Below are 71,823 nucleotides of genomic sequence, written 5' to 3' on the forward strand. Positions count from 1 at the left end.
AGTTATCTGCTCATGACAAAGCAGCAGAGAACCATGAGATCTGGCAGATTCCACATTTACACTGAAAAACATTATTCTCTTAACATTTTTGTCTTGTTTTCTAGTATAAATGTCTAAACATTCTTGAATCAAGATCCATTTACTTGACAAGTATAATGATTTAAGATATTAAGTCTGAAATATACAATATCTGCCAATGGGGTAGGAAAAATGATATTAGTTCAAAGGCTAAGTGAGATTATTTTTCTTGCACTATTGGCACATATTTTTGCTTGTTTTAAGCAAAAACTAACAACATTTTGAGATTTACAGAAAACAAGACATAATGTCTTGTAATTTTACTTGTACAGTAAATTCATCTTGATTCAAGAATTTGTATAAAATAATACTAGAAAACAAGACAAAAATAGTAAGTAAAATAATAATTTGCAGTGCAGACCTCAGATTCAACACGGATCTTGGTCAGGTGTGACTAGTGACTGTGTGTGTGACTGTGTGTGTGTGTGTGGGGGGGGGGGGGTTCCAGACAGTGATCAGGATGGGTCCGGCGGACAAACAAAAACAAATGGAATGATTTGTTTAGATATTGTGAGATCGGCTGTGTCTGATTAGTTTCCATCTGCTGCTCATTTCACTCAGAATTCCTTTGATTTAAATTCAACACAGAAGAAATGCTGTTGGTAATGCTAATGTCATCATGTTCTGTGTGCTTGTACTAAATACTCAAAAGTGAGTTAAACATGACAAAACCTCCCAAAAACCTACTTTTCAGGTTGATATCACTTGAAAAATAAAAAGGTTAAAAATAAAGAAAGAAAGAAAGAAAATATATGTTTTTAATTGTTTTAATTTCAAGAAATTATGTTTGTCTTGATTGTGGTGTTTTTTTTCCAATACAAATATCTAAGTTCTTAAATCAAGATAAACTTACTGGAAAACCAAAGTGATTAAGAATATTTCCTATTTCTGCTAATGTGGTCAGAAATATAATCCTGTTTTCATCTGACCAGTATTTGATATCTTCTGTCATTTTGTTCCTCCAGTAAAGGTGTGCTGATTTAAGGATGTTTAGATATTTTACAGGAAAACAAGACAAAAATTCTAAGTAAGCGAAACCAGATGAGAAAATGTCTACAGAGATTGTGGCAGTGCTAAGCGCACATTTTCCAACTATACTGTTGGTGATAGCAGAAAGATTTCGGTTTTACAAGAGAAATCAGGAAGAGGGGAAAACTGTAATTATATTTGTTGCTGCACTGAATAAACATTCCGGACACTGTGAATTCAGTTCAGTGATGTTTTGAATGATACAATCAGGGACAGCCATTCAAAAAAGACTGTTAAGTGAAAGTAATCTCAAATTGCAGAAAGCCACTGAAATAAGTGTAAGCTTGGAACCCACTGCTAAGGAAGCACAGCAATTCAGTAATGCAGATAAATTGTCTGCTGACATGAACACATTCCAGAAGTCCCCTGGTAAAGCATCCAAAAATGCAACATGTTATAGATGTGGCAGAGTCGGACATCTTGCATATGAGTTTTGGTATAAAGAATTGGTGTACCGTAGTTGTGGGAAAAAAAAGACCACATATAATGTGCTTGCAGAGGAAAACAAAAGACTGCAAAACAAAAATTAAATCAAATGCCTGGAACATCCAAGAAAAAAAGAAGAATGTGTATACAATGCAAACAACTTGCAAAGAGTACACAGACAACACTGACTTCTCTTTGGAGGAAGTTAAGTTCCTCTAAAAAAATTGGCCATTGAAGGAGACTCCAAATGCTATTTGGTGACAATTTGAAGTCAAGCAGCCTCGGAAGAGGTGAGTTTTCAGCTGTCGCTTGAAAATTGTCAGGGATTCAGCATTCCGGATAGGAGTGGGAAGATCATTCCACCAGCCAGGAATGGTGAACGAGAATGTTCTGGAAAGAGATTCTGAGCCTCTCTGTGATGGTACCACGAGGCATAGCTTACTAGCGGATCTCAGACTACTGGAGGAGATGTAGATTTACATGTTACCCTTGGGAGATATCATCAGGAAACATGGTGTTAGCTTTCACTGTCATGCTGATAAAACTCAGCTCTATATTTCTTCGCGGCCCGGTGAAACACCCCAATTTGAAAAACTAATGGAATAAGTGGAATATCAAAATCAACTGCGGGCGGCAGATCCTTTTCCTATTTGGGGCCTAAATTCTGGAATAACCTACTTAACATTGTTCGGGAGGCAGACACACTCTTGCAGTTTAAATCTAGATTAAAGACCCATCTCTTTAACCTGGCTTACACATAACATACTAATATGCTTTTAATATCCAAATCCGTTAAAGGATTTTTAGGCTGCATTAATTAGGTAAACTGGAACCGGAAACACTTCACATAACACCGTACTTTCTACATCATTAGAAGAATGGCATCTACGCTAATATTTGTCTGTTTCTCTCTTGTTCCGAGGTCACCGTGGCCACCAGATCCAGTCTGTGTCCAGATCAGAGGGTCACTGCAGTCACCCGGATCCAGTACGTATCCAGACCAGATGGTGGATCAGCACCTAGAAAGGACCTCTACATCCCTGAAAGACAGCGGAGACCAGGACAACTAGAGCCCAGATACAGATCCCCTGTAAAGACCTTGTCTCAGACGACCACCGGGACAAGACCACAGGAAACAGATGATTCTTCTGCACAATCTGACTTTGCTGCAGTCTGGAATTGAACTACTGGTTTCGTCTGGTCAGAGGAGAACTGACCCCCAACTGAGCCTGGTTTCTCCCAAGGTTTTTTCTCCATTCTGTCACCGATGGAGTTTCGGTTCCTTGCCGCTGTCGCCTCTGGCTTGCTTAGTTGGGGTCACTTCATCTACAGCGATATCATTGACTTGATTGCAAATTAAAACAGACACTATTTCAACTGAACAGAGATGACATCACTGAATTCAAAGATTAACTGCCTTTAACTATCATTTTGCATTATTGAGACACTGTTTTCCAAATGAATGTTGTTTAGTTGCTTTGACACAATGTATTTTGTTTAAAGCACTATATGAATAAAGGTGTCTTGACTTGACTAGATTCGTAGAAGTGAGTGGAAGTAGGCCTGAGATCCGTGCAGCTACCGTTAGATCATCTGGTTGAAATGAAAGATAGAGCTGTGTGTCATCAGTTTAGCAATGGCAGGAGAAGCCATGTGCCTGTACGATGGAGAAGAGGAGGGGTCCGAGAACTGAGGGCATGTTGTAGGATGGCTGGAGAGGAGAAGTATTGATATTTCTGCCTTGGTGAGGGGAAGGAAGGAGAGGATGGCTGTGGCTGGTTTGAAGTCTTGTGTGTGTGGAGCTGAGAACTGAATTAAATGGTCAGTCTCCAACACTACCGCTATATGTGGTTAAAGGGGACTTCCCAGCTTTACTGAAGAGGACTGTTATGTATGAAGAAAATAATAATTGCTACTTTAATACACAAGTAATGTGTGGAGTCACGTAGCAATGTCGAAGTTATTTGATCTGAAAATGCAAGTGCAATGTGAACATTAAAGATGCAAGTTCATATGTTCTATTCTGACTATTCTTTAGTGTCCTCTGTCTCTGACTCTCATCTCGTTTCTGCTAATTTCATGTTCATGTGAAAACAAGAACATCCTACAAATCAGGATTTATAGTTAGTGTATAAATAATGCCACTGCTATTATAAAATCTTCAGCTCGTACAGAAACATCCTGATATAGATAAAAAGAGCAACATATCAGAAGGAATCTTCTCCTTGATCGTCCCAGATCAACTGCTTCATTGTGCCGTGAAAACGTGCAGTAACGATCAAAACAAGGAAAGAAGAGTTGACTCATCACCTCATTTGCATATCAGCATCACATGACCTCATTTGCATATCAGTTGACCAGTCCAGTCACAGTGAGGTCATGAGGAGGAAGTGCTAAGATCGATGCTATTATTCCTGAAACGTTTGATGAATCACTCATGACGAGGCTCTTATTGAAGGAACAGCAGATCAAAACTGCACTGGAGCGAACAGAAAACCCTGTCACTAATTCCACACGTCAAGAGACATTTACATCACAAAAAAACACCTGTCAGGCGACAAATAGTCGAGAAAAAACGAATTATGACCTCAGAGGGAAAGGAATATTACAAAGCCCTGCATCTCAATAAAAAATTCTGCTAATTTGCAAAGAAACCCCACTCTGATGATACCGAGCTCCAAAATATAAGAGACAAGTTTCCATTACGTACACAAGATAAGAATGAATAATCACATTCAAATGTCAAACAGCAGTTAAATGTCAAACATTTCTGCTTTAATAACAGAAGTATTCAGATATAACATTTAACTTGAAAACTTGGATAAATATGTTAAGATACCGAAAAAACACAAGTTTATAAATAATTTCCAGAATTTTTAATAACAAAAGTTCACTAAAATTGTAATTTTAAGTCACGCATAAACACTCTTGAAACAACACATCATCACTTCTTTTTAAACACAGCAATAATTTTTAACAGTTTTCATGAAATTGTGATTTTTATGTGGATGTTTGGAAAACCTTGTTTGCATTTTCTTCTGTCATAATATTAACCTTGAAATGTGAAAATGGGCTGAGAATTGATTAAATGGTCTCAGGTTCAGACAGGAATCATCATCAAAAGCAAAAATGATACAAAAGTGCATTATATTTTGTAATAAAGTGTGACAGTAAATTAAAGTTGTTTTTTTGAATCAGCAGCTAGTCATCAAAGAGCTTTGGGTTTCATTCAGCACATTCACACTGTACAAAATTATTCTCTTACTAAGTATTTTTGTGTTGTTTTCTAATGTGAATATCTAAACATTTTGAATCAAGATGCATTTACTTGACAAGTGTCATAATTGCAAGGAGAGGAACGAGGAGTTGCTGGAGGGACACAAACAAAAGTCTTTAATAATCCATAGAAAACAAAAAACAAGGAGGACATTCAACAAGTTTAACTGACCAACACAAACTGAACTGGGTCTTTTGATCACAGGATCATTGGGAAGACAGGTGCAAGGAATGACTAATTAAAAGGGAACAATTTTGTTAGTTTTTGCTTAAAACAAGCAAAAATATCTCCCAATGGGGCAAGAAAAATTATCTTGTTTAGAATTTGATTTAAGATTATTTTTCTCACCCAACTGGAAGATATTTTTGCTTGTTTTTATAGAAAACGACTTCATATCTTAAACCATTTTATTTGAGTAAATGCATCTTGAGTAAAGAATGTTTAAATATTTACATTTATCTGATGCTTTTATCCAAAGCGACTTACACTTGCTATATATATGTCAGAGGTCACACGCCTCTGGAGCAACGAGGGGTTAAGTGTCTTGCTCAGGGACACATTGGTGTCTCACAGTGGATTCGAACCTGGGTCTCTCACACCAAAGGCATGTGACTTACCCACTGCGCCACCAACACATTGCCAAAATTTTTTTGCATTCTGTAAAGTGGGTCTGAGACATCGGGATGCAGTCAAACCGTGTGAGAGTTTCCTAAAACAATGACTAAATGCATATTTTGTCTGCTATTATCCAGAAACCTAAGAGTGATGTCAGTGGAAAATCATTCTACAGATGAACAATTTCCTTTTTAGGTTATCAAGGACACTACTTTAGAATTAGTAAAACTTTATTTAGATAGTCTGCTTTGGAGATTTTACAGATTATGAGTAACTTTGTAACTATGTACACTAGCACTCATTAGAGTATTAATTTGTGTCTGCTAACACTTTATTTTGAGGGTCCTCAATTTTATTTTCACATTTTCTGCTTTCAAGCTCATTTTAGTTAAAGTTTGAATAATTTTACTGTGTGGTTTTGTCATTTTTATTAGTTTTAGTTTATACATATACATATATACAAACCCGATTTCAAAAAAGTTGGGACACTACAAATTGTGAATAAAAACAGCAGAATGCAATGATGTGGAATTTCAATATTTTATTCAGAATACAACATAGATGACCTATCTAATGTTTAAACTGAGAAACTACCACTATATTTCGCCGCAGCATTGGGTGAATTGGTGATCCTCTGCCCATCTTGACTTCTGAGAGACACTTTTTATTCCCTATCATGTTGCCAGTTGACTTAATAAGTTGGAAATTGGTCCTCCAGCTGTTCCTTATATGTTCATTTAACTTTTCTGGCCTCTTATTGCTACCTGTCCCAACTTTTTTGCAATGTGTCTCTCATGAAATCCAAAATGAACCAATATTTGATATGTTATCTATATTCTATTGTGAATAAAGTATATGTTTATGAGATTTGTAAATTATTCCATTCTTTTTATACTCACAATTTGTACAGTGTCCCAACTTTTTTGGAGTCAGGTTTGTATATATATATATATATATATATATATGTGTGTGTGTGTGTGTGTGTGTGTCTATATAGCTTTCTTTATGTTTTCTTTCATTTGTAATTTTATTTATTTATTTACTTGTTTGTTTTTAGTACATCAACTTAAACTAAATGCAAAGTAGAAATTTTATATTGAAAACTAATAAAATAAGTTCAAGTTTTTTATTTATTTATTTATTTTTATTGTTTATTATTATAGTTAATTTTTCTTCAAGTAATAAAATATTTCTTTTTTTTTTATAATTTTATTTTTTACTAATAACCCTGCACTGAATGGATATAGGTTTACTACAAGTAACTGTGCAAGTGATAAGTTAACTTCTTCCACTAACCCTAACCTAAACATAACCTCAGTCTACTAATACTTTAATAAGAGTTAGTCCACATGTAGTTGCAAAGTTAGTTTTTAGTAAATAGTGAACTATGGAAATAAAGTGTAATTTAGGAATAATGTATTTTATGTAGACTTTAGCCTAAAATCTTGATATGGAGGAACAGTGAACAGACAGCACATAACAGAGACATTTTATTTAGGAAAAACTTCATAAATAGATTTATACATTAATTCATTATAATAGTTCCTTCATATAGTGCTGGTGTGTAGTGGCTGCTCATACATGACGTGGGTGTGTGTGTGTGTGTGTGTGTGTGTGTGGCTTCTGTGGGTTTTATCGTGTATCTGGAAAGCAGAAGGGGCGTGGCCATGACTCAGACGGACAGGAGGAAGCTGCTGTCATTACCACGTCAACAGCTGTGAAACAAATCTCTATTAATATCTGCGGTGATGATGTGTGCTTCCCTCAACAGGGATTTCCTGTCTATCTTTATCCGCGCCTGATATAGACTCCAGGGTCAAACTTACTTCAGCTCCAGGCTGGAAATATCTAAAAAAAGACCTGATTGACCAAACAAACAAACATCGCAGGCGGTGTGTGTTTATATGTGTGTTGGGAGCGGAGCTGAACCGGATCACCAGTCTAACACAGTTCAGTGTCACTGAGAGAGACTGAATGAATAAATCATCACGGCGAATGCAATGTAGAGAGGAAACTGAGCTCAACAACAGGAAAGCGACGCTGAGAGACGCTCTGCTGCAGGTGTTCCATTAAAAACACTTCCTCCAGCCGATCATATTCCTTCTTCTAACGCACAACATACACATCTGTGTCCCTACAGCACAAACACAGTCATAAGGGTTAACTGAGATGTATACATCATCTGAACGATGAATAAATAATATTTCCAAGCGATGCATATAAATAAACAAAACTTAAGTTTTGATATATTTACGGTAGGAAATGTACAAAATATATTCATGGAACATGATCTTTACTTAATGTCCTAATGATTTTTGGCTTAAATAATAATTGTATAATTTTGACCCATACAATGTATTGTTGGCTATTTCTACAAATATATCCCAGAGACTTAAGACTGCTTTTGTGCTGCAGAGACACATATTGAAAACACACTCCTACAATCTAGTCTCACTCTACAACTCAATCTTGCATCTGTTTGCAACTTGTTGATGCAGTTTTCACATTATGCATGTACATTTCACAAATCACAATCCATAAAGTCCGTGCATCAGAAAGCGTAGTGTTATTGCAGAAGATCAGCACATGAAACATGTTTCGTTTGGCTAATTGGGAACGTTTGTGCAGTCTTGCTGCATCTGGCTGGTTTCGGATGCAGAAGCACATCCTGCTTTACCCTCACCAGCGAATATTGCTTGCATTTCTGTTTAAATAGCAAATGTCACAACTGATGTGAATGCAAAAGATGGTGATCAGGATTTGACACTGAACTTGTTCCAGATCCACCCACGCATCACATACTGAAACCTAGCTGTCATGCATGTGGCACCACAATCAGGTGAGAACGCTTTGGTTTCTTTTCCTTCTTTTGATTCAAGCTTTGATGCCTCTTTTGAACCTGTGTTTTTTCGAGTGACAGAGTTTCAAGGCGACCACCGACACCAGCATCAGTCCGAGCGCGAGCACCACGATCACGCTGATCCACAACACCTTCCTGTCCACAGCCTCGCAGTGCTCCGGCTCCACGGCGCTCACGCTGATCTCCACGCTCTCCGAGTCTCTGGTGTACCAGCAGGTCACGACGGCGATGTCCGGCACGTTCAGTCTGTCCTGCTGGAGCATCGTGAGGAGGTACGGGTTTCCACAGCAGCTCAACGGGTTCGAGCCTACGTATAAAGTTCTGAGCGATTTCTGCAGAGCGAAGACCGTGTCGGATGTGAGCGTCACCAAACTGTTATTCTGCAGGTTCAAGGACTCCACCGAAGAGTCTCCGCTCCACAGAGAGACCCCCGTGAGCCGGTTCACCGACAGATCCAAAGACTTGAGTTTCTGAAAGAAGGTGAAGTCGACGGCTAGGTTTCGGAGCTGGTTTCCTCTCAGAGAAAGATGGGTGAGGGTCGTCTCCAAACCTGAGAGAGACGACGTGCCGACATCCACACCGGGATTCAGGGACAGATCCAGAATAAGCAGCGGGCTTCCGTGAAACGCTCCGGGTGGAACCGATTCGAGACTGTTCTCCGAGAGGTACAGGTAGCTCAGGGTGGGGATAGAGGACAGTCGGATGCAGTCGTGCGTGGGACCCTTGAGAGAAGGACAGATGCTGAACAGGTTTTGCTGAAGGTGAAGACTCTGTATGTTTGGGAGCCTTGAGAAGATCCCGGGGTCTAGTGTGCTCAGAGCGTTTCCCTGAAGGTGCAAGACTTCCAACGCAGCCAGAGTGTTTTCCCCGAAGGACAAGTTCTGCAGGTTGTTGTAGCTGATGTCCAAGGTTTTCAGCGAGTTCAGATGACCTTCTGAATCCACCCTGAAGCTGTCTAGACAGTTATTGCTGATGTTCAGGCTCTCTAGAGAAGCCACGCTGCTGAAGAACGACGACGGAATCGATTTGAACTGGTTGTAGCTCAAGTCCAAGTAAAGCAAGTTGGGGAAAGCCTGGTGCCTCTGATTAACACAAAGACAAAGGGGTTTATCGTGATGGGTGGACAGATACCCGCTGGCCTTCAGGTTCTCCAGCTCTTCTAGCGGACCGGAGCAGTTCACGCTTCTCAAGAGGTTTCTGGACAGGTCCAGGTACATGAGCTTGTTCCTCTCGGGAAGCACGGGGAAGTACAGGATTTTATTTTCCCTCAGGTCCAGATACTGAAGCTCGAACTCTAGATCCGAATCAACGGTCTGAAAGCTGTTCAGGCTGTTTTTGCTCAAGTTGAGAGTTTTGAGCTGAACGAGGTTGAAGTCTGTGATGCACGAGATGGAGTTCACCGACAGATCGAGCTCTGAGAGTCCCGTCAGCGACTCGAAAGCACCTTCCTCGATTTCTATGATGACGTTATTGTGCAGGTCGATGTTTCTTAGAGCCTGAGATCCGTTGAATGTGTGCCTGCTGATTTTAGTAATGCTGTTCCCGTCTAAAGAGAGGTTGGTGAGGACCGGGGCGTCGCTCAGGAAGTAGTCGCTCATGTCCGTGAACAGACCGTTTCCGGACAGATCCAGATGCCGGACTGATCTGAGCGGCCCGAGGTGTGTTTTCAGAGCCGCGTACAGGTCCAGGGAGTTTCCCGATAGATCCAGCACCTCCAGACGCCTGGTGTCTCGGAACAGCCCCGGCTGGATGAACTGTATCTTGTTGGCGTGGAGGTTCAGATGCTGGACGGTGGAGAGATCCGGAAGATCCCGGTCCGTGAGGTTCTGCAGGAGGTTTCGAGACAGATCGAGGAGGTGGATAGAGGACGGCAGTCGCACCGGGATCCGTCTGAGGTTCAGACCGCTGCAGTCGACATCCTCCTGGACCTTAAACCAACAACAAAGAGTGCTATTAGCCAACACAAGTGATTCTGGATTACACTCCCAGGCAAATGCTGAACAGTACGATCTGTTTTTTTTTAAAGAAGTCTCTTCTGTTTTCCAAGCCTGCATTTATTTGATCTAAAATATAGTAAAATTTTGAAACATTTTTACTATGTAAAATACTTGTTTTCTATTTTAATATAATAAAATTGCAATTTATTCCTGTGATTTCAGAGCAGAATTTTTCAGCATCATTCCTCCAGTCTTCAGTGTCACGTGATCTTCAGAAATCAGAATAATATGATGATTTACTGCTCAAAATATTTATTATTATGTTTAATGTTTCTTGAGCAGTAAATGATCATTTTATTCTGATTTCTGAAGATCATGTGACACTGAAGACTGGAGGAATGATGCTGAAAATACAGCAGAGCATCACAGAAATACATTACACTCTAACACAGATTCACACAGAAAACAGATGATTTAAATCATAATAATATTTCACAATTTTTACAGCTTCTGCTGTATTTTTGGATCGAATAAATGCCGGTTGGTGAGCATTAAGATTAAAAATCTCACTGTTCAGACAGTGTTGACTGCTAGTGTACACTCATGACATCACACAGCTGTTTCCTGGAAGATTTCAACACCGTCTTCAGTGTGACGTATGATTTAAAGCAGCTCTTGGCTTACACTATCTGCGCTCCATCTACACTTTATTTATGCTCTCTAGATAACTGCGGCTAAGGTACGGTGTTTCAGGATTTTCCCTCGTCTCTGGGACTGACCCTTCGTTTCCGCCAGGGTTCGGCGAGAGGATGGAGATGTAATGAAGCGCTGATGTCTTTCACCGTACACACACTTCCTCTGTGCTCATATATTGTCCAAACCCTCGGTCAGAGGAGATACAGTCATCCGGCTCTGGTCAGACTGTGTGGTTTAGTCTGAGACTCGTAACGCTCCTCACTGGAGGATGTTTCTGCCTAATATGGTTCTCTAGATGTGGGACCATTTGGTCTTTGCTAAAGTAAAGTTTTAGTGTGATTTAATTGAATTGATACTGAAGCCTTTCACAGAGACACAAGCGAGTCAATGGTCGACTTACAGCAGGAATATAGAGATAAACAATCAATGTGGAGCAACACAAAAAGATGTTTTGGTTTGATAACAAGTCTCAGCATCTGAAATAACACTTTTGAGCAAAAGTCTCCATTTACTCTGTTTAATGTCATTGGTAAAAGAGGTCTCACCTGTGGTTTTTAGTCCCTACAGCTTGACCATTTAATGGCCACCGAAGACATTCAATCCAAGCGATTGAAATAGAAAGACTTGAAGTATTTTCTACCTGATTAGAACTAAAAGTGTTTGGCTTCTAAGCAAGGAATTGCACACAATCATCAGTCATTAGAGCAACTCAGACAGATGCACCGAGGTCTGATTCAGGACTCACCACGTGACAGGTTAAAGGCTGTGCTGGACGTCTGTACGGAGAGACCTGGTGGACCACGAGCATCAGGATCCAGAGACGCGTCCCCATGATGCTGCAGACACACAGAAGAGCGAGCGAGTGAATGAACGAGGAGGAATTACACGCACATGACATCACTCCGCAGGCGCTCACGTCACAGCTTCTGTTTTTAACCCCAGTGATGTCTGCTGAAGTGGAACATTGACTCTTTCTCGATGTCAACAGATGTGTCACTCCTGTCTGGGTCTGGTTTCTTGTGTTTGATATTTGACATGAACAGAAACGCCCACACGTGACGAGCACAGCACAAATACGAAAGGTTAATCTCCATTTCCACATCATGTGTTAAATATATATCAGAGGGTGATGTTTCAGCAGAAATTAACCCTCTGATCTCCAGGCATTACTCATCGTGTATCAATCAAAGGAAACCTTAAAACCGCACACTGCAAAAAAAAATCATTCTGTTTTTTGATACTTTGATTGACTATCGCAAACATTCTTCTACATTCACCTGACAAGTCAAATGTGTTCTAAAAATCTAAATCTTGTTAGTTTTTTCTTAAAACAAGCAAAAATATCTGCCAGTGGAGTAAGAAAAGTCATCTTAATCCAAAGGCTAAACAAGATTATTTTTCCTGCCCCACTGGCGGATGTTTTTCTGGTTTAAAAAAAACAACAACACAATTTTTATACATTTTTACAGAAAAAACATAATAATATCTCTATTAATTTTACTTGTTCAACAAAGTAATCTCAATTCAAGAACATTAAGATATTTATACTAGAAAACAAGACTAAAAGACTAAGTAAGATAGTCCTATTTTGTGGTGCAGATCAGAAAAGCAGTCATCTGAAGCACGAGAGTGTTGTGTGTGTGAGGTGTGTGAGGTGTGTGTGAGGTGTGTGTGGTGTGTGTGTGAGGTGTCTCACCTCAGTAGTGTGTTCCTCCGCTGCTGTTCACACTCATGCTGCTCTCCTCCGTCTCTGGTGCGCTCCGCTACACATCCTGACAATATCCTGCAAATACTCTTGTTTTTTCCTTCTGCGCTCAAGCCTTGTATGGGATCGGATCTCTCTCCCCCTCTCTCTCTCTCTCTCTCTCTCTGTGTGTGTGTCTTTCTCTCTCTCTCTTTCACTCTCGTTCTCTTGCTATTTAACTCTATGTTTGTCCCTCCCTCCCTCCCTCCGTTTCTCTCTCTCTCTCTCTCAGTTCTAGTGAGCTGTATTGGCATGACTTGCACAGTACTGCCAAAGCATTGACCACTGCATGAACAAATAATAATTGAATATTACATAAACAAAACAAGAATAGATCTGTAATTCATAAAGCAGATAATCACATATTTTTTAATAAACAGAAATAAGAAAACAGTTTAGATATCGTCTCTCTCTGAAAACTGATGTTGACGGTCTATGCACATTTATGTCTGACTGTATGTTATTGAAACTAGGAGTTGTTGTTTTTAACATGAGTTGAGATGGGAATATAATGATCTTGTGTTAACTGGTAAAGTAATAGCTTTTCTCTCTCCGCTCAGCACTCAGCACCGCTCAGTTTCCAGAGCACTGACCGTTTCATGAGCAATGAACAGAATAGTGGTTATATAACACATAAACAAAACAAAAATAAATTGATTATTCAATTAATAAATAAATACAAATCATTTCTCTCTCTCTCTCTCTGTGTGTGTGTGTGTGTGTCATTCTCTCTCTCTCTCTCTCTCTGTGTGTGTGTATGTGTGTCGTTCTGTGTGTGTGTGTGTGTGTGTGTGTCATTCTCTCTCTCTCTCTCTCTCTGTGTGTGTGTGTATGTGTGTCGTTCTCTGTATGTGTGTGTGTGTGTCGTTCTCTCTCTCTCTCTCTCTGTGTGTGTGTGTGTATCGTTCTCTGTATGTGTGTGTGTGTGTCGTTCTCTCTCTCTCTCTCTCTGTGTGTGTGTGTCGTTCTCTGTATGTGTGTGTGTGTGTGTGTGTGTGTGTGTGTGTGTGTGTGTGTGTGTGTGTGTGTGTGTGTGTCGTTCTCTCTCTCTCTCTCTCTCTGTGTGTGTATGTGTGTCGTTCTCTGTATGTGTGTGTGTGTGTGTCGTTCTCTCTCTCTCTCTCTCTGTTCCTAAATCATGTCAAACACAGTTCCTTATTAACCTTTACCAGTTGTGACTACTTTCTTATGAAAATTAACCATGCTTTAATTATAAAAGTGTAGTAATCATGTTTTTGTTGTTTTCTTTTTATGTTTTTTTTTTTTTTTTTTTGCATATTGTTTACCATTTGAATAACCACAGTTTTACTGCAGATAATTTGATCTGTGGTTACCAGGGTTTCAGTAGAGTAACCATGATTTGGGGGGGGGGGGTGTTGTAGTAAAACTATGGTTAATTTTCGTCAAGGCTTCTTCAAACACTGCTAGCTTCCAGGATCGTTTTATTTTTTCGTTCCTTTATTCTTTCGTTTTTTAAACTTATTTTTGCTCAAATTCGAGTTGAACGAAACGTAAAGCCACGGTCTGGAGCGCGCGTTGGAAGCGTTGCGTCATCGTTTGCGTCTGCTCCCGCGCGTCTTCAGGGATTCCCGCCACTTTTCACTGACTGGTCTCGAGCGCGTTGCTTTTGCTTTTTCTTATCGTTCCTCGCGCTCAGCTCGTGTTCTGTCGCGTCGAAGGCAGAGAAAGTACCGTTGCGACACGCTACTCAGAGCGCGCGAGCGTCGCGTCATCACGCGGTGTCAGTGCAGACGCGTGTGATCTGCAGGTAAATAAAGCAGAGCTCGTATGATCCAGATAACTTCTGATCAGTCTCATAACCCTGTACGAGGAGGCGTTTGTCTCCATCTAGCGAGCGTTTCAACGCATCACTGACCTCAGGATCACAAACACATTATAAAAAAAGCAGAAATGAAATGTAGGCCTACTGTATATGATTTGGGAACAGTCTTTCAGTCACTGGTGGAAGTGTTATTATGCTATTATTATGCTAGTGTGCTATCTGTTATGTTCTGTCTTCTCCAGATGGAGTGCTGTGGATTATTGTGATGTTTTTATCAGCTGTTTGGACTCTGTGCTACATTTCTACAAACCTGATGAAGAATCAAACTCATCCTGATCTCAGATGACCTGAGGGTAAACACATTTTCATTCAATCATACATTCATGTATTTATTTAAGGCAAATTATTCCATTAAGAAATTTAATGTAACATTCAGATTCAATTACCGTGCTCATCAAAAACCTTTTGCAAATGTTTTTCAAAATAAGGCCAAAACACAAACAAATAAGGTGCTATTTTACAGCAGTGCTCCTTTCACAGTGTAGCAGTTCAAATAGTGAGTTTCCACAGCAGTGACATCACTGTTTGTTTATGTGCATAAGCTCCTCCCACACAAAGCATAGGTAGAAGCTCTGACATCCGTGTTAATCCAACAATTCTGAGCCACCCGACCGTGTGTGTGTGTGTGCGTGTGTGTGTGCGAATGTGTGTGTGTGTGAGTGTGTGTGTTTGTGTGTGAAAGTGTGTGTGTGTCCGTGTGTGTGTGTGTGTGTGTGTTTGTGTGTGTGTATCTGTGTGTGTGTGTGCGAATGTGTGTGTGTGTGTGAGTGTGTGTGTTTGTGTGTGTGTGTGTGTGTGCGAGTGTGTGTGTGAGTGTGTGTGTGTGTGTCTGTGTGTGTGTGTGTGTGAGTGTGTGTGTGTGTGAGAGAGAGATGTGGATGGGATCTGGACGCTGGATCAGGTGAGCAGTAAACTGACGGAGGAGAAGCCGCTCACTGCTGTGACCCAGACTCACTCATCTTCATCAATGTGCCTACAGTGTGTCTACTGTCTATTATGAGAATGTGATAAACACCAGTGGAAAGCTGTCTTCAAAATGACGATATAAACTTGCTACATTCATGAACTTACAAAAGTCAGAATTGCAATTCTCTGAGTTCTGACTTTTTCCCTATTTCTATATCTAATAATTATTAGTTTATATCTCACAATTCCGAGTTCCAACACTTTTCATTTGAATTGTAAGATAGAAACTTGCACTTGAGTTATAAGGTCAGAACTGCAGGACATAATTATTTTTTCTGGCAATCCTACTTTTAAATCTCACAATTCTGACTTTTTCCTCACAATTTAAGTTTCTCTTGCAAATTCTACATTTACATCTCGCATTTCTTTTTATATCTTGCAGTTACAAGTGTATATCTCCCAAACTCTTATTTTGTATATTTCACCATTCTGTATTTTTTCTATCTCGCAATTCTGACTTTTTTTCTCATAATCACAAGTTTATATCTCACAACTTTAGTTTTTTGTTTTATTTCTTATATCTCATGATTTGTATGCCTTTTTTTCTTACACTAGAGAATTTATCGACTTTTTTTCTTTGTATTCATTCATAGTATTCAGTTAAAATCTCTCTTTTCTTGCTAAATTTTTTATCGCGGGGTAACATCAATTCAAATTGTGTTACTCAAAACTGTGAGTTTATATCAGTAATCTGTGATAAAGGTCAAAATTGCAAGATATAGTCACAATTAGTTTTATTTATTTTTCTTCAGTGAGTTTCCATACATAACAAGAAACACAAGAAACAGACTCTTTCATTCAGTTTGATATATTTATATATATATATATGCATGTATCAAATTAGACAGATGTGTCTGTTTTCATATACAAAAGGCCAATAAAACAAGAAGAAACCACAGGAAGTGTGTAACAGGCGTTAGTCGATGAAGGCACTCTCATCCACAGGGTTCCAGTTAATATGATCATGTGACATGACAGTGCTGCGGTCGGAATCAGAAACAGTGCAGGACTTGCAACCGCAGTAACAGAATCGAACCAGTACCGACAGGCCTCATGGAATGTGCAGCACAAGAATAATCATCATCCAGGCAAATAAAAACACCATAAACCACTCCAGCTAAGGAACGATCTGTCAGGGATTTTGGTCTCAAGTGTTCAAGTGTCAGAAATAAAAATCTAATTAAGTTATGACACATGAAATGTACATAATTTAAACATGACATATAAGCGGAGTGTTTCAACTCAAAAGGCAGCGATGCATTAACTGCGGAATGTAGAGTCTAGCTGATTAAACTAACACTGAAGACTGGGCTTTTCTACACACACATGCTAACAGGATTAGTGCTGATTGTTAACAAGCTAACTAGTCTAACCATTGAGACGTGCTCCTCTGTTTGATAGCTACTGGAGTGTTCGGGATCATGGAGGCGTGACGATTACCCATCATGCTCCATGATCTTCAGAACATCACTTACATCGATCTCATGTACACATGCGCATCACGTCTCACCACACCAACTAAACACGCTACAGAACACATACAAAAATACAGCTTCTCTTTGGGACGAATAATAAAAAAAATCAAAACACAAATTCTCACAATCCAAAAATAACATGTAAATGTAAACAATGTCAATTTGAAGTGTTTATACATTGTAGTGTTTCTATGCATAATAAAAATGATTATTATAACAGTTATGAAATTGAGTTTTCTTAATGGTCAAAAAACTACATCAGTCTAATAGCCAGGTATCATTCTGATTTAGAAGATGCATAAAAAATTAAGCTTGACCATTTAAAAATATTATAATAAAAATTATTTGTAAGATTTTTTTTTTAAATTATGTAATGTAAAATAAGTCTCAAATCCAAAGAGATATTCTTTATCAAAGTTCAGACTCGGCCACACCCCCTAAAACACCTCGTTTAGACACGCCCCCCACACGTCTGTGTCACTGTGGGGAAATATTTGTGTAATCAGGGCTCAATATTAATGCTTGTGAAGGGGCAAGTGAAACACAATTGTACCTGCCCGGCTGGATAAGTAACCTGATCTAAATGTGAATAACAAACAATAACTAGGGCATCACCGAAACTTTGGCGAGAATGATTCTGATTTTATTAAACTGACTTACATTTTAGACACATTATGATTGTTTTTGCTACATTTCGATAACAAAAATAGTTCTAAGCAAAGCCACGGCAGAACATAATATATAATATATGATTCAGTGAGCTATTTATAAAAACGGTTACTTGCTTCAGGTCATGAATGAATCAGCCGTTTGAACGAATCGTTTGAATCAGTGATTCACTCATTAAGACCTACTGTTTAATATCATATTTAAAAGTATCATTGCATTTTTCCAATATTTCATATTTGTATTTCAAAAAAGTAAAACATTAGTCTAATAACATTATTTATGCACAAAATGCACTGGGACAGTCGGCCAATCAGAGCAGACTGTGCTTGTCAGAGGGAGGGTCTTTGTAGAAAACGCGGTGTTTGAGAGAGGCGGGGCTTAGAGGACCTACAATAATGTACAGTATTGGAAAAAGAATGTGTTTTTTGAACATTCAAGCATGTCAACATATTCTGTTACACCAAATACACAAAATAATGATCTTTAAAAAAAAAGCATCATATGACCACTTTAAGCTAAATATATAAATATATTAAGTGAGTGGTATTTATGCATCATGTTATTTTCATGCTGTTTTAACAGCAACAATGTGTTGGAAATAATTCATGACAACATTGTCATGAAAATAATAATAAAGTAAAACATCATTGGTCCTATAGGCTTCATTTTCTCTATGCAAACTGACTTAAGCCTGTGTTATACTTTCTGTGTCCAGGAGTCCGCAAGAGACCGCTAGAGACCGCTAGAGTCCGCTAGAGACCGCTAGTGACTGCTAGAGACCGCTAGTGACCGCTAGTGACCGCTAGAGTCCGCTAGAGTGCGCTAGAGACCGCTAGAGACCGCTAGAGACCGCTAGAGTCCGCTAGAGTCCGCTAGAGACCGCTAGAGACCGCTAGAGTCCGCTAGAGACCGCTAGAGACCGCTAGAGTCCGCTAGAGACCGCTAGAGACCGCTAGTGACCGCTAGAGTCCGCTAGAGACCGCTAGAGTCCGCTAGAGACCGCTAGAGTCCGCTAGAGACCGCTAGAGACCGCTAGTGACCGCTAGAGTCCGCTAGAGACCGCTAGAGACCGCTAGTGACCGCTAGAGTCCGCTAGAGTCCGCTAGAGTCCGCTAGAGACCGCTAGAGACCGCTAGTGACCGCTAGAGTCCGCTAGAGACCGCTAGAGACCGCTAGAGTCCGCTAGAGACCGCTAGAGACCGCTAGAGTCCGCTAGAGTCCGCTAGTGACGGCTAGAGTCCGCTAGAGTCCGCTAGAGTCCGCTAGTGACCGCTAGAGACCGCTAGAGACCGCTAGTGACCGCTAGAGACCGCTAGAGACCGCTAGAGTCCGCTAGTGACCGCTAGAGTCCGCAAGAGACCGCTAGAGACCGCTAGAGTCCGCTAGTGACCGCTAGAGTCCGCAAGAGACCGCTAGAGACCGCTAGAGACCGCTAGCGACCGCTAGAGTCCGCTAGAGTCCGCTAGAGACCGCTAGAGACCGCTAGAGTCCGCTAGAGACCGCTAGAGACCGCTAGAGTCCGCTAGAGACCGCTAGAGACCGCTAGAGACCGCTAGTGACCGCTAGAGACCGCTAGAGACCGCTAGAGTCCGCTAGTGACCGCTAGAGACCGCTAGTGACCGCTAGAGACCGCTAGAGACCGCTAGAGTCCGCTAGTGACCGCTAGAGTCCGCAAGAGACTGCTAGTGACCGCTAGAGTCCGCAAGAGACCGCTAGAGTCCGCTAGAGTCCGCTAGAGACCGCTAGAGTCCGCTAGAGACCGCTAGAGACCGCTAGAGTCCGCTAGTGACCGCTAGAGACCACTAGAGTCCGCTAGAGACCGCTAGAGTCCGCTAGAGTCCGCTAGTGACCGCTAGAGACCGCTGGAGACCGCTGGAGACCGCTTAGCCCGCGTCCGCACTGTCCAGATTGCTCATGGAGAAAGTATAACACAGCCTTAAGTGGTGAAATATACCATACATGTAATCAAAAATACTTGGTCCATCTTTACATGATATTTAAGCAAAATATATTATGAAGTGCCAAAGTATTCATAAGTCATGGAAGTATGGTGATTTAAATAACAGTATTTTTGAATGTGATACAGTAAAAGAGTGCTGTACTCCAGTCAAGAGATGTTTGTGGTGATCATATCATAATCCGATAAAAATGTGTAACATCTTCTCAAGGTAAAGTGTATTTAGTTAGAGTGGTGAGACACGAGGAGAGAGATATTAGTCTAGAAACTCACATTAACACTGACATGAAAACACACACAGAAGCAGAAGAAAGAGTCTGTGGTCAGGTGCCGTCACCAGTCCAGTACTAACCCCCCGTCTGACCCGTCTGACCCCAGGCGCTCTAGTTCTTGCGGATGTCTGCGTACACCACCGGCTCCATCTTGTGGAAGGAGTTCTTGCTGCCGGAGTGATCGAGCTGGGCGTAAATCACTGGCCCCTGGACGGAGACACACACAGTGAGAGAGAAACACACACACACACACACACACACACAGCAGATGCTGACCGCTCAAACACACACACAGCAGAAAACACAGCACAAACACCAATGTGCACACTTAACAGAAGATGTGTTGCATGTCAACAACACACTCAGAAGAGATATCAGATAAAGACAAAAAACCTGTTTGCTTCAACATTCAAAATCATCATATTACAACAACAGAAAATATTATTTTTGTTTTAAAACGATAAGATAATAATACGAAACATATTACTAATGTATTATAAAATATAAAGAATTGTGTTTAACTGTTTATTTTATATTGTTGTTGATGCTGTTGGAAATAATACATTATTTGATTTTGTAAAACATGTATAAAATTCCAGTACTTACAGTAGTTAATGGTTGTCCTAACTTCTGGAGTGACAACAAAACCAATCTTTTAAATTCTTTTACAGAATTATTAAATAAATTAAAATGAGAAAGCTCAACTAACTGAAGAGGTTCAACTCAAAATAATCACAATTTTAACTGAAGAAAAAAGTAGAACTGAACTGCTCACAACACTCGCTTCAGCCTCTGAACTGAGACACAGCTCTGTTCATTTCCACATCAGTGAACATTCAGAGACAGTCACACCACTAAACAATGAAATGAGAGTGAGACACTACTGATATGAACACACCATCAGCACTGAGGGAAACACACACACACCCATTCACTCTCTCTCTCACACACACACACACCCTCTGTCACACACTCACTCACTCACACACACTCACATACACATTTATTCACTCACACACACTCTCACTCAAAAACAGACATTCAATCACACACTCACTCTCTCACTCGTTCACTTACACTGACATACTCACTCAAATACACACTTATTCACTCACACATACTCAAACACACACTCACTCATTCACTCACTCACACTAACATACACACTTATTCACTCACATACTCAAACACACACTCATTCACTTACATACACACACACACACACTCTCCCACCCACACACACACTCATTTACTCTCAAACACAAATTCACTCACACTAACAGTCACTCAGATACATCATTCACTCACACATACTCAAACACACTCACTCATTCACATGCACATGCACACAAACACACGCTTACACTCACACACACACACACTCTGTCACTCACTCACTCGCACACATACACACACACACTCACTCATTCACTCTCACACACACACACACACACACACACTCGTTCACTCACACTAGCATACCCACTCAAACACACACTCACTCACACACACGCTTACACACACACACACTCACATGCTCACTCACACACTCAAACACACATTCATTCACTCACTCTCACTCAAACACACACTCACTCACACACTCTTGCACACTCACACTAACTCACACACACTGAACACACTCACATGCTCACTCACACACACAAGTACACACTTATTCACTCACACATACTCAAACACACACTCACTCATTCACTCACATGCTCACTCACTTACACACACTCACTCAATCACTCACACACACTCACACACGCTCACTCACTCTCACATTCACTCACACACTCACACGCTCACTCACACACACACACACTCAACACACTCACTTACTCAAACACACACACACTCACTCACTCACTCACAAACACACACACACACACACACACACACTCACTCACACACTCACACACTCACACACACACACACACACACACACTCAGGCTGTGGGAGGCTCGTACCTGTATGGGGGCGGAGGGGCTGGAGCAGAGTGAGTTGTCGTTGCTAGACTCCGCTTTCTTCCCCACCCTAGTGTTCTGTGAGCTCACACTCTCTAACGAGGTGCAGCTACACACACACACACACAGAGATGGACGCAAACACAAATGAGATGAGAGATGACAAGCAATACAATACAAACGCCGCAACACCAGCTGCTCAGAAACACACAGAGACCTCACACAGATGAGATGACACACACACACACAGTCAGATGTGAGCTGACGGGGTTAATGACACACTGAACACTGCAGACACACACTGGTCATGTAATGCCTCATATTTCACACACAAAGCAGCAGAAATACACACCACATCATGTTTTCCTTTCAGCAATTGAAGGTTATTTCATCTTAGTTAATTAAAATACAACTGTCTATTTTAAATATTAACATTAAAATAATAATCAGGTATACAGATGCTGGTCATATAATAAGAATATTTATATTGTAATATATATTGTATATTATATTCATTCATTACACACAGACTGATATATTTCAAATGTTTATTTCTTTTAATTTTGATGATTATAACTGAAAACTAAGGAAAAGCCCAAATTCAGTATCTCAGAAAATTAGAATATTGTGAAAAGGTTCAATATTGAAGACACCTGGTGCCACACTCTAATCAGATAATTTACTCTAAACACCTTTAAATGCTCTCTCAGTCTAGTTCTGTAGGACACACAATCTTTTGGATGATATTGACCAGCAGCTGTACATTTTGTAAATGTAAATGCAAATATAAAATGTAATAGCGTAGAAGTATTTTTTCATGTTAGTTCATGCTAATAGTTCATCTTAAGTCTATTGTAAAGTGTTACCAAAATATAATTACGATCCTCAAATCAGCTTGATTTATATTGTCCTGCTGTGTTCTGTGGTGAAATATGAGCCGGAGATGTTTGTGAGATTCATCTGTTCAGGGTTAAACTCAACACTAAGCCTTCACCTGTGCCCAGTGCGTCAGTATAATAGTGAGTTATAGACTCATCCGGGTCTGGTTTAGTGTCAGATCAGACGTCATGCTCCATGCACACAAGAGTTAACCAGTTAAACCACACCACCACTTACTACTAGTGCTGGGAAATAAATCAAAGCTGTGAACAGCAGATGGCGCCGCATGCTTTAGAAACAGCTGAGCTCTGCTCCTTTCCAAATCTTTACACACGTAAGATTAGAAAAGGTTGAAGCGAATCACAAGGGTGTTTACATTAACCTGGCTTTATAAAAGAGTTCTGAGCCGAGGTGAACTTCAGTGTGTGGATAAAACCTAGAGTAGAGCGCCATCTGCTGTTCAGAATCCACTGTCTCCAGACGGTTCATCAGTCACACACGTACCCTCTGTAGTCGTGACTGGAGTCCTGTCGTCTGATGATCAGGTAGGTGACCACTGCGATGATGATGATGCCGATCACGGCTCCGATCACCCCCCCCACGATCACCGCTGTGCTGGTCTGAGGAAGAGCTTCTGAACACACAGAACAAAACTATTACTATTGTGCTCCAGGGTCAGATATAAGCCACAGGAGGTTTCAGATGATGACGCTCACCTTTCATGACCACACTGACTTTAGTGATGGACATCTGTCCGGAGATGTCCGGAGGATTCTTCACGTCGCAGCTGAACGTCCCGTTGTCCTTGAACTGCATCTGGATCACACGGATCGACGCGTCCTTCTTGTTCATGTCTCCGGCCCATTCCACACGAGACTTAAACTGCGGCACTGAGCCCGGAAACGACTTCCCCGCAGTGTAATAGAAGATCTGCAGAAGAAGAACATACGTGTTGATCACATGCTGACTGATATGACACATGAACAACACGTGAACAGCTCTTACTGAAGTGGACGCTCCGGTCTCTCCCTCCGGAAGGAAAGACCACGTCACTGACGCTGAACTACTGATCACTTCTCTAGACTTGAAGCTGCAGGACAGAGTGACTGTGGTCCCGTTCTCCACAAACACCTCCGCTGGAGTGAACACGTCTATCGCTGACACGCCACACACGCCTGAAACACAGGAACACGTCAGACACACACACACCTGAAACACAGGAACACGTCAGACACACACACACACCTGAAACACAGGAACACGACACACACACACACACTCGCCTGAAACACAGGAACACGACACACACACACACACGCCTGAAACACAGGAACACGACACGCACACACACACACACACACACACGCCTGAAACACAGGAACACGACACACACACACACACACACACACACCTGAGTATCACTAGAGTACACGTTGGTTCTTTAGTTAGTTTTCTTCCTTTAAATACAGACATACAGGACACTTAACAGAACATGTAATAAATGTGATTTAAGGATTTATACCATCTTCTCATTAAGATAAGAAATAAAACATTTAATAATGATTTCAGATGCTGATGATCTGAGACTTTATTGTTCGTCTTTTATGTTTGTTAAAAGCTGATCGTTCAGCTTTGATTAAATTAGCTATTAAACACTTAACGTTACACAGGAGTACGGGATAACTCAATAAATGAGAGATGATGATAATAAGTTATTAATTGATCGGAAGTTGTTTTCGTGAGTAAGGTAAGTGTAATATAATGTAATAAAAAGGGATGCTAATGTGCTAACAGAACAATTCGAGCCATACTTCCTGACTAGAGAAACACATTAAACACTGTATTTAATTAAATCACCTGCTTCAGAACATGAAGTTAATACAACACAAGAGCTGTTCCTTATAGTTTCAGTTTGTGTGCTATTAATGTAAAAACACAGATAATACCGTTATCGTGAGCTAGCAGGTTAGCATGGTTAGTTCCGCTAACGCTCACAGAGATCAAAACACCTCAGATAAATACTAATAAAACTAACTTACCAGCGTAAACAAACACCGCGGAGACACACAATAAAACATACTTGTGTGTGAAACTCGGAGGCCTTATTTCCATCCTTTATATTTCATAAATATCGTCCGAGTACCGGATCCTCCGCGTTTGTTTACAGCATCAGACACTCCACTGATCTCAGATCGGATTCTCTCATGAACCGAATCCAGTGGAATGCTCATCTCTTTAGTGTCCTGAGTCTGAACACGTTTGGTTGGATGAGAGAATTTTCTTATCTTTTTTTAATATATATATATATATATATATATATATATATATATATATATATATATATATATATATATATATATATATATATATATATATATATATATATATATATATATATATATATCAGAATATACATTTAATATATGTTTTATTTGATGTGTTTGAAGTGATTTTGATTGGACACATGTGTTTGTGGATCAGATATCAGAAAATCTCCTGCAGAACCCTGATGGAAACAGCATAATCTTATATTTCATCTGTTCTGGGTGTTTGTTATCTGCCTGGTCTCATGAGAACAGTCACTGCTAGTCAGTATCGGTCATCTGTCAGTATTTCCTGATTATTTCTGCTCTGCATATCAAACTCAAACACATTACTGTATGTGGGACACTGACTGAATGCAACAGATCAGACAGGATTCATATTAGTGCTTTACTGTTTACCTCCCAAACTAATTAAAGTACAAGTGTCATTGTGATACAGACAAGAAAGGGATGATTTGGGAAATTAATAACAGCAGACAGATGTACATACAAATGCACTGACAATTTGTGTTAGAAAATACACAGCCAAAAAATTATTCTCTTAGTATTCTTTGTTTGGTTTTCTAGTATAAATATCTAAAACTTTGATATTATGTAAAAAACAAAACTATTTGATAGTTTTACCTGAAAACAGGCAAGAAAATAATATTGTTAAGCATTTAAAGTAATTGTTTTAAGGAAAAACTAACAACATTATTTTTTTTTTTACCTTTTCACTTCAAGTACACTTCAGTAAGTTTTCCAGACATGAGGGATCATGTAAAAAGTACAGCTCCTTCTGCTTATTTAAATACATGATATAAAACATTTAATAACTTAGAATCCAGATGCTGATGATTTGAGTCTTTATTGTTCATCTCTCCCAGACATTACATTTCTTTAAATGAGCTGCTTCAGAACATTACATTAAAAACAGATCCGTTCTTTAGGCTCAGTTCAAGTTCTATAAATATAAAAGATTCAATATTTGAAGTGTTTGATTTCACAGATGAGAAGAAATATACAAATAAAACTTTATAAAACACAGCAGAGACAAAATAAAGCATATTTGTGTGTTAAAATCTGAAGCCTTATTTCCATCAGACACACCATCAACAGCTCAGATGAACAGATATGAGGAAGTGTGAAAAAAGTGTGAGGCTGAAGACAAGTCTATTTACAGATGGATGCGTCACTCTTTGTCTTCTTCTGAAGTGTTGATGTTGAAAGAAAAGAAAGGGAGGAGGGGTAAACATTCTCAAACTAACATATTCAGATTACTTTTCAAAGTAACTTGTAAAGTAACACATTACTTTTTTAATTTAGAAGGAAATATCAGAGTTACTTTTTCAGATCAGTAACATCAGTTACTTTGTGTCAATGTGTTGAGTGACAGCTCTGGTGTTGCCATGGAGACAGAGATCAGGAGTCAGCTCAGTATTGAGTGTGAACATGATCTCACTGTAGTTCTAGACTCAATATGAACATCTGTTTACTCAGAAACACATTCAGTGTTCCTCGAAACCAGTAAAAACTGTGAAATACAAACTGAGAATATTATGCAAACCTGCAATTTATAGTTATTAGAGCTGGCCATGAGCTCATAACCAGTTTATAACCAGCTGCTGTCCTGACCCACCTTCCACTCCGAGATGTGTTTCAGAATCTGCTCCTTCCCTACAAAGAGCTTTAATATCAGAGACATCATTCTTTCTGATCTCTGTTTGATGTGTAGAGTGTCTCCTGAGTGATACTTAGTCACGTATAGCGTGGGTCATCAAGAACCATCTTCTGATTAAAAGGGTGCATGGATATAATTGCTAAGGATTTCAGATGATCTCATCACCTTAACATTGGGTCGTTCCCATCTGAAAGAAAACCAAAGATCCGTGAACATTGTTAATATAAATGAATAAACGAATAAATAATTAATACACATAAACCCAGATAGGAAATAAAACATCCTAAATAAATAAGTGTCCTAAAGTCTCCTATTTAAAAAACCGTCACTGCAATTTATGAAAAAATATAATTAATTAATTAAATATGTATGTGGGTGTGTTTGAAAATATTCCACGTAACGTTAACTCAATTTGTAATCGTTTACTTGTTCATAAGTAAATGTAATTTTGTTATTTGCAGTTTCATTTATTTTGTCAGTTAACTAGTTACTCCCAACAGATTATTATTATTTTTTAAATTGTGATTCAACACATAAATTTTACTGAAAATATCTTTCTTTCTTTCTTTCTCACGTTGGAACGCGACTTGAACTCTGACCTCTAAACAAAATAAAAGTCTTCCGTCGTACAGCTGCAGTACTTCCGGTGTGTGTCGCGCTAGCAGCGATCGTTACACAGCAGCTTTGAGTGATTAACTGTGATAAATCGTCTAACATGGCCACATTCTTCGGTGAAGTCGTGTCTGTGTACTCGAGAGCTGTAGAAGAGGATGAGTATGATGATATGACGAATGAAGACGAGGAAGATGAGCAGATCCGCCGCGAAATAGAGGAGAAGAGGTGAAATCATGTTATCTGTGACAGAAACATCTCAGATAAACTCTTTAGTTTCGGTTTCAGTTCATCTACATGTGTTTCTGATGACTCCGATAGTTCCTATAGTTCATCTAAAGTTATTAAGTAATGTCTGTGGTTATATCCAGAGTTATTGAACAGTAAGATTCGCTGATCTTTCTATTCATCAAAGAATCCTGACAAAACTGTGTTCAACATTGAAAATAATCAGAAATGTTTCTTGAGCAGTAAATCATCATATTAGAATGATTTCTGAAGATCATGTGACACTGAAGGAGGAATGATGCTGAAAGCTGTAATAAAGTCTGTGTGTGTGTGTGTCTGTCTGTGTGTGTGTGTGTCTGTGTGTCTGTGTCTCAGGTCAGTGGATGTTCATTGGCTCTCTCAGACAGGAGGCGGAGCTGTGGCGTGTTCAGATCTGATCATCGCTGGGGGTCTGAACGCCACCGGTGAGTTCTTCATCTTCATCCTCGTCTTCATCATCTTCATCACTGCAGAGGCTGATCAGACGCTGTGTTTCAGGCTTCATCTCTGCGTATGTGCTGAGCTCGGGTGGATGGACGCCGCTGGCGTGGATCTCTCTGTGGAACGAGCGGAGCCCTGGATCCAGACGAGCAGACACGGCCCCGGGCCCCGAAGAACCGTCCTGTGTCCTGTACCAGCAGAACCACAACCCGTCTGTGAGGAACACTGCTCTTTAGGCCTTCTACACTTCAGCAGAACTCAAACATCGACTTACATTTTTATTTTATGCTAAAAATCATGAGAATATTAAGTAAACGTCATGTTCCATAAAAATATTTTGTATATTTCCTATCATAAATGTATCAAAACTTAATTTTTCATTAGTAATCGTCATTGCTAAGAACTTCATCTGAACAACTTTAAAGATGATTTTCTCAATATTTAGATGTTTTTGCTCCCTCAGATTCCAGATTTTCAGATAGTTGTATCTCAGACAAATATTGTCCTCCTCACAAACCTCACATCACTGGAGAGATCATTTATTCAGCTCGCTCTGAGTGTGTGTGTGTGTGTGTGTGTGTGTGTGTGTGCGTGTGTGTGTGCGTGTGTGTGTGCGTGTGCGTGCAGGTGCTGATATGCCAGTGCTCCTGTTACGTGGCTGAAGACCAGCTCTTCCAGTGGACGGAGAAGGTGAAGCGCAGACACTGGTGTGGTGTGGTGTGAGCTGATGGAGCGCTGCTCACTGTGTGCTGTCCGTCTGCAGGTGATGAGCTGTGTCCAGACCAGGGATCTGACCGTGACCGTCCTCTCTGACTGCAGTGCAGCTGAATACAAGACCTCAGACTACCTGAGTGAGAGCAGCGTGCCCTTCCTGCGCTCTCTGAGGACCAGCGCACACACGGGCCCCGTGTCCAGCCCGGCCCTCGAGCAGCCCAATATCAGCACCGGCCTCGCTGCTGCAGGTACTGCCTTCTGCCAGCACCTCACGCTCATCACATCATTCACTTCAGGGTTTCTACAGCCTTGAGAGAGAGATTGAGCATCAGAGTATTTCACACAACTGTTTCCAGCACACTGAAGCTCTGAAACACAACATCCTGCGCTGAACAACACGTGTGTAAAGTAAAAACACATCAGTTCAGCATTATGACCTGTAGATGGCAGCACTTACTGGCTTACTGTCATTCATTTATACCTTCCCTTTATACTTGGAAATGATCAAGTACTGATTATAAAATCACTAGGCTATTATAAAATATCAAATAAAGAAATCAGAAAATCACAAAGTGCTTTGAAAACACTTCTTCAGTTTCATCAGTTTCATGTAGGACTACAGAAGTACACTATATACCTTATCTACAGGAAAAATAGATGTTCATTTTACTGTTGTTAATTAATATTTTAAGCTTAACTCAACTGTGTGTGTGTGTGTGTATCTGTGTGTGTGTGTGTGTGTTTCTGTGTGTGTGTCTCTCTCGCTCGCGCTCTCTCTCTCTCTCTCTCTGTGTGTGTGTGTCTCTCTCTCTCTCTCTCTCTCTCTCTCTCTGTGTGTGTGTGTCTCTCTCTCTCCCTGTGTGTGTGTGTGTGTCTCTCGCTCTCTCTCTCTCTGTGTGTGTGTGTGTGTGTGTGTGTCTCTCTCTCTGTGTGTGTGTGTCTCTGTGTCTCTCTCTCTCTCTCTCTCTCTCTCTGTGTGTGTGTGTCTCTCTCTCTCTCTCTCTCTCTATGTGTGTGTGTCTCTCTCTCTCTCTCTCTCTCTCTCCCTGTGTGTGTGTGTGTGTGTGTGTGTGTCTCTGTGTGTGTGTGTGTGTGTGTGTGTCTCTCGCTCTCTCTCTCTCTCTCTCTCTCCCTGTGCGTCTCTGTGTGTGTGTGTCTCTCTCTCTCTCTCTCTCTCTCTCTCTCTCTCTCTCTCTCTCTCTCTGTGTGTGTGTGTGTGTGCAGTGCTCAGTCACTGTCAGGTTCAGCGGATCCCTGCTGTTCTCCATCAGTGCTACAGTGATGTGCTCCAGCCGGACTCTCTCAGCATGCAGATGTACAGAGCGGCGGTGAGCGCAGTGCTGAAGGTGAGTGTGAGCTGCTCTGAGCTTCACTTCTTCTCGTCTCGTCTCGCAGGACTCAGTCTCTGTCTCTTGATTGCAGCTGGATCCGAGTCCCAGCGCAGACGTGCTGCAGAAGATCACGCGAGTCAGCGAGCTTCAGAGCAACCTCTACACATGAAGAAAGCACTTTATACTGCTCTGCATTTCTCAATTAAAGATGTGATGTTGTTTTATGTTGCTGTGATGAGTGTCTTTATTCAGTTTAAAGGGGGGGTGAAATGCTATTTCATGCATACTGAGTTTTTTACACTGTTAAAGAGTTGGATTCCCATGCTAAACATGGACAAAGTTTCAAAAATTAAGTTGTACGTTTGAAGGAGTATTTCTGTTCCAAAAATACTCCTTCCGGTTTGTCACAAGTTTGGGAAAGTTTTTTTCGAGTATGGCTCTGTGTGACGTTAGATGGAGCGGAATTTCCTTATATGTGTCCTGAGGCACTTCTGCCGGAAGAGCGCGCTCCCGTATAGCAGAGCACTGAGAGCACAACAGACTTCACTGATCAGAGCGAGAGCGTCGCCAAATGTCACAAAAGAAGTGTGTTTTTGGTTGCCAGGGCAAGACAACCCTGCACAGATTACCAAAAAAAAACAGCATTAAGGGACCAGTGGATGGAGTTTATTTTTACAGAGCATCAACGGAGTTGTGCAAGTGTTTGTGTTTGTTCCCTGCATTTCGAAGATGCTTGTTTTACAAACAAGGCCCAGTTTGACGACGGATTTGCACATCGTTTATTTCTTAAGGATGATGCAGTCCCAACGAAAAAGGGTCACGATCGTGTGTTGGAACCGCAGGCGGTGAGTAAAACTGCTTCAAATATCTCTATGTTGTTAACTTAGCTATCAGCGCGTAAGCACATCAAATAAACAACATGGGATGCTGGCATCAAACTGCACTTTCCACAAGTACAGCTTAAAAAAAAAAAAAAGATGACAAAGTGGAACTTAGTCCTTTTCCAAAACCGCTAAGCAAATATATACAGTTTCAGTAACATTACATACCACATAGAGACGTCGTTGCTGCTGCTGCTCTCATTCAGTTTCAGCCTCTGGATCTGATTCTGGATCATAAATATACGCTGAATCTGACTGTTAGCCATGGTTTGTTTTGGATGATGTTTTTTTCCTCATGGTAATGTCACAGCTTCCAAACGCTCTCAACTCAAAAGCCTACTGGCGCTTGTGATTCTTTAGCTCCGCCCACACGTCACGCCTCCAGCCGCTCGTGTTTTTCCGAAAAAAATCGGCACAGACTATTTTTCTCTTATAAATATAATAAAACTAAAGACTTTTTAGAGTTATGAAGGATGCAGTACTACTCTATAGGTACTCAAGATTAACAGGATATTGAGTAAAAACGAACATTTCACCCCCCCTTTAAGTGAATTGTGTTTCTGAGTTTGGACACGAGGTGGCGCCACATCCTTCATCTGTTCAAGCTCTGCTGAAATAACTCACAGATAAAGTCTGGCTGTTTTATCATAGAAATATTTAAATCATTGTATTTTGGCATTTCTGGTTCCATAATTTCTCATAAGAATTTTTATTATATAATTTGATATAAAAAAGGGCCTTTAGCAAATATTATATGCAAAACCAGGTAAACCTCCAACTAAAATAAAGACAGATACTTGCCATTTTATAACAAAGTGTAATTTATTTATTTGTTATTATATTAGTGTTTTATTATAATTTTTCAAACAAAATGATAATTTTCTATTGAGAAATGGACTGGATTGTTGTTAAGAAAATATTACATTTCAATAAAAGCAATGAAACTCAACAAAAGTCAATTACATATAGATGTTTGGAAAAGTTATTAATTATAGGGATATTTTATAATAATTTTGATAAAATTATAGTTTTACATTAAGTGAAGGACTGAGTTATATGATATTTACCCCTCTCATAAACACATACAACAAAAAATTTGAACAAAAGCAGGGAAAGCTGAATGGAAGTTGTTTAATTATTAATATCGTGCACACTTCCATTGGTGTGTTAATCAGAGACACTGAATGGATGTTCTTCATCTGTCCGCTGAAGGAGTGTGTGTTTCACGAGGATGATCTCAGTGTGTCCCAGATGAAGATCTCAGGTCTCCACACGTCCTGCAGCGCTGCGTTTGTTTCTGTGAACTGTGGGAGTTTACATTGAGTTCTGTTACTTCTATACTGACCAGACAATAGTGTCTTAACCTACACCTTACAGAAAACCTGTTTGCAGATAAACATTGTTTATCCCCCCCCCCGTGGGTACGCCAAAGTGTCAGAAATGTCAGACTACACTATCCTTGTAGGGACGTTTTATCCTTACTATGTAGCACAAACAAATACACACTTACACACACATACACACTTGTGTGCTAACTCCAGTCTTCGTGTGTCAGCTATTTCTGAACCGAAAGAGGAATTTCAACATCCATCAGCATGCACCCTCACACACACACACACACACACACACACACACCCTCACACACACCCTCACACACACACACACACACACACACACACACACCCTCACACACACCCTCACACACACACACCCTCACACACACACACTGATGAGTGTGTCTGATCATGCTCAGGTCCACTCCTGCATCTGTGTATGAACACATTCACATGTTGTACAGCTCTGGACAGTGTTAGAAAAGCTCTGGGAGTTTTACAGTCACACTCGTTTACACCGCTGGAAACCTCTAGAGTTCACTTCTTACTGTAATCATGGTTTTGTTATTTTACATCATTTTGTTATCTTAAGGTCCAGATCAATGTTCTGGGTGGTTGCTAGGGTGTTTTGGGTGGTTGCTAAGGTTTCTAGATTGTTGTTAGGTGGTTGCTAATGTTTCTAGGTTGTTAGGTGGTTGCTAGGGTGTTTTGGATGGTTGTCAATGTTTCTAGATTGTTGTTAGGTGGTTGCTAGGGTATTGTGAGTGGTTGCTAAGGTTTCTGGGTTGTTGTTAGGTGGTTGCTAGGGTGTTTTGGATGGTTGTTAATGTTTCTAGGTTGTTGTTAGGTGGTTGCTAGGGTGTTTTGGGTGGTTGCTAATGTTTCTAGGTTGTTGTTAGGTGGTTGCTAGGGTGTTCTGGATGATTACTAGGGTGTTTGGGGTGGTTGCTAAGGTTTCTGGGTTGTTGTTAGGTGGTTGCTAGGGTGTTTTGGATGGTTGCTAATGTTTCTAGGTTGTTGTTAGGTGGTTGCTAGGGTGTTCTGGATGATTACTAGGGTGTTTTGGGTGGTTGCTAAGGTTTCTAGATTGTTGTTAGGTGGTTGCTAATGTTTCTAGGTTGTTAGGTGGTTGCTAGGGTGTTTTGGATGGTTGTCAATGTTTCTACATTGTTGTTAGGTGGTTGCTAGGGTATTGTGAGTGGTTGCTTAGGTTTCTGGGTTGTTGTTAGGTGGTTGCTAGGGTGTTTTGGATGGTTGTTAATGTTTCTAGGTTGTTGTTAGGTGGTTGCTAGGGTGTTTTGGGTGGTTGCTAATGTTTCTAGGTTGTTGTTAGGTGGTTGCTAGGGTGTTCTGGATGATTACTAGGGTGTTTGGGGTGGTTGCTAAGGTTTCTGGGTTGTTGTTAGGTGGTTGCTAGGGTGTTTTGGATGGTTGCTAATGTTTCTAGGTTGTTGTTAGGTGGTTGCTAGGGTGTTTTGGGTGGTTGCTAATGTTTCTAGGTTGTTGTTAGGTGGTTGCTAGGGTGTTCTGGATGATTACTAGGGTGTTTCGGGTGGTTGCTAAGGTTTCTAGATTGTTGTTAGGTGGTTGCTAATGTTTCTAGGTTGTTAGGTGGTTGCTAGGGTGTTTTGGATGGTTGTCAATGTTTCTAGATTGTTGTTAGGTGGTTGCTAGGGTATTGTGAGTGGTTGCTAAGGTTTCTGGGTTGTTGTTAGGTGGTTGCTAGGGTGTTTTGGATGGGTGCTAATGTTTCTAGGTTGTTGTTAGGTGGTTGCTAGGGTGTTTGGGGTGGTTGCTAAGGTTTCTGGGTTGTTGTTAGGTGGTTGCTAGGGTGTTTTGGATGGTTGCTAATGTTTCTAGGTTGTTGTTAGGTGGTTGCTAGGGTATTTTGGGTGGTTGCTAATGTTTCTAGGTTGTTGTTAGGTGGTTGCTAGGGTGTTTTGGGTGGTTGCTAATGTTTATAGTTTGTTGTTAGGTGGTTGCTAGGGTGTTCTGGATGATTACTAGGGTGTTTGTGGTGGTTGCTAAGGTTTCTGGGTTGTTGTTAGGTGGTTGCTAGGGTGTTCAACAGTTTAAAGGGGGAAATCTCACTTAGTATGTTAGTAAAAGTGAAACTGTATGTATGCTTATATCTATAGCAGAAGAGTAACACAATCTGGTTTACCTGCCTTGGGTCAGTATGAGTGTTAGTAATGATGACGGTGGAGTTAGCAAACACTAAAGAGTTGTGGGGAAATCCCTTCACTGATGCATCTGGCACACACACACACACACATACACACACACACACACTGAACAGGTAAAGGAAGTTGATGAGTGAGTTCTTCACATGCAGCAGCTGGTGTGTGTAATAAACGCAGGTGTGTGTCTGTGTTAACCCATCACTGACCAGTGCTCCATCACCTGAGCTCACAGTTATCTCACAGATAAATAACTAACCTGAACAGCCATCAACCAGCGGCCTCGTTCATATCAGTGTCATATATATTGATATACATTTTTATATTCTCTATATTTTTCTACATTGGCACTGGAGCCTAATCCAGTCATATGTGTAAATGTTTCAAACTTGAGATGTATACATCATCTGAAGCTGAATAAATCATAATGAATAAATGATCTCTCCAGTGATGTGTGGTTTGTGAGGAGGACAATATAAAATCTGGAATCTGAGGGAGCAAAAAAATCTAAATATTGAGAAAATCATCTTTAAAGTTGTTCAGATGAAGTTCTTAGCGATGCATATTACTACGTAATCAAACATTAAAGCTACAGTCCATGAGTGTTGTCTCTTTGTTTGTAAACCAGGAGATGCAGTTTCTCGTGGAATCATCTTCCATGCGTTGCTCCAGCGCGGGATGAATCTGTTTTGAGGTGAATGTGTAGCTGTTTATTCTGAACCAAAAAGCAAAGTATGCTCCTATCATAATGTTTGTCTTTAAAACTCTTGCGTAAACCCAGGCTATCTGTAATCAGAAGCACATTTAAAACTGGAATATAATTTATTTTAATTTACATGTGCTTCGTATAATCTTTCTTGATTACAATCCGCCATCAAAACGATTTTTTGACATTTCATTATTCCCGCTTCTTTTGTTTACAGATGTGACGTAATGACGCAGTGCGATGCTCGAATTTCCCGCGAAAACCTGCCCGAACCACTCCGATGAGAAAACATGATTATAAACGACCTGTTGTGAATCAGCCTAAAGTAAGGAGAGAGTTTAGAAAACGGGCTGGTTATGTGCTTCCTCAAATATTGAATTTGGATCATTTTAACCCACGAAAGTCACAGTGCAGCTTTAAGTTTTGATATAGCTTTTTACAGTATGAAATGTACTAAATATCTTCATGAACATGATCTTTACTTAGTATTCTAATGATTTTTGTCATAAAAGAGAAAAGTATAATTGTGACTCATACAGTGTATTGTTGTGTATTTCTACAAATATACGTCTGTGACACTGATGACTGCTTCTGTGCTGCAGGGACACATCTGTATATGAATCATGCTGTATATAATGTGTAGTTGTTGTTTAGGGATGATCTGATCTGAAGCTGCAGGTGGGACACAGTTCTGAGTCAGAAAACACCTGATCTCAACATCAGGGCAATCACGCGTGTGTCGGACGGCACAGATGTGTTCAGTTCCTGTCGTTTCTGTGACTCAAGGCCTTCCTGTGATTGTGTGATTCCTGTGTGACCGACACACACTGTGCTGAGCTCACACCCAGAGAGATGCAGTGCTGACCGGTCTACAGGAGCGAGACCACTCCCCAGAAACAGCACTGACTCTGTCTGCCCAGACGTGTGTGTGTGTGTGTGAGAGAGAGAGAGAGTGTGTGTGTGTGTGAGAGAGAGAGAGAGTGTGTGTGTGTGTGTGTGTGAGAGAGAGAGTGTGTGTGTCTGTGCGCAAGTTTAACTAGGGCCTAATGTCCTCACTCAAATTGTGAAACACTTTCCAAACACACTGATGAGGAAGTGTCCAAAGACCACGTGATGTCCAGCACAAACACAGCTGATTTAAAGGATTGAGAACAGACTCTGAAAAACACTTGAACGGATCAATAAAACTCTTCATCGTAAATCTGTCTTCATATTCATCTTCACAATAGACCCGCTCTGAAGAGCAACTGTGTATAGAGAATACATATAAACACACTTCTGTACAAACATAAGGACACGGTGAGGAATAATCACATGGTTTCTGTAGAAGTTATGATAATAATAATAATAGTTCTGTGTCTGTGAAGTACAGCAGATGCAGACTGGAGGAGTCTGGTATAAGACGTTCCCCGTGAGATCACAAGCACACATCTCTCAGCTCAGCGTCTAGATTTGTATTATTATTAAATCAACACTTGTTTGTAGATAGCAAAAAGTACATGTACAAATCCTGTAAAAAACTGTACATCAGGATCATATTTAGTAATATAATCAGAGTAAAGCTGCAGTAGATGTCTCCCTTCAGAACTCCTTTAACACTTTCTGGATCCACACTTCACTCGCTAGCATCAGACTGTTCTCATTATACACTGTTAGTGTTGAGGATCGTTTCTGTGTCTTCCTGGTCTGTGTTTTTGATCAGTGACTCATTCAGGAGATGTGTAACAGCGCCCCCTAGTGTATAACAGTGAGAACACGGACACTTGTGTGTTTGGCAGGGAAAGAGTTAAAGCCAGGTGTAGGGTGATGTTATTAAAGCTCAGTCTCTCCAGAAGTGCTTCAATCCTGAAACTGCGGCTGGATCAGAAACCGTCAGCTGTGATGATGACCACAGAGAAGCGATGCTGGGAAACACACGCTCTCGTCATCCCAGGAATCATCAGGTTCAGTGATCAAGTGTTGCACGCTCGACTGACCCCCGCTGAGGTCTGGACGTGACGCAGGGTTCCCGCCGCCGCTTCAGTCCTCGGTGTCCGGCTGAACTCCCAGAATGCCGTGCAGCTCCTCCACCGTGTATCCCAGCAGGTTCTGCAGGTCGCAGACGAAGCGGTACACGTAGCGCTTCCCTGACGTCTTGTGGATGATGTTCTTGTCGTAGTAGTAGCGCAGGCCTCGGCTCAGCTTCTCGTAGTTCATCTTGGGCTTGTTCTTCCTCTTCCCCCAGCGGCGGGCCACCTGATGACACAACAACATCCTGGTTACAGAGAGCTCATCAGCGTTCAACAGTAGATGTTAGAGCAGACGCCTCATCCTCACCTCGTCGGGGTCGGTGAGCTTGAACTCCCAGCCGTCTCCGGTCCAGCTGATGATGCTCTGACAGCTGCTGTCCGTCAGCAGCTCCAGCAGGAACTGCCACAGCTGGATGGGGCCACTTCCTGTTCCGCACCAAACACAGAGGTCAGAGTCATACTTCAGTTACAGATCTTACAGAAGTTCATTGAGGTTTGATACATGAAGGTTTTGAATCAACAACAATTTATAGATTTTTACACTTACAGAGCCATAAAAAGTTCTCTATTTTACCTTACATTTTGTAATAATTATTAATGTCAATTTATTTTAAAACAACAAAATGTGCATTGATACGATTAATAAATATGCATATTTTAAGCTATGTAGAATAATAAATATGATAACAGAATAATAGATCTGGATATTATTATTAATAAATATAAATAATTATTCATAGCAATGCATATTTTAAATATAAATAAAATATTTAATTATTAATAAATGTTTTTTTTTAATTAATATAAATATTAATGTGCACACTTAAAATAGGGCTTAGAATAATAAATATAAATTTGTATGATTCATAAATATATAACCAATGCACATTTTAAATAGGGTCAGAAGAATAAATCTGACTTTTTAAAATCAACAAATTTGAATATTTCATATTATGCATTTGAAATGGGGTTAGAATGGAATCTATAATCTAAATATTAATATTTGTTTTTATAGCAATGCATATTCTAAGTCAATGCATAATTTCACTTATTTCTAGAATTTCTAAAACAACAAAATAGCTCAGATACATTGGAACGGTTTCCGCTGGACTCCTAATGTTGTGATAAACTGGTGTTTGTGTTGTAGGTGTCCACAGACGCCGGTGTTAGTGTGTGGAGGAGACACACCGGTGAATCCAGCGAGCACGGCGGCGGGGATCACCGGTCTGCCCTGCTCCAGAGGCTCGTTCCTCTCCTGGACGTAGTCTTTGAAGGACAGGCCGTGTTTGCGGAGGCCCAGCGGAGCCGAGACCAGCTCCTCCTCGAAGCTGTCGTAGGACGGGACGCGCTGGGCATCAGCGAGCGATGAGTGACTGCCCCAGGAGCGCAGGACACTCTCAGAGCCATCCACACTCTCCACCGACGTCTGCTCGCACGAGACTGTGGAGAACAGAGCACTGCGTCACACACGGATCAGACACTCGACAGACAGAGACACGAGCGAGAGCTGACCTGCGCTGAGACCTGGACACGCTTTCATGTAGCTGACGCTGACCGTGCTGAGCTGAGGTCTGGAGTACAGAGAGAGCTCCTGACCACACGCCGTCTGGAAGAGATCCCGCAGGAGACTGCCACGAGACTCCGGGACCTTCAGAGAAGCCTCCTCCAGACACACACCTGCACAGCAAACAACATCAGCTCAATTACACCGCGTTTACATATCCACTGAGGGAGTGGCTCATTAAATATGTGCTCATTTGCATATCATTCAGATGAATCCAGACTTAAAATTCTTAAGTGTGGACTTCTTTTTTTATTACTCTGTAAATCAGAGCATACAGACAGAAATCAAAGCTGTTTTTAGGAGTGAAATTCACTTTAATTCAGCTTCAGCCTCTATTCTCACCTAAAGCTTGGATTCTGTCCAGAACAGATCTAATAATGCACTTGTACACCAGGAAACACTCACCGCTCGACCAGCTGCCCTCGCGACTCAAGACTCTGGCCTCTTCCTGTTCCTGACACGCTGCAGGAAGTAAAGCACAGCCAATCAGACGTGAGCTCATACCTCTCCAGTCTAACTCTGACACCGCTGTCCTCCGTTACCTCTCATCATCTGCTCCAGATGCTCCCACAGGATATCACCCACGAAATCCGGAGCCAGATCCAGGAATCCGTCCTTGCCCAGGTCACACAGCTCCTGTCCGCTCAGGTTGAACTTGAAGAAGTTGATGTTGGTCAGACTGAACTCTCCGGACGCCCAGTACAGCCACTGCAGGACGTGCTGCTTGGTCCACTTACACGGGTCTGAGGACAGAGAGAGCGTCAGGAACACATCCGTCCTCTAAACACACGGCAGAGAGGAGCAGACACTCACTGTTGGAGATCCCACAGACACGCTGGACCTTGGAGAAGCCGTTAAAGCTGTCCTTCAGCGCCTGACTGACCAGGGCTTTACTGCAGGGGGTCAGCAGAGGAACGGAGCACACCCCAGCATCTGCAGCACACGTGAGATCTGTGTCAGCTTACATACACATACAGCTGTGTGTGTGAGGTTCTGCTGGTGTTGTTTACCCTGAGAGAGACAGTCCAGACCAGACGGGACCTCCTGAGCCGCCTGCTCCTCCTCGACCGGATAACACCCCGAGAACAGAGACATGGGGTCCTCGAACAGCTCAAACGCTGCCTGACGCTGAGACACAGAAAACACAACAGATTACCCTCCATAATAACAGCCATAAACTCCAGACAGTGAGAGAAGAGACTGCTGATTGAGCACAGGCAGGAAACCCCAGAGGACACGCCTCGCGCATGACGTCATCGCCCAAGCACTCATATGTACCGCCATATATGGTCTTCCTGTTCCGTGCCCGAGAACACCAGCTGGCCTCCAGCGCGGAGCTCAACCAATCAGATCACAGCACAGACCCGCCCTAATCTAATCTCTCTCTCTCACACACACACACACACACACAGCTCACCTTTAGAGTGTTTCTGAATCCAGGTAAAAGAGGCTCCATGTCCAGTGATCTAAAACAGGAAAAAAAAAAAAAAAAAAGATCAAACAAATACTTTTTGTTGTTGTTGTTATTAATATTATTATTATTCCAGAAATCTGCAATTACATCCAAGCAACACAGCGTGTTAATTGATTTTAAAATGACCACATTCATTTAGATAAATGTCTGATCAGAAGTGAATCTTTGACAATCAGTTCATATAGAGTCAAACGTGAATGTGATTCCTGATTCAACGAGTCACTGAAGATCGAGTCACTAGAGAATGGGATTCATATACATTATATAACACACTACTCTACACGATCCAAATCAGGTTTTTCAAAGCTGATCAATAAACACAACACAGAATCGAATAAATAGAACAAATATAAAATAAAGAGAGCGAAGTGACTCGAGCAGCTCTGTGTTTCTGACTGAGAGTGAAAACACTGATCGGGTTCACAGCTGACGTCACTCACCTGTTGAATCCTCGCAGAAAGCTTGAGCTGAATCCGCCGTCAACAGTGTGTTTTATTCCTCTGATCGATCCGCTCACTGTCCTGATATATCGACCGATCGATCCTGTGTGTCGCGTCTCGTCTGAGCGCGGGAGTTTATCAGCGAGTCCAGCGGGAGCGCGCGCGGCGGTGGGCGGGGCCAATGAAAGACAGCAGCCAATCAAGTCACAGACTGAAGGTTCGCCACACCTGAGATTTACTGTCATTATTTCATTACAAACAGACAGCACGGACTAGAGACACAAATCTTAAGATGTCCTTCTTACACATATTGCATATACTTCCTATTAATAACATTTAATTATGCATATTACATACACCCAAGCCAAACCCTAACCATACGGTAAGTACATATAGTTAATTAATATTACTCAGTACTTAGACACCATGGAGTATAACCAAAATTAGGTTACAAGTATAACTCTTGTTGTATTTTTAATAAAACACACATATCAAATTACAATGATTAATATCACTCATTAAACGAATCTTTAAATAAATATATTACCATAATAATAATAATATGATACAGTGAAATAATGAAACTGAGTTTATTAATAATAAGCTAACAGTTTCGTTGAAATCACATTAAGTAGTGCTTTTATTTTGCCGAATAGCGCATGAAGAGTTTATTTTATTTCACATTCTCTTTAATCATCTATGATCTTTAATCATAAGAGCAGCGCGCGATATTTTAACTTGAATCAGTTGCTGCTAATATTTGTTACAATGTTATTTTAAAGTATTGTTGTCGTCATAAACACATTGGTTTGTGGTCGTAATAGTTTAAAAGCGTTTACTGCGCATTTGTTATTTTTAATAATTTACTAATGAACCGGAAGTCGCGCACATTCACAGAAAATAGCTTCATATCCGCTTTGCAAAATGAGGTGGATAAGTTGCCCCATTTACTGTAAGCCACGATAGACTCTGTATTTATGACTAGAATCATTACATTAAAGTGTATCATGACAGATTTTATCATTTTTCATTAGAATTCATAAAAACTCTTCGACGCATGATGATTCAATTTGGAATTAAGGCAACAACAATAACTTTATTTGACCTTTAATATGATTAAAAGTGCTTCTCAAATGTAAAATAATCAGTCCAGTCTGACACAGCTAGAGACTCGCATCACTAAAGATATCATGCATGTCATAGATGCTTATTTACTAAATAATTTTAGAAACAGGAAAGCTCAATTAAATATATTTTTGAAATTGAAAGTATATTAAGTTTTACATTTCGTTTGCTGAAGTATATCGGTGTCAATAAAATACATGCAGTTTTACAGTATTCCACATGTGTTATATGTTCATGTTTTTCTTCAAATGTGAAATATTCTGTTATTTTAGTGTCAAAACAAATTCATATTTTTTTGGTAATATTTTGAATACATTTTTATATTTTCCACTTTCATTCTTGTTTTTCTGTTGTTGTTTTTTTATGTATTTTGTCGAATAAATGTGTACATTTTCAGTTGTTTTTAATATGTATAAAATGTAAGTTTTATAACTCATTTTTGTATCTGTTTTGGTTTTAGTTATTCAAGTACATAAATGTAAACTAATTTCAAAACAAGCAAAAACTAAAAAAAATGTTTTATATATTGTATTATATATTTCAGTTAACATTAATTACCCTGAATTGGATCTCTTGGATTGAAATAAATGGAGGGCAAAATATTTTCAAATGTTTATAAAAATATATGTTTATATTTTTACAACTTTTTTAATATTTATTTATATAAAGTCTTTTAGTAAATACGTATATTTTTTTACCTTTTCTTGTATATTTTGCAACATTTCAAAATGTATATATTTGTGGCTGGATAGTCACTTAGCTCACACTTTCTAGTTCACACCAGATATTAATTATTATTAAAGGACTGAGTACAATTATCTACAATCTTTGTAACGAAATATAGAAAAATAGTCTATTCTCAGGGAAACTGTGCAAAACGATCGCTTCACTTACCAAAATCTGTCAGACATACACTCTTAGAAAAAAGGGTTCATTGGGGTTCTAAATAGAACCATTGGGTTCTTTACTCAACTCCAAAGAACCTTTTATGGTTCTATAATGACAAGAAAGAACCCTTTTGGCACAAAGTTTCTTTAGGCTATTATTCATTCATATATTACATTATACTGCAACATTTTGTATTTGTAATTAAATTATTGTTTGTAGTAACTTAATATCACATTTTAAACATGCTGATTTTTGGAGAAAAACTGAAATGGCACTCTTCGTGTGATATTGATTAACTACATAAAATGATATAAATATATACATTTTCTAACCCCCATATCTTGAATTTTGTGATCATTCACATGCATTCATAAATGCATTTGAATACACCGAATAAAGCAGTGAAAGAACGCACTCAAACTGCACACACGCACTAGTATGACTTCATCATGTAACTTTACATTAGCACTTTTTAGGCACGATTTGTTTAGTTTTTGAATATACTTGATACTGTTAAAAGGCACATCATTAAAACAAAAAAATACGAGTTCACATATCACACCAAAACACACGTGGAAAACGTAATAAGAAATAGCTACTAAATTAGTTAAAAATGCCTATCCATATAGCCTACAGCTATGATTCGCGAACCCCAAACTGACTCAAATGATCCGCGCACCCGCTCCGAACTCCCGAACTGATTCAAATGATTCGAGATCCCATTTCGAACTCTCGAACTGATTCAAATGATTCGCGAACCCGTTTCGAACTCTCGAACTGATTCAAATGATTCGCGAACCCGTTTCGAACTCTCGAACTGATTCAAATGATTCGCGAACCCGTTTCGAACTCTCGAACTGATTCAAATGATTCGCGAACCCGTTTCGAACTCTCGAACTGATTCATATGATTCGCGAACCCGTTTCGAACTCTCGAACTGATTCAAATGATTCGAGAACCCGTTTCGAACTCTCGAACTGATTCAAATGATTCGCGAACCCGCTCCGAACTCCCGAACTGATTCAAATGATTGAATCTCCAAAGAACCTTTTATGGTTCTATAATGACAAGAAATAACTCTTTTGGCACAAAGGTTCTTTAGGCTATTATTCATTCATATATTACATTATTCTGCAACATTTTGTATTTGTAATTAAATTATTGTTTGTAGTAACTTAATATTACATTTTAATCATGCTGATTTTTGGAGAAAAACTGAAATGGCGCTCTTCGTGTGATATTGATTAACTAATAAAATGATATAAATATATACATTTTCTAACTTTGTTGGTTGTGTATCTTTTTTTGTCTAATTTGTTCATTTGATAGCTCTTCACTATGTTTAATAAGAAGTTACTACTTGTATAAAATAATAAATGGTGGTAGATAAAGTACTCTCAAATAAAGGGTTAAAAACAGCTCATTTGGAGGATGGAGGAGGAGTGGCTTTTTATGTTCAGAATCAAATACCAGTAAAGACTAGACAGGACCTTGGTTGTATCGGGGTCGAAGCGCTATGGTTGGAAGTGCAGTTGCCACATTTAAAGCCTATTCTAGTTGGTTGCTGCTATAGACCACCTAATGCACCAATAGTCTGTTTAGATCGAATCTGTTACATGTTCGATATAGTCTATCATTCAGATATGGAGATTTTTTTTTTAGGTGACCTAAATATTGATTGGAGTTTGAAAAATTGCTCATTGAAAAATAAGTTGCATTCTATAGCCGACACGTTCAATTTGTCTCAACTGGTCACAAAGCCAACAATAAGTTTTTATAATGCTGATGGGACAAAAACGGAAACATGCATAGATTTACTTTTTACTAATGCTACAGATTTGTGTTCAAAAGCAATCTCAATTTGTGTTGGCTGTAGCGATCATAATCTAATCGCAATTAACAGAAAAAGCTAAATTCTAAATTCTTCCTGGTCAGAAGATTATAATCAAACGGATTTTTAAAAACTTCAATGAGGCTAGTTATTATGCTGATATTAGAAATATTGAGTGGTCATAAGTCTTAAGGGAAGCAGATCTTGATTTAGCTTTGGAGGTTTTTACAAATTTATTAATGCCAGTTGTTGACAAACATGCCCCATTAAGGTGATTGACAGTAAGAAATATTGCTTCTCCATGGTTAGATGCTGAACTTAAAGAATATATGAGGAAAAGTCGAAAAGAGATAAATTAAAGTTAGAGGCAAGCTTGTCAGGGGATAATGGATTATGGGAAAGGTACAAGCAATTAAGAAATTTTGTTACAAAGTTAAACAGAACAAAAAAGAAGAACTATTACGAACATAAATTTGAGGAATTAAAATCAAACAGGAATAAATTATGGAATACATCAAACCATTAACAGGGCTGTACCAACATTTTTAGACGTAGGTGATACTTTTTTGAATAAACCTGCTGATATAGATAATTATTTAGGAGATTACTTTACAAAGAAAGTCCAGGATTTACAAAAAGATATGATTTCACAGGACTACCCTGATTTATCTTTTAAGATGATTAAAGATACAATCAGGCTTAATAAATCATGTACATTTAAATTCGATAGAGTAAGTCTAACTATTGTAGAAAACATATTAAAGTCAATGAAATATAAACTTGCTGCTGTTGATGAATTTGTATTTCTTTAAAAATGGGTTAAATTCACTTTATCAACATGCCTATAAGAAAGGCTACAACAACAGCCTTTGTTCAGATGACAGAGGATTGGTTGCATGAAATTGATGATAGAAAATTAGTTGGTACTGTAATGTTAGATCTGAGTACAGCATTTGATTTAATTGATTATGATCTACTATTGAAAAAATTGAGCTGTAATGGATCTGAAAAGTGTGCAATCCAATGGATTTATAGTTATCTTACTAATAGGGAGTTTAATGTACTGTTTAATGGTAGTTATTCAGAGACAAAGTTTCTGCACTGTGGGGTGCCTCAAGGGAGTTGCCTCGGACCACTGTTATTTTCTATTTTCATTAATGATTTGTCTTTTGTTTTGCAGTGTGCCACTATTGCCCTATATGCAGATGACTTGACTATTTTTGTGTCTGATTATGACTCTGCCAGACTTAATACTGTATTAAACAATGAATTAAAATTAATAGAAAATTGGAACATAGAAAATAGGTTAATTATTAATGTTGCGAAGAGTAAATGTATGATGTTGGGATCTAATCATCTTTTAAAAGATTCCCCTGCTTTGAACTTATCAGTTGGTGGTTTGATCATCAAACAAGTGTCTGAGACCAAATTGCTTGGCGTGAATGTGAACAGCAGGTTGACCTGGAACGCTCAGATAAAACTAATATTGAATAAAATGGGCAGCAGTATGGCTGTACTTCGTCATTGCAGGAAATGCATACCGATTCGCATACGGAAAACTTTGGTGGAATCAGTAGTTTTGTGTCATCTGGATATTGGTCCATCATTTGTGCTGCAACTACAGAGAATAATTTAAACAGATTGCACAAAATAAAGCTTCTAGGCTTGTACTAAACTGTTCTTTTAGAACAAGTATTAGGGACATGCTCAATCAGTTAAGAAGCAGAATTAATTATTCTATTATTAAATTCTTAAAAAATATAATTATTACAAAAGCACCTGAAATTATTTATAATAGATTGATTTTCTTCAGTGATGTTCATACTTATTCTACTCGTCAATCAAGTGAAGAGCGTTTCTTGTTACCTGTCTGTTGAACAAATCAACTGCAAAGAACACCGTGTTTTAGAGAAATGATGGCATGGAACTCGCTCCCAGTGTTTTTGGTTTCAGAGAGTAACAATGTTAGTTTTTCCAAAAGACTGAGATTGTATTTATTTACTTTGGAGTAATTGTAATTATAGAATTAATAATTACTGCATAATGAGCTATGGCAATTTAAATTAGATTTTTTATACTATTATATTTTATTATATTTAGTATACTATACTATGAGAGTGGTAATATTTCGTATTTGGAAGAGCTTATGTTGTAATTGTTATGTTTAGTGTATATGTGTTATGCTGTGTTGTTTGTGTGTGATAGTAACAAATATTGCTGCAAGTGTGACTGCATCATATAATTATTATTTATTAATAATGTTCATCGTCTGGCTGACTAGGTCTTGTATTAATTCCAGTGATTCGCGAACCAGCTCCGAACTCCCGAAATGACTCAAATGATTCGCGCTCCGCTACGAACTCCCGAACTGATTCAAATGATTCGCGAACCAGCTCCGACCCAGATAGCAAACTGACATAGAATCAAAGTAGAATCGACCTTTCTCGTGGCGTCGAAATGACGTTTTGCTCGTCGAAAAACGTTTTGCTCGTTTTGCGTTTTGCTCATCGGGTTAACGTTGATCCGAGGTCAGGCACGCCATTCAAAACTAACGGAAAATCGACGCAATTGGTTCCCTTACCTAACGTTGAATCGACCTTGATTTTCAGTTAGTTGAAACGACGTCAGAGAATCAATACGTTTTCAACCTAAATTCGATCTAATTGGTTTGCTTACCTAACATTTCATTTGGGTAAAACTACTTTACTATTAATATTTTCTGATTGTTTTAAAAATCTCACATACTTACTACTAAATAAATAAGTAAAACTTTATTAAACACATCACATTCAGTCACAATTGCTTTATTATTTATACAATACAGTTTATACACAGTAACAATACAGCACAAACCTTCTAAGTCAAGAAAATGCTTTTACACACAAATAGACACATAAATAGGTATAAAGTATATTATAATAGTAACAAGTAACAAATTAAAAGCTGTATTCACTGAATTAACAATATATATATATATATATATATATATATATATATATATATATATATATATATATATATGACCAAATGTGTTTGACTTTCTTTCAGTGGGTCACAAAAGAAGATGCAAGACAGAACCTTAAAAAAAAACTGACAGCCTCAGTCACAGTTCACTATCATTGCTTTTCTAAAAATATTATATATATTTATATATACACATATAAAAAAATAATGGTGACTGAGGCTGTCACTCTTTGCTTCTGTGTTCCACAAAATAAAAGACATATGAGTGAGATGATGATTTATAAAGAAGACAGAAGTACATAGTAGATCGACCTGTGTTCTGCTGGGGGTTCTCTGTTCTAAAACTGCTTCAGTTTGAGCTGAAATAAACCCTGGTCAGAGCCAGAGAACACAGATCTTCTGTCCTCAGATCAAGATCTGAATATGTTTGTGTGACACTTGATCAACTTCTCACACTCTGTCCTGCTCTCTGTCACACTGAGTGTTGCTTAGCAACCTGTGGCCTTCAGTTCCTGTGTGTGAGAGTGGCATGTGTGAAAACACACACACACACACACACACACACACACACACACACACACACACACACACACACACACACACACACACACAAGACAAACATGAAGTCTCTGAATGCGTGTTGTTATGATGAGCAGAATCTGGTAACCATGGACACTGAATGTTTGTGCAGTGGTCATATTCATATTCATATTCATAACTCCTGAGTAGATCGAGGAGAGAATCAGAGCAAACACAGGACTGAACTGTTGTTGTGTTGGTGAAGTCAGCAGTGTTTCTGAGCTTTACTGTGTGTGTGTGTGTGTGTGTGTGTGTGTGTGTGTGTGTGTGTGTGGCGCCTCCTGCTGGAGAAGATCAGATCACTTCAACTGACATTACATTTCTGCTGGAATAATTCAGTAGTAGTTTAATTCTCTCCTTAAATATGAAGAGCCCAAACAACGGATTCATGACTGCCTCCACATTACTCGAAGCTTAAGGATGTGATTATAATTAAAGTCAGACACTGAAGCTGCTGTTTTTGTCTCTTCTGAGGAAGAATCATTCAGTTGTTTGCCTAAGAACCACAGAGACATATGCTCAGGTTTATGACTACTGACTACTCAACACTGAATATAGGAAAATATAATTAATCTACATGCTACACTCTTATAATAATATAACCATGGCTAATTTCATCAAGGTATTATTTAAACTTGTTAATACTTTTGTCTTTTTTTATATTTATGTTTTTATTAGTGTACAGCCTTAATAATTTGATGTTTTGTACTGTTTAATAACAATCTGAATAAAAATATACAAGATCCCGCTCCGATGTTTCGTCTAAATCAATGATTCGCGCTCCGCGCTCCGAAACTGAATCAAATAATTCACGAGCTCGCACACAAGTCCCCATCTGAATCAAAGGATTCGCAAAAAAGCATGATTTACTGCTATTTAAAATAATTACAAGCGATGTCGAAATTCGAAAATGAATGTCTCTTTTGATCTGGTTTTTACTAGAGAATAGTCTGAACTGTATGATCGAAATCACGAGTTTGAATCATTTGGAGCAGTACAGCGTACATGACTCACTCAATTGAATCGGTTCATGTGTTCCTCTTTTCGCGTCTTCATGTTTACACGACACTGTCAATAATACTACTAGCTCAGCGTGCTAGTTTTATGAATAAGCGAAAACAGTATGATGCTTACAAATAAAATGTCCATAAATCTATTCCAAAGATGACATCAAACTCAAATCTAGAAACATATTCAGGTTAGGTGACTGATTTACTTGCTGTCATCCATAAAAAGTAATTACGTTACTTAGTTCCTTTTTTTATTGAAAGTAATTTGTTACCCTACTTGAGTTACTTTTTAAATCTGGGTGGGGCTTGCTTGTTTTTGCTTTTAATATAAAAAGTTATTTTATATAAAAGCCCGTTCACACTAAAAGTGAAGTGAACGTGGCTCAGGCTGAAGGAAATGTAAATTCAGGTCTGTACAGTAGAGGGCGCCGCTCAAACTAATCACATGAAGAATATGACACAGGAGAAGAAAGATCAGCAATAACACATCAAACACCAATTTTGATTATTAGTATGATTGAATTATTTCATAGAAGGTCAGCAGAAAAGAGATTGGTTCATAAAATGGGATTAAATACTTAACGTAATATTTGACTTATTTAACACATTTAATTATTCCAAGTTTGTATAATATTCTGAATATAAAGGCATTTGTGTGAAAGAATAAAAGACTCTCATTCAGAGTCGGAGCACTGGAGAGAGAGAAAGAGAAAGAGAGAGAGAGAGAGAGAGAGAGAGAGAGACGGAGAGAGAGAGAGAGAGAGAGAAAGAGAGAGAGAGAGAGACTTTTGACTTTGAGGTCTTCTTTAATAATTCAATAAAACAAAAGACCTATATTTTTTAAATTCAAAAACCTTCAAACATACATATATTTACAATTTTCACATACATAAAAACAAAAAAAAAAAAAAAAAAAAAAAAAAACAAAAAAAAAAAAAAAAAAAAAAAAAAAAAATATATATATATATATATATATATATAAAAACCTTAAACACTCAAAAATTAAACACTAAATCTCCCTGATCATCAGCTTCACATAAAAAACCATCAACACCCCACACATGAAAAAAACAATTGACATTATTAATGAGGCTATAAAAAGCATATTCCATAATTAATCTTTTCTTTATAAACCCTCTCATCATCAGAATAGCATCCACATTTTCCCTCCCTTCTACTTTATTTTTCCTTGTACACCAGATTGCCAACTTTGCTGCACCATATAAGAAATTTAATAAAACAACTTTAGATTTTTTTTGTTTTAAATATTTAGGACCAAAAATAAACAATTCTTGATTAAAATTTCCTGTAAACTGTACACTCCAGCTTTCCATTAAGCCCAAAATTTGATCCAAACGTGGACATTCAATAAAAATATGGAAAACAGTTTCAGACACCCCACAAAAAGGACAACCCTCATCATCTGAACCATTAAGGAGTGCTTTGTGTCTGTTTGTAGCTAAAATCCCATGTACAACTCTCCACTGAAGATCACCCACCCTCTTTTCAATGGGTCTTTTGTACAGGGACCGCCAACTACCTTTCGGGGAAGAGCCTGATTCAAACACGGTTGTCCATTTAATATCTCTTACAGTTTTGAGATGTTGATAATTAATGGTTTTCACACATGCTCTGTAAAGTGTTTGTCTGTTCAAGATACTAAAATGATTCAGTTCTGGTGTGTCCAAGGACAGTAATTTTCTGTCATCTTCTTGCCAGTCTTCTTTTTTTATGGATACATGCAATTCAGGAAACCAAGCTTTCCCTCCATCATTACAATTCTCCACATGAGAAACTTTCATAAAATCCCTTATTGGAGCAGGGAAGACCTCCTCAAGATCATGTAACAACTTCTCAATAATGCGTTCAGACCTGAATCCCAGCATACGTGTCAAAACCTCTGCAGGTATCCAGTTCAGTCCCCTTCGAAGATGGCATATTTTGGAGACTCCTGCCTTCAACATTGCCGACCTAACAGTGGCAGAACACAGCAACTCAACAGAGATAAGTGGATTAAAAAACAGAGGCTCTTCATATACCCAGTGATTGGATTCATCCCATTCTCTTGAAAAGGATAACGTCTGCCAAGCTTGCAACACACCTTGATAGAATATTGTCAATCCTTCTGAAACTATTCCTTCAATGGACATGACAAATAATTGCTTATCCAGACCCATTCTTCTATTTTTCCGCAACAGAGCACATGCAACATCCATCCACTGCTGATGCTGATAGTACAAAAGACGTTGGGCTACTTGCAGACGGAAAACAGCAATCCTAGAAACAATGTCGATTAGTCCTTGTCCTCCCTCATGAACTGGAAGATAGAGGATGGCAGCTTTTAGCCAGTGCTGTCCTGACCAGAAAAACTTAACAAGATTCTTTTGAATGTCTTCAATTATGTTTCTTGGAGGATCCAAAACCATCAACTTGTGCCAAAGGGTGGAAGCAATAAGATTATTAGCTATCAGGACTCTTCCCCTATAGGATAACTGGGGTAGCAGCCATTTCCATTTAGACAACTTAGCAAGCACTCCCTCTACTAATCCTTCCCAATTTTTCATCCTATATTCCTCTTTTCCAAGATATACCCCTAAGAATTTAATACCGGTCTTCCCCCACTTTACATTTTCCGGGAGTTCAGGTAAAGGGCTTCTTTCAGAGCCACACCATAGAGCCTCTGTTTTTTCCCAATTTAGTTTGGCTGATGAAGCCCCTTCATAAATCTTTAAAGCTTCCTTTAAAACTTGAACATCATATTTATTTCTGACCATAACAGTTATATCATCTGCATAGGCTGAGAGCTTAATAGCTTCAGCTTCTGGCCTCTCACTTACTAAAATACCTGTTAATTTAGTTCTTAATAAATTAAGTAGAGGCTCTATTGCCAAAGCATATAGCTGACCAGACATAGGGCACCCTTGTCTTATCCCTCTTTTCATTAGAATTGGTACACTTAAACCTCCTCCAATTTTAACCATACTTACAGCGTCGGTATATAATATTCTTATCCATGATAAAAAATGTTCTCCAAACCCATAACACTCAAGAACCTTAAAAAGGTAATTATGGTCCACACGATCAAAAGCTTTCTCCTGATCTAGAGAAAGCACACCAAAATCAACATTGTATATTCTTGCATAATCCATAATATCTCTCATTAAAAACAAATTATCATAAATAGACCTTTTGGGTATACAATATGTTTGGTCTTTCTGTATTAACACATCAAGAACACATTTAAGTCTGTTTGCCAAACACTTTGATAAAATTTTATAATCAGAACATAAAACAGCAACTGGTCTCCAATTTTTTAGCAAACAAAGATCACCCTTCTTTGGAATCAGAGAGAGCACTGCTCGTTGACAACTTTTTGGTAGAACCTTTGCTTTGTAACTTTCCTGTAAAACTTGTAAAAAGTCTCTTCCAATTATCCCCCAAAAAGTTTTGTAAAATTCTTCTGGAATTCCATCGATTCCTGGTGCACGACCAGATGAGAGTTGATTCACTGCCTTTGTAACTTCCTCAAACGTCAGATCAGAGTCTAAGTTCTTTGCATTTCCTTCATCCAGCGTAGGTAAGTTATTAAAAAGTTCATCTGCAACAACGTTTCCGGTGCATTCTTTAGCATATAAGTCCACATAGAAATCAACAGCCAGTCTCCTCATTTCCAAAGGATCTGAGGTCAGATTCCCATCAGGTGTACGTAATGCATGCATATAATTAGTAGTATGATTAAACTTCTTATTCAAGTTGAAAAAATATTTTGTAGGAGCATCCATATCCTGTAAGGATACAAAATGTGAACTAACAAGAGCACTTTTAACTCTTTTATTTAACATATTACTTAACTCTTGTCTCCTCTGACTAAGATCTTCTCTTAGATTCATAACATTTTGATCAATTAACATATTCTGAATCTTTGAAATATCATTCTCCAATTTTTCTATTTCATATTTAATTTTACAGGAAGTGTGTGCCACAAACTGTTGACAGAAAAGCTTAATCTGAGTTTTTCCTATCTCCCACCACTGAAGAAGATTATCATAATCATTTTTTGCCTCAACCCAACAATTCCAAAACAATTTAAAATTCTCATAGAAATTTACATCTTGAATTAATTTAATATCAAAACGCCAGTAAAAGAACTGTGGTTTTGTTTCTGATAAAATAACATTCACAGTAATAAGCTGATGATCAGAGATAATACATGGTGTGATATAAGCCCCTATAACTCTATTACACTGATTATTATGTAAATAAAATCGATCTAAACGTGCTGCACTAATTCTACCTACTGCTGCTTTAATCCAACTATATTGCCTAACATTTTTATTTTTTTCTCTCCACACATCTACTAACCCTAACTGAGTAATCATTGCTTTTAAAACTTTAGCAGAAGCAGGATGTGGTTCTTCTCCATTCCTATCAATAACAAAGTCAAGGGTGCAATTAAAGTCTCCACCAATTATTAAAAAATCCTCTTGTGAAAGAGATACAAGATTATTTTTTAGCATCTCAAAAAGCTTAATTCTGTCCTTACCAATATTTGGTGCATAAATATTAACAAAGACAAAACTTCTCTCTTTTATTTTAGCTTTAATTAAAAGGAGCCGCCCATTTTCTAATTCATTAATAGATAAAATTCTTACATTTAAATCAGCAGAAAACAATATTGCCACACCTGCACTTAAATTTGTTCCATGACTAAGAACAAATTTACCATCAGACCACAAACCCCAATCTACCTCATTATTTACATCGCTGTGTGTTTCTTGTAGAAACATCACACTAATCTCTTTTAGTTTTATACTTTCTTTTAGTAATAACCATTTGTTTCTATCCCTTATCCCATTTACATTAAGAGACCCAACTCTTAGGACATCCATAATAAGATAGGAAAAGGAAAAAAACAGTAGTATGAGAAGAAAACCAAAGCAAAGACTGAGACCCATTGTGCACTTATTTTAGTCTACACTTCACTGCCCGGCGTTTCGCCCTGACCGGTTTTGCTCCTTGCCTAATTGCGGTTAAGTATTTTTTTAACCTAAACCTTTTCTGCTGAGATAACACTTCTAGGCTACATTCTTGTCTAACTTTCATAACAGATAACACAAATTTATCTAAATCTGGAAAAAACTTACCAATTTCAACTTTTTTACCCTTTGTCTCGTCCAAGAATGCATTAATCTGCTCAACCGAATACAAATCACTCCCACAATTAGCCACATCAAAGTCAGCACATGAATCATCATCTCTACAGCTTTCTACCGTCGTTTCTGACAAATCATCAAATTCTTCACTTTGCCCATCATGTGTCTCATTTTCCTGGATCATTTGTTCTGGATCACCACAAACATCTCCCTTACTAACAACATCGCTACAACTTGGAAGCTCAGCATCATTCACAATACTATCAGAAGCACTTTGCCTTACCTCAGTGATAGTACCTGCCTTTTCAGGTTGTAGCGGTGTATTCTCCGTCGCAATCTGTGGCCTATTGACTGGGCCTTCAGACGAGCCTTCCTCTTCATGATTACGCACTTTGTGCGGACAAGTGAACCGTTTGTGACCAAAATCCCCGCACTCAAAGCACCGTAAAGTCTCCGTACTAGCATACACCATATATGAACCTTCTCCATGAGATACCCGGAAAGACACATCGAGCGTTTTATCAGGAGAGCTCAAAAACATGTAAACATGTCTTCTAAAAGATAGCACATGTTTAAGTGCAGCGTTCTTACAACCCAACGAAATTTCTTTTACAGCACCGGCAATTTTGCCGAATCTAGTCAGCTCTTTAACGATACTCTCATTACCAACGAACGGGGGTACATTAGATATGATAATTTTAGTTGCCGGTGCGGACAATGGTGTAATAGGCACGTACGTTTCATTTACCCATATTCCGCTTTCAATCAAGGTTTTCACCTGATTTTCATTTTTTAAAAAAACGACTACTGCCTTATTCATTCTTGAAGCCGAGCTAATATTTTCATGACCAACTTTGGCTCCGACGGCAAGGAGAACATCCTCAATAGACGTGTTCGCCTCCGGTGTACACCTGAAGCCATTCCGGAGGGTGAGAGGCGACGCTACCCCCGCAGGGGTGGACGTCATGTTGCCTCACACTCGCACCCCACACGAAATAACTATAAAACCTTCCCTAAAAAAAGTGTTTTGAAAGGTGAAAGAAAATGGAAAAAAATAATAATAAACAAAAAAATAAGAAAAACGAAAAAGCAATTATATAGCTTAAAGGAAACTGAAAAATGCCAGACGCTCTCACACACGTGTCTCTCACACACGCACTCGTTCCCAGCATCCACTCCGATAGAGGGAGAGAGAGAGAGAGAGAGAGAGAGAGAGAGAGAGAGGTTAGAGTTATGAGAGCCATCAATCCAGACAGACGTCTCTCTCTCTCTTTTCTGTGTGTCTATGTCTCTCGCTCTTCTATATTATTTGTCTTCTCTCGCAGTGTCTCTGTGTTTCTGGCAGACTGCAGGAATGTCTGGTACTTTAGGGACTCTGAAATTAGAGAAGCAGAAAAAAGAGGGAAAGAGGAAAGTTAGAGACTCGACCACAGAAATGTAAACACGTCTGGAGCTAAAAGAACTGCTTTCACTGAAAACACCCTCGACACAAGAGCCATAAACTAACCCCAAACACACACTCGTCACACTCATAACCTCACTGCAACTCAGCAAAAACTAGATTTAATGTCATACGGCAATTAGAATACATTTATATTAGACTTGACAGAATATCACACATTTCACAACAAACACACGCACACACACACGCACACACACACACACACACACACACACACACACACACACACAGAGATGGGTGGATTACCTACAAATTAGCATTACGGATTCCAAAAATACATGACAAAAATTGTAGTTAGTAATGTAGTCCATCACATTATAATCAGACTATTTTGATGAATTTCAGATGACTTTTAACCTAATTTATCACATTAATTTAATTAGGATAATATTGTAACATATTGATATTAACATTCAAAGACTAAGAAAATAAACTGTATTTGTTGTTTTTTGTATTTTATGTTTGTAACAACATAAAATGAATTAAGCATTACATTATTACCAGGTTTTCTAAACTGGGATTCATGAAGGAACTGCAGGGGTTTGAGAGCTTTTCAGTACTTTTATGTATAACATCAATCAAAATAAAACACTTACTATAAAATTAAATATTTGTTTAATTGCATAGGCACTTTAGAAAGGAACATTTAAAAGATAAAAAGGAAATAGGGGAATCAATCAATTATGAATAATGTATTGCTATTGTGTGAATATCAAGTAATCAATAAAAAAGTAACTGTGGTCTAACTACGAGTATTTCAAAGCATAATTTAATCTAATTATAAGTACTTCATTTTTGGAATACGATTACGCAAACCAGATTAAATGTAGGCAGTACGCACTAGGCAGTACGCACTAGGCAGTATGTAGTGTAGTGAGCGCGATGTTGACTGTGTAGGGAGCGCGCGAGAGTTTGTGACGCAGCCTGCGTCTGTTTCTCCGCCGAAGCTTCACTTCAGCACCGGGGAGATTCACATGGTGAGTTTGTTTCTCTGCTGCTTGATGATTGTTCTTCTGCTCGTGTCCTCTCTCACGAGTGCTGCGGTGTGTGTGCACGCGGTTATAATGTCAGCATTGATGAAACGGTGTAAATAAAGGTCAGTAAGTGACTATAAACTAGCGATAACTCTCAGAACTGCGCTGGTGTGCTGTAATAGTGAAGAAATACTGTGTGGTTTGATTAAACCGAGTCAAACTCATTCAGGAGCAGCCTGAACACTGACCCTAGAGGTCAAGGGTCAAGTCTCGGAAGTGTGTTAGTATACAGTCAAGCCAAGACACCTTTCTCACAGTTTATTCACTGAAAATGTGAATAAAATATGAGAATATCTCAGAACAAGTTAATCTTGATAATGTCTTTGATAGAAAGGTGTGTGATGGATTCAGATGTTAAATTTAAGTATTCAACTGATTACCAAGCAATGCTTCATCGTGTTCGGTCTGTGGTGTAGAAATGTTGCATTAGCAATTAAAGAAAAAACACTTAAGCGAAACATGGCTGAATAATTTGTAGGGGTATAATATGACACAGTTTAGGCTACTTAATTATGCTCTTTCACTTACATTAATGAACGATAGTGTCCTGCACCCACGAGTGAAACAAATCACCAAAGCTATCTGCTGTGTGAATGATTTCTGTGTGGACTGTTAGTGTCCTGTTTAAGTCATCCGTGTGAAACACTGTGTGTGTGTGAGTGTGTGTGTGTGTGTGTGTGTGAGTGTGTGTGCGCGTGTGTGTGTGTGTGTGTGTGAGTGTGTGAGAGAGAGAACTGCAGCTCGTTCTGTGTGTGTTACACGCTGGATCTCTTCTGTAACCTCAAGCAGCTCATGCTGTGTATGAAAGAGTCTCTTCTGCTCATCAGGGCGGCGTATGTTTGATCAAAATACAATCACATTAGTGAAATATTATTCTGATGTAAATCATCTGTTTTCTGTGTGAATCTGTGTTAAAGTGTAATGTATTTCTGTGATGCTCCGCTGTATTTTCAGCATCATTCCTCCAGTCTTCAGTGTCACATGATCTTCAGAAATCAGAATAATATGATAAATTACTGCTCAAGACACAATATTTTTGTGTAAACCATGATACATTTAATTTTTCAGGATCCACTGATGAATACAAAGTTCAAAAACAGAAATCTTTAATCTTTTTGTAGCAATGAAAGTATCTGTCAAATACAAATGTTCATTAATTTAGTGAAATTGTTTTACACTCAGTCAGTAAATGTCACAGAGGACTACATAGAAATAGCAAATAACACATTATAGTAACATTTCAGCATGGAAAAACTGGACTTTTACAACTTTAATTAGTATTTTTTACAGTGTAACATTATTTGTAAATTATTATATTAACAGTAGTGAGCTTAAAGTGCAAACATGCATTCAGAATTATGGCCAGCATCATTTGAAGGATGATTTATTCTGTGATGATCAGTTTATCGGAGCAGTTTCAGCTGGTGTTTCTGAGACGAGCTGCTGATGTGGCTGTTTCTCTGCTGGACTAATCTAAAACAGGGAGGATGCTGACATCAAATATCTCATCTATTTCCTCTCCATATTTTCTCCTTGTGATATGAATTATTCTGCTAGCTGATGAATCACCGAACAGCTTTTGTATTATCTGGAATGACCTCCCAATCTCAATACAGTCTTTACACATTTTCAAGAAACATCTAAAGACTCATCTTTTTCGCCTGCACTTAACCAACTAACACTAGCACTTTTCCTTTTCTTGTCTTTCTGTTTAAAAAAAAAGTGTTCTGTACTAGACTGAGACGGTCCTGACTGCTTCTGTTGTTCTCATCTGTGAGTCTCTTTGGATAAAAGCGTCTGCTAAATGATTAAATGTAGATTTATAAATGTAAATGAATATTCTCCTCATTTTTAGTGTTTTTATCTCTGTGTTGGTTTTTGTTGTGGTTGAACTGTTCTTTCTGACCCAGTGTTGTCTTGGTGTTTAGATGAAAACGTTTGCTGGAGGATTTACTCTCCAGCTGTGTTCACTCAGAAATAAAAGAGCTGAAGTAACTGTGAGATTTTGAAGTAGCTGAAATAGTATTTTCTTGTCGAATGTTGTCCAGTAATCCCTGTTTTATGTACAAATCTGAAAATCTTTTTTACAGTGTGTGGGCATTTATAGAAACAAGCTCAAATTCTCAGCTCTGAGTGAACTGATCATATAGAAATATACATATATCAACATAGATCTAGCGTATTCTTTCTTTGACTTAAATCACTTGGTTCCTCTTTTAGGGTTATTTTATAATCGCAATCTTTTTAGGGAGCATCTTGTAAAGTAAGTGTAGTGCATGCAGGACATCTGTGTGGGCGAGGAAGTGCAGTTTCTGATTTAACTCAGTAAAGTGTGAGCAGTATAGATATATAATGAGTCCAGTGTTGGTGTCCTTCACTCCTCGGTCTGTACTGGTTTGTTTCTGTGATGTTGTGTGTGTTCGCCACTCCTAACTTTGTTCAGTGTTCTTCAAAATATGTTGTTTTGTGTTAAAACAGAGAGGTTTGGTCTGATGTGATGATGACAGGGTGAAGGTTTTGTGTTGTGTTGTTGTTTCTGTGTTTAGTCGAACACACCCCGACACATCAGAACGTGTTCAGCTACCGTAAGAGCGCAGGAATGAAGCGGTGAACCACAGACGACACACACTCACTGCTAACTCAAACCGTGTGTGTGTGTGTGTGTGTGTGTCTTTGTAAAAGTTCACTGAGTGTGCGAGGGCATTTGTGTTAGTGTATGTGAGTGTGTGAGTGTACCTACTTGTTTGTTCGTTTTTTACTTTGTTTTGTTTGTTACTAAACCATATTTTGGGTTCAAATTTGTGTGCAAGTGTGTGTGTGTGTGTGTGTGTGTGTGCAAATGAAAATATAATCAGGGATGCACTGAAATTCTAATTCTTGTCCGAAGCCGAACCAAATGATACTCCGGGTTGAAGGCTAACTCACTTCAGCAATCCTGACTAGCCTGGACTGATCTGGTTCACAGCATCTGAAATGTTATTATCATTCTGAACACCCAGAGCAAAGTCTGTCGTCAAAGTATTTCTGTAGAACTGTCCTGCATTCATCTGTGACTGAATAACTGTGTTACGTCTGCACACTCTGAGACACAAGACCTTTATCACATTATTCTCCTACTGTCTCAGAGATATAGATATATATATATAGTGGCGGTTTATCAGGAAGGGATCCTTGTGATTTGATTGAATTAGAATAGAGAGTGCTAGAGTTAGAAGGTCAAATAAAGATGGAAGAGATGTGTTTTTATGTGACGTATTGTATTATGTTTTATCAAATGAAATGATGAGCAGCAGAGATGAAGCTCAGACAGTAGAGTCACGTTTGGACACAAGTGTGTTTCCTGGATTAGTCTTTGGTGAGAGAAGCTCAGTGAGGTGAACTGACGGAGAGACCCACCGCAGCGGAGCGGTGTGATCCGGATCACGGGAATCTCTTGGATCCGTCGGGTGGATTCACCACGGATGAGCTCTTATTTTCCTCTAGAACAGAAACAGTGCTGATGTGCATTTCAGCACAGTGTGAATATCGTTTACACAGAAATACACTACAAATAATTATTCTCTGAGTATTTTGGTCTTGTTTTCTGGTATGGCAGATATTTTTGCTCGTTTTAAACAAAAATTAACAACATTTGGATTTCTTTTCTTTTTTTTAAAGAAGATTAATATCTTAAATAATTTTACTTGTACACTTAATTCATCTTTATTCAAGATTTGTTTTATATTTATACTAGAAAACAAGACAAAAACACTAAGAGAATAATGTTTTGCAGTGTTTGTGGTTATTAATTTCTTCAGCAGACTCTCCAGCTGAAATCTGTGTGTGAGTGTGTGAGTGTGCGTGCGCGCGCGTGTGTGTGTGTGTGTATAGACGTGTCATTATAGGCTGGTCTTTCGCAGTTTCTGTGCTGAGCTGAAGTCCATCAGTGTTGATACTGAAAGTGTTTTTCCATCTGTGTGTGTGTGTGTGTGTGTGTGTGTGTGTGTGTGTTTTAGGCTGCAGTGGTCAGATGTCTGATGTCTGTCGGAGGAAATGATCCAGACTGGAGGAGAACCAGAACCAGTCAAACACACAGGTACAGGCAATTACACACACACACACACACACACACACACACACACACACACACACACACACACACACACACAGACTTTCTTTTATCTAGCTTAATAACTTATTTTTAAAACACTCGTGTGATTAATATGTAATCACATGTTTGATTAAAATGTCAGGTTTCTTCAATGTGTCATTAGTGTAAATAAGTCCGTCCTCTCTTACTGTCTTAAAGGGTCATCAACAGATGGGAAAACTCCTACAATGTCAAAAAACAAGTCCTGCAGCTTGTAAACAGGATTAAAGTTAGCGTTACTATAGCAAACTTTACTTACATTGTTATTATTTTTTTAAAGTAATTATGTCACAGTTCCTGTCATTCATGACTCCATTAAACAGTAAAGTGTCCATCAGCAGCTAGTGGGTCCAGTTTCTTTAAAACAGTCCTGTTTATCTCTCTTTCTCTAACACACACACACACACACACACTCACACACACCCCCACACACACACACGCACACATACACACACACACCCCCACACACACACACTCACACACACACACACACACTCACACTCACACACACACACGCACATACACGCGCGCACACACACACACACTCGCACACATACACACACCCCCCCCCCCACACACACACACACTCACACTCACACACACACACGCACACATACACCCCCCCCCCCCACACACACACGGTACAGTAATGAAGACGTTCAGACGCAGCTCTGTCTGTGTGTGTTGTGATGGAGGAGCGCTGCTCAAGTTCAGCATGTGCAGAAAACCTGCAGTTCTCCAGACATTTGTTATCCAGCAGCTTCAGCAGGATGAGCGCCAAACAGTGACACTGACACACACACACACACACACACACAAATGCTCAGGGTCGCAGTGATCTAAACGCTCAGATGAGTTCTGTGCCGCAGCGGGACAGGAGTTTTTCAGCTCATCCATCTGTGAACACGACATGATCTTCACGTGAGTCTCTGTGTGTGTGTGTGTGTGTGTGTGTTTGTGTGTACTTTGCTGTTGTTTTACTCTGAAATCTGAAAAGTGTAATTTTTCGTGTGTTTTGAATGTTTTTTGTGGCTTGCTGTGGTTCTAAATTAAGTTTGACTGTGAAGCACCTGTTGCAGTTAAAGGGTTACTCCCTTTACACATTTTGTCATTAATCACTTACCCCTATGTCTTTCCAAACCTGTAAATCTTTGTTAGTCTTCGGAACACAATTGAAGATATTTTGGATGAAAAGCTGGAGGCTTGAGACTGTCCCATAGACTGCCAAGTAAATAACAGTGTCAAGGTCCAGGAAAGGTATGAAAATTTGTCATCAAAATACTCCTGGCCACAAGGATGCGCTGTTTTATTTCAAAAGCTAATGCAGGTAGAAACAGCACATCCTGGTGGTAAGGAGGACGCAGAAGAGTATACACAGCACATGATATGGAGTGACACGGAGGAGACTGTTGACACAGGATTTATTGAATAAAGTTGTTATTTTTGTTTTCTTCGCTTACAAAAAGTTTTTCTGTTGCTTCATGTAACCAAGATTGCAGATGGAGTATTCTGACGACGACTTCACATACCTTTATGGAGCTTGACACTGTTATTTACTTGGCAGTCTATGGGACAGTCTCAAGACTCCAAGTTTTCATCCAAAATATCTTAAATTGTGTTCTGAAGATTTTTTCTGAAGTGTTTTTTTGAAGATTTTACGGGTTTGGAATGTCATGGGGATAAGTGATTAATGAAAAAATTTTAATTTATTGGTGGAGTAACCCTTTACTGCTTGTAGTGATGATGGTGATGATGTGTGTGTGTTTGTGTGTGAATCATCATGATAAAGCTCAGCTGGAGTCTCATATTTAACACCTTTTGTCTGTCATCTGTCTTTGGTCTATCTGTCTCTACATCTCTCTCTGTCATCTGTCTGTCGTCCATCTGTCTATTTGTCATCTGTTTGTCTGTCTCTCCATCTGTCTGTCTGTCATCTGTCAGTCATCTGTCTGTCGTCCATCTGTCTATTTGTCATCTGTTTGTCTGTCTCTCCATCTGTCTGTCTGTCATCTGTCAGTCATCTGTCTGTCGTCCATCTGTCTATGTATCATCTGTTTGTCTGTCTGTCCATCTGTCTATTTGTCATCTCTCTGTCTTGTCTCTCCATCTGTCTGTTTGTCATCTGTCTATCTCTCCATCTGTCTGATTGTCATCTATCTGTCTCTCCATTTGTCTGTCTGTCTTTCCATCTGTCTGTCGTCTGTCTGTCATCTGTCTGTCGTCCATCTGTCTGTCTCTTCATCTGTCTGCCCTTCTGTCTGTCTGTCTGTCTGTCTATCTCTCCATCTGTATGTCGTCCATCTGTCTGTCTGTCTATCGTCTGTCTGTCGTCTGTCTGTCATCCATCTGTCTGTCTATCGTCTGTCTGTCGTCTGTCTGTCTATCTGTCTGTCATCTGTCAGTCATCCATATGTCTGTCTGTCTGTCTGTCATCTGTCTGTCTGTCGTCCATCTATCTGTTGTCTGTCGGTTTGTCATCTGTCTGTCGTCTGTGACGTCTGTCTGTCATCCATCTGTCTGTCCGTCGCCTGTCTGTCTGTCTGTCTGTCTGTCTGTCTGTCTGTCTGTCTGTCTGTCATCCATCTGTCTGTCGTCTGTCTGTCTGTCTGTAATCTGTCTGTCATCTGTCTGTCGTCCATCTGTCTATTTGTCATCTGTTCGTCTGTCTCTACATCTGTCTGTCTTCCTTCTCTCTGTCGTCCATCTGTCTGTCGTCTGTCTGTCATCTGCCTGTCATCTGTCTGTTGTCCTTCTGTCGGTCTGTCGTCCATCTGTCTGTCTGTCTGTCTGTCTGTCTGTCTGTCATCCATCTGTCTGTCATCTGTCTGTCTGTCTGTAATCTGTCTGTCATCTGTCTGTCGTCTATCTGTCTGTCATCTGTCTGTCGTCTGTCTGTCGTCTGTCTGTCGTCCATCTCTCTGTCGTCTGTCTGTCGTCCATCCGTCTGTCTCTCCATCTGTCTGTCATCTGTCTGTCGTCCATCTGTCTGTCGTCTGTCTGTCGTCCATCTGTCTGTCGTCCATCTGTCTGTCGTCTGTCTGTCGTCCATCCGTCTGTCTCTCCATCTGTCTGTCATCTGTCTGTCGTCTGTCTGTCTGTCATCTGTCTGTTTGTCACCTATCCATCTGTCTCTCCATCTGTCTGTCATCTGTCTGTCATCTGTCTGTCGTCTGTCTGTCGTCCATCTGTCTGTCGTCTGTCTGTCGTCCATCTGTCTGTCATCTGTCTGTCGTCCATCCGTCTGTCTCTCCATCTGTCTGTCATCTGTCTGTCGTCTGTCTGTCGTCCATCTGTCTGTCGTCTGTCTGTCGTCCATCCGTCTGTCTCTCCATCTGTCTGTCATCTGTCTATCATCTGTCTGCCGTCTGTCTGTCGTCCCATGTCTGTCGTCTGTCTGTCTGTCATCTGTCTGTTTGTCTGTCATCTGTTTGTCGTCCATCTGTCTATGTATCATCTGTTTGTCTGTCTGTCCATCTGTCTATTTGTCATCTGTCTGTCTGTCTCTCCATTTGTCCGTCTTTCTGTTTGTCTTTCCATCTGTCTGTCATCCATCTGTCTCTCTCTCCATCTGTCTGTCTCTCCATTTATCTGTCTGTCGTCTGTCTGTCTGTCTCACTATCTGTCATCTGTCTCTCTGTCATCTGTTTATCTTTCTCTCTTTCCATCTGTCATCTTTCTCTCTCTGTCTGTCTCTCTATCTGTCTCTCATCTGTCTGTCTCTCATCTGTCTCTCTCTAATCTGTCTGTCTGTATCTCTGTCCTTCTGTCTATCTGTCTTTCTGTCTCGATCTGTTTCTCCATGTGTCTGTCTGTCTGTGGAGAGACAGCACTCTGTTTTCCATGAGAATGCAGGAATGCTGCTCTCTTTGCTTGTGATTTCCTGTAGCGTGACAGAACTGTGTTAGTGAGTGTGTGTATGCGAGCGTGTGTGTGTGTGTTCAGTGTGTGTGTTTATCAGGGCGTCTCTCCTGTGTTCACTGATTTCTTCACACTGTAACGTGTCTCACTGTGACTTCCTCAAAGCAACTGATGTTACTCAAGAGAATCAGAGGAACACACACACACACACAAACACTTGATCTGTGCTGTTAAGAGGTTTCAGTTAGTTCTGCTAGTTAAAAAGCGGTGTGTGTGTGTGTGTGTTCAGTGTTGTGTGTGTTTGTGTGTGCTGTTGGTCACTATGATCAGTTTGTGTTGTGATCGAGTGTGTTTGACCCTTGTGTTCGTAGTGCATTAAGGGTGTGTGACAGATGAGCACACCTGAGGAGAGTGTGAGAGGTCAGATCTTCATCTGTCCGTCTGTCTGTAACACACATCTGTATCCTGTCTCTCCATCTTACACACATCCAGAAAAACATCATTGTTTCAGTTCAGCTTATCTCTGCTCTCCCAAATATCCTGTTTCTTCGAGCAGCGCGTCCAGAAGCAATAGAAAGCTCTTCCTCCTGCAGGCTGACTTCACTTCCAGCTTTAGCACAATCTCATCCGCTCCGAACCGCGCTCTGCAGAACCCCGCACACACACACACACACACACACACACACACACGGCAGCGGCGCGAGGACGGCCGTCGTGCTCCAGCATGGCCAGCACCATCAAGGTAAGAGCGGCTCCTCAAACACTCGTTTCTGGAGAGCTCCATCTTCTGAGAGTGTGTGTGGAACTTCGCTCTGTGTGGAGACTCTAAGGTCAAATCTGTGGCTGATTTCATAAACTGCTTTGACTAGTCGTACAACTTAGTCAACTGATCATAACTGTTACAGGGTTTCTGCGGGTCTTACAAAGTATTAATTCACTCTTTTCACAAATTAATGCCTTAAAATGTCTTAAATGAGAGCAGAAAGTCTTAAAGTCTTAAAGCATTAACTGCGAAAAAATGTTTCTCTTCCTCAGTATTTGTGTCTTGTTTTCCAGTGCAGATATCTAAACATCCTTTAATCAGGACACATTAGATGCAAAATCTTGTTTTCTGAGTAACCGAACAAATTCAAGTGAGTTTATGATTAAAACAAAAACAATATCTTTCAGTGGGGAATGAAAACTTATTTTCACTTTGAATTAAGTAGATTTTTCTGAGCCTTTTGGCAGAAATTTGTTCTTTTTTTTGTTTGTTTTATCCATAAATTCAAAAACAAGACTTCATATGCTGATCTTGCATCTCCAGTAAATGTATCTTGATTTAAGGAACTTTAGACATCTGCACTGGAAAACAAGACAGATCTCTCTCTCTTTTTTTTTAAGGCATGTTCAAAAGGTAAATGTTATTTCCATATTCTAGTGTTTGTGAGCAGAGCTATCCGATCTCAAAGCTTTAGGTAAGTGAATTACAAAGGAACGGAGATCTGTTGTATTTGAAAAAAATGTAAAGTGTTGCAAATATATGACAATCAGATTTAGAGACCATATTGATGTATTGTGTTCCCTTCAATTTATTCTTAACTTTTTATTGACTTTGTCTGGAGAAGTTTACCTTCACCAACCCTGCAGAAACCCTGTTTTATTCAGTTAGACCCGAGAAGGGAGAGTTAGACTGGTTAAATGCTAGTTAAGTTGGACTAGCTTTTTATGACTTTTTCACTGATTCTTGAGTCATGACACAAAACACGTCCAGCAATTGTAACGTGCTCATATTCTGATCATAAGTGCTCAGATAATTTTGGTGTTTAAATGTGAATATTGAGATCCCGGTGAATGTACATGGATAGAGGAAAACAATGAATTGTTTTATTTGTTCATATAACTGTTTTTAAAAGTTACCTAACCCTGTTTTATAAAGCGTAACATCCTCACTGATTGTTGTGTTTGATTTAATACGGTAACTAACTGATTCAGTGTATTAGACAGTTAAAATGATTACAAATTCAGGTTTTCATCACCACTCTCAGATGACTATTGAATAATATTTCATTGATGTTTTATATTTGTTGACAAATTGTTGGTCACATCTGAAAGTGTAATCTGTCTGCTAACATGACAATGCTTTGAAATGTTAAAAACAACTTAATTCCTGTTAAAGATAAAGTTAAAGTTATATTACACAGTCCAAGGTAAAAAGCACATTTTGATAAAAAAAAGAGTAAAGTTGTGAGGTTGAATCGAAGCATAGCTCACTGGCTCTACACATTAGATATATAAATTAAGTTTCATTTGTCTGAGCACAGTATTTATTTATGGCACCCTTTTGTCCTGCGTCTCACGAATCAGTGATTTATGATTGCAGAGTTTAAAGTTTCAGTGGAATATTTGATCCTCTTCAGTTTATTTATTTTGCGTCTGCTTCAATTCAGCTCTACTTCACAGTGTTTTATCGTTTCTCGTGTGGATAAAAGCGTCTGCTGAATGAAGTATCGAGACTGTTCCTCCGGTTAAAGCTGACCTGTGATGCTTCGTTTAATCAGGAATAGTTTGTCACACACTTTAGTTCTCGTACCATGAGACACTTCCATTCAAGAGCATCACTACAAACGTTATCAGTTCAGTTAAACTTTAGAAAAACAAAGACATGAAGGTTTCTGTACGGATCTCTAAGGGATAGTTGATCTGAAAATGATCATTGTGTCAGTATTTACTGAAAAAAAGAAGATATTTAGATATTTTTTTTTTTTTTTCATACATTTAAAGTCAGTTTTGCTCAAATGTTGTTTGGTTCCTGATGTTCTTCAGAATCGTTTTTATTTCCATTGCTCCACTGAAGAAGAAAAGCCGAACAGGTTTGAAACATGACGAGGAGAGTAATCTTTAAGATCCACCGGGTCACGCATGTAAACACGCGTGTCTGACTGTAGAGATGTCTGAACATGGAGTCGGTGGAGAGATGATTCGCACAGATGTGCTGAGAATGTGAAACTCATCAGATGCTGATCTCTGCTGTCGTCTCTGCTTCTCTTCATGTTTCATTCAACTTTTATTAGAAAGTCAGATTTGAGTATCTTGAGTCTAAACAACAAACGCTTCTGTCGGTTCACATACAGTGAACACTTATAATATTAATATGAATCATTCTGAACATTTATCAAGTCATTCCTCACAGAAATAATTGCTGAGTCCGAACAGGTTTCCTAAACTCTCCTGCCGTCTGTCAGTCAAGCAGATAGTCCCGCCCCCAACCAGCGATATTTTAGTATCAAGATATTAGAATTTTTGTCAGAATTCTGATTTAGATAAGAATAAGAATAGTTTATGGATATATGCACACAGTTGTTTAAAACATAAAGCTCCTGTGAACATTACTGCACAAGACTGAAAGTAACTGCAGAGAGATGTTGAAAAATTCACAAAAGCAAACTTTTTCCTGTTAGCATTTGTGTTTGTGAACACAGTATTACACACAATTAAAGACACAGATCCAGCTTGTGTAGTTGTGTAGATGTGAGGAGTTACTGATGAAGTATTGTGGCTTTCTGATCGCTCATGTTTGAAAAAGGAAGTCAAGATACTTCCTGTTAGATTTGTGTGTGTTACAGAGAGAATTGTGTGTTGTGTTTTGAAATAAGTAAGAGAATCATTTTTACAGGGTATATAATATATATTTGTATAATATTTCAACTAAGGAACATGTTTTTAATGGTTTCAGACTAGTTTTAGTTAACTATGATAACTCTTTTCACTCAAACTCTTTGAACATCGTGAACAATCACACTCTTGGTCTCTGTGGAGGGTGGAGCGTTGTATTTGCGTTGCTCTGAGGTTAATTTCGTGTCGCTCCCGCGGCGTTAACGATGGGCGTCTTCCTCGCTTCATTAGAGGCTCTCACAAATGCAGATGGATGAGCTTTTTCCTCTTTTCCATTCCCAGCCCCTGTTATCCCGTGCTGTCAGGAATGCAGGAAATGCTAGCAGAGCACTTCCTGTCTGTGGCTACATGTGTGAATGACCCAAACGCTGATTTCTCGTCGTGTAAACCCATACAAGTCTGCTTTCATTCGCTAGAACAGGGGTCTCCAACCGTATTTCACTTGGGAGCTACTTTTTATAAATGAAAGCGGCTGAGAGCTACACTTAAATCTCTTTAATAATCTATCAGTCCAAACGGTTGTACACAGCATTGTTCAAATGTGCAGGAAATATTAAAAAGAACCGATACACACACTGAAATAATTTTACCAAAAGCCAACAAATAAAATTAGCAGCACTATGCTCTTTTTATTTGTCTAAACAGTGAAATAAAACATTTAAAAAAAAAATCATGACCAGATTTTAAACTAACAGAAATATTCATAACGTGTTATCTACTGACATGTACTAAAAGTTGTGACCATTTTTTATAATAAAATTATAACATGTCAGCCTTGAAAACTTTTTTATAAAAGGATGAGTCAGAATGATCAATTAAATTTGACCTGCTCCATAAACAGTTCTACATAAGCTAATGTAAAAATCTCCACTCTTCTTACTACATTAGAGGCTATATGCCATCGACCGGTGAAAGGGTTAGCCGGGTCTAACTCAGAAGAGCAAGCACAGGATTATAACTCTGATTGGATTATTCTGAAAGAAGGAAGTCACATACACTCAGAAGATAGACCTCCAGTGTTTTGGAGAACCCTGCTCTAGAACATCTCTTTCATTCACTTTTCTGTGTTTATCACTGCTGTTCTTTCTATCGAGGCGTGCAGACTGTCAATCACTGCAGTGCTTCCCTCTGATTGGCTGAGAGCGTGTGGTGGGCGGGGCATTGTGTGTGTTATGGGCGTGTTCATATCTGCTGGAACGCAGGAGTTGTGAGTGTGTTATCTTGATGAAGCTGATGTTGACTGTGAGTTGGTGTGTGTGTGTGTGGTGTGCTGGAGTGTGTTTCTCTCTCAGGTTAAGGTTCCTCTGACCGGTTTGCTCACTAATGGGCTTCACAGCTCTGTTATCAGCGGCCTGCAGATTCATCTGGTTTCCGACATCACTTCCTTTTCCTGCAGCTGATCCCAGATCTGCGCTCCTCATGAATTCATCTGAGTTTAACTCTATAAAGCTCCTGTTTCATGAATGTCTAAGATCTCTAAATGATTAACACGATCAGTCTGCTCATGTCTTCTGTCTCTGATGGATAGTTCAGAGTGTTTGATCCAGTAAATTCTCTTCTGGTGTAACTGTACAAGCGTCCAGCTTCAGCTCGACTCAGATCTCTCCTGATTGAGCTGCTGAGTTGCAAAAACAGAGAAACGCCGAACATTATCAGGAAGGCTATTCCAGAGTTTGGGAGCCAAATGTGAGAAAGCTCTACCTCCTTTAGTGGACTTTGCTATCCTAGGAACGACCAAAAGTCCAGTGTTTTGTGACCTTTGGGTGCGTGATGGGTCTTTTTTAAATTGCTTTTATGGACTGTCAGTAATATTCTACTGTGTTGTACTGTAATGAGTATTTCATGATTTATAATTTTTACTTTGTATTGCATTTATTGTTGTTTTGTATTTTATTAGTTTGTAGCGCTTTGGGTTCTAGAAAAGCGCATTATAAATAAAATGTAATATTATTATTACTTAAAAATCCCATATTAATGTCTTATTTATTTTGGAAGACCTTAATCTAAATGTTTAAACTACTTTACTAAGAATGAACAAGCAGTAATTAGGAGTATTTTGAAGCAAAAGTCATAGTTAATAGTTAGTTATTAGTAAGAATCGAACCCTAATCTAAAGTGTGACCAGAATAATTTATGTATTTACTTGAGGAATCAAAATAACCCTGTCCTTGTACCATTAATTTAAAAATCGAGGTTGATATAGGATTTAAAAAGTAATAAGTAATTAAATACTTTTTTTAAGAGCGTAATTTGTACAGTAATCTAATTAGACTATTGAAGATGTAATTAGTAACTAGTAAATAATTACATTTTTAGAGAAATTAACCCAACACTGGCTGTAATCCACTACAAGCTCACATTTAGACTCGCCTCCATTGTAGATAGCCACGCCCACATCTCAACAGCCAATCAACAACTGATGGATATAACCAAGGACTACATTTCTGATCTTTTTGGCAGTAACTCTCAGCTCAGAAACACAAACTCTGTGTGTGTGTGTGTGTGTGTGTGTGTGTGTGTGTCCTGTAGGAGGCGCTGTCGGTGGTGAGTGAGGATCAGTCTTTATACGAGTGTTCGTACGGAGTGTCTCAGTATAAGACGGACATGACGGCGTCCGCCGCCGGTGAATACGGCCCAAACAAACTCAGTCCCAGAGTGCATCAGCAGGACTGGCTGGCTCCGCCCCCTGGACGCATCACTGTGAAGCTGGAGTGTGCCGCGGGATCCAGGTGAGACACGCCCCCAGAGCAGGAGAGAGGTCAGACCGGGGTCACACAGAGGGATAATCAGAGATGGATCACATATGCCTTAACTCTTTCTCTGCCAGCATGTTTGAAAAAAGTTGCCAGCCACTGACAGCGTTTTTGCTTATTTTGACTAAAATCTCATGGCCTCCAGAATAATAACCAAACACATTACAGCCATGAAGTCTCTGAATTTCCATCAGAGTTGTGGATCACTCAGTCACTGTTTACGGATCACTTAGGAATGAATGAGGAATGCCTTAAGATGAATCCTGTCGCAAAAAGTCAGTAACTTCTTTTATAAAACAGCATTTTTTCATGCTAAACTCTAAAAATAGTTCAATCCAGAAGTATTGTTTATTGTAAAACATGTTGAAGATTCGCTGATAGACAATTTTCTGACCTCCTGAATGTTTCTGTGTGCGCAGCATGATATCAGATCTCTGTCAGTGTAGAAAAAAGGCTCAGAAAATCTGTTAATCAAATATAGATTTCATCTGAACACTTCTTCACAGCATGCTTTGAAAAGTGTGTGTGTGTGTGTATCTGTGTCTCTGTGTGTGTGTGTGTGTGTGTGTGTGTGTGTGTGTGTGTGTGTTGGGGGGTTATGGCACAGCTCTGGTTGATACAGACACACAGAAGCGCTCTGGATCTGGTCTGTGTTGCTCCTCTGAAGTCGTCAGGACATGTGGCTCTGTGCCGTCTCTCCACTATCAGATCATCAGATTGATTCGATGGAAAGATGATGATCCAGTGATC

At 39.4% G+C, this 71,823-nt stretch overlaps 5 protein-coding genes across 9 annotated transcripts in view; 2 read left to right on the forward strand and 3 right to left on the reverse strand.

Moving 5' to 3' along the window:
* Nucleotides 1-6,902: 6,902 nt before the first annotated feature.
* Nucleotides 6,903-29,925, reverse strand: LOC113110128 (leucine-rich repeat-containing protein 32-like). 2 transcript variants are annotated; one of them, XM_026274146.1, is made up of 4 exons: nt 29,886-29,925; nt 12,615-12,764; nt 11,664-11,754; nt 6,903-10,213 (listed from the first exon to the last, which is right to left on the reverse strand). In XM_026274146.1, the coding sequence occupies exons 3-4, from the start codon at nt 11,748-11,750 to the stop codon at nt 8,300-8,302; spliced, it is 2,001 nt and encodes a 666-aa protein (XP_026129931.1). In that variant the 5' UTR covers nt 11,751-11,754; nt 12,615-12,764; nt 29,886-29,925; the 3' UTR covers nt 6,903-8,299. The 2 variants fall into 2 exon arrangements, with proteins under 2 accessions (XP_026129931.1, XP_026129930.1); XM_026274145.1 differs by lacking the exon at nt 29,886-29,925 and having other exon boundaries at nt 12,615-12,798.
* Nucleotides 16,269-24,901, reverse strand: LOC113110130 (myelin protein zero-like protein 1). Its single transcript, XM_026274148.1, has 6 exons — nt 24,736-24,901; nt 23,702-23,871; nt 23,413-23,626; nt 23,201-23,330; nt 21,821-21,926; nt 16,269-20,051 (listed from the first exon to the last, which is right to left on the reverse strand). Exons 1-6 carry the CDS (start codon nt 24,806-24,808, stop codon nt 19,956-19,958), a joined length of 789 nt encoding a protein of 262 aa, XP_026129933.1. The 5' UTR covers nt 24,809-24,901; the 3' UTR covers nt 16,269-19,955.
* On the forward strand, nt 27,292-30,269 carry psmg1 (proteasome (prosome, macropain) assembly chaperone 1). Its single transcript, XM_026274147.1, has 7 exons — nt 27,292-27,520; nt 27,896-27,984; nt 28,058-28,215; nt 28,628-28,690; nt 28,764-28,962; nt 29,939-30,060; nt 30,137-30,269. The coding sequence occupies exons 1-7, from the start codon at nt 27,396-27,398 to the stop codon at nt 30,212-30,214; spliced, it is 834 nt and encodes a 277-aa protein (XP_026129932.1). The 5' UTR covers nt 27,292-27,395; the 3' UTR covers nt 30,215-30,269.
* A 6,041-nt stretch (nt 30,270-36,310) lies between these two features.
* Nucleotides 36,311-40,893, reverse strand: LOC113110132 (protein C-ets-2-like). Its single transcript, XM_026274149.1, has 10 exons — nt 40,634-40,893; nt 40,137-40,185; nt 39,730-39,847; nt 39,533-39,652; nt 39,262-39,462; nt 39,125-39,181; nt 38,668-38,832; nt 38,344-38,595; nt 37,463-37,581; nt 36,311-37,381 (listed from the first exon to the last, which is right to left on the reverse strand). Exons 1-10 carry the CDS (start codon nt 40,876-40,878, stop codon nt 37,166-37,168), a joined length of 1,542 nt encoding a protein of 513 aa, XP_026129934.1. The 5' UTR covers nt 40,879-40,893; the 3' UTR covers nt 36,311-37,165.
* A 15,655-nt stretch (nt 40,894-56,548) lies between these two features.
* LOC113110133 (transcriptional regulator Erg-like) overlaps nt 56,549-71,823 on the forward strand; it is a 24,594-nt gene continuing 9,319 nt past the window's right edge. The window contains exons 1-3 of one of the 4 annotated variants that reach the window (XM_026274152.1): nt 56,549-56,622; nt 60,675-60,754; nt 70,850-71,049. In XM_026274152.1, the coding sequence (XP_026129937.1) occupies nt 70,925-71,049 (125 nt within the window). In that variant the 5' untranslated portion in view covers nt 56,549-56,622; nt 60,675-60,754; nt 70,850-70,924. Of the gene's footprint in view, nt 56,623-60,674; nt 60,755-61,623; nt 61,730-64,634; nt 65,409-70,849; nt 71,050-71,823 lie in introns of those variants that run through there. The other 3 variants (XM_026274153.1, XM_026274151.1, XM_026274150.1) reach the window with 3 other exon arrangements.

This window comes from Carassius auratus, chromosome 10 (assembly GCF_003368295.1).
Source record: "Carassius auratus strain Wakin chromosome 10, ASM336829v1, whole genome shotgun sequence".
NCBI lineage: Eukaryota > Metazoa > Chordata > Actinopteri > Cypriniformes > Cyprinidae > Carassius > Carassius auratus.

Excerpts from the sequence above, each read along its gene's own strand:
- LOC113110128 (XM_026274146.1), bottom strand. The coding sequence starts at position 11,750 with ATGGGGACGCGTCTCTGGATCCTGATGCTCGTGGTCCACCAGGTCTCT. Across the intron at positions 10,214-11,663 it reads AGCCTTTAACCTGTCACGTG|GTCCAGGAGGATGTCGACTG; the intron begins GTGAGTCCTGAA and ends TGTTGGTTTAAG.
- LOC113110130 (XM_026274148.1), bottom strand. The coding sequence starts at position 24,808 with ATGGAAATAAGGCCTCCGAGTTTCACACACAAGTATGTTTTATTGTGT. Across the intron at positions 23,872-24,735 it reads CGCGGTGTTTGTTTACGCTG|GCGTGTGTGGCGTGTCAGCG; the intron begins GTAAGTTAGTTT and ends CCTGTGTTTCAG. Across the intron at positions 23,331-23,412 it reads AGTCAGTGTGGTCATGAAAG|AAGCTCTTCCTCAGACCAGC; the intron begins GTGAGCGTCATC and ends CTGTGTGTTCAG.
- psmg1 (XM_026274147.1), top strand. The coding sequence starts at position 27,396 with ATGGCCACATTCTTCGGTGAAGTCGTGTCTGTGTACTCGAGAGCTGTA. Across the intron at positions 28,691-28,763 it reads TCTTCCAGTGGACGGAGAAG|GTGATGAGCTGTGTCCAGAC; the intron begins GTGAAGCGCAGA and ends GTCCGTCTGCAG. Across the intron at positions 30,061-30,136 it reads CGGTGAGCGCAGTGCTGAAG|CTGGATCCGAGTCCCAGCGC; the intron begins GTGAGTGTGAGC and ends TCTTGATTGCAG.
- LOC113110132 (XM_026274149.1), bottom strand. The coding sequence starts at position 40,878 with ATGACAGTAAATCTCAGGTGTGGCGAACCTTCAGTCTGTGACTTGATT. Across the intron at positions 39,653-39,729 it reads TCTGGACTGTCTCTCTCAGG|ATGCTGGGGTGTGCTCCGTT; the intron begins GTAAACAACACC and ends CGTGTGCTGCAG. Across the intron at positions 37,382-37,462 it reads AGCTCACCGACCCCGACGAG|GTGGCCCGCCGCTGGGGGAA; the intron begins GTGAGGATGAGG and ends TTGTGTCATCAG.